This window comes from Hemicordylus capensis, chromosome 2 (assembly GCF_027244095.1).
Source record: "Hemicordylus capensis ecotype Gifberg chromosome 2, rHemCap1.1.pri, whole genome shotgun sequence".
Lineage (NCBI taxonomy): Eukaryota > Metazoa > Chordata > Lepidosauria > Squamata > Cordylidae > Hemicordylus > Hemicordylus capensis.
The window spans coordinates 357635711-357707799 of NC_069658.1; the positions used below are offsets into that span (position 1 = coordinate 357635711).

At 44.6% G+C, this 72089-nt stretch overlaps 1 long non-coding RNA gene across 3 annotated transcripts; it reads right to left on the reverse strand.

Annotated features, from left to right (window-relative positions):
* Positions 1 to 18126: 18126 nt before the first annotated feature.
* Positions 18127 to 52017, reverse strand: LOC128346050 (uncharacterized). Of its 3 annotated transcripts, XR_008316753.1 has the most exons (4): positions 51928 to 52017; positions 50903 to 50985; positions 21247 to 21442; positions 18127 to 18296 (listed from the first exon to the last, which is right to left on the reverse strand). It is a non-coding gene; the product is annotated as an uncharacterized LOC128346050 (long non-coding RNA). The 3 variants fall into 3 exon arrangements; XR_008316755.1 differs by lacking the exon at positions 21247 to 21442; XR_008316754.1 differs by lacking the exons at positions 18127 to 18296; positions 21247 to 21442 and adding an exon at positions 48493 to 49043.
* Positions 52018 to 72089: the final 20072 nt, after the last annotated feature.

Below are 72089 nucleotides of genomic sequence, written 5' to 3' on the forward strand. Positions count from 1 at the left end.
AATACATGTTGCTGCATATGTTTGGGCTACAGTTATTCTATAAGGATAGCCAAATACTTGGTGAGATTAACACTCTCTTCCAGTTTACAAAGACTATGCTTCAGTTCTGAATCTAGTGCAGGACGAGCAGCACAGGCTATTGCAGGGTAAACAGTGTAGGTGGAGAAGAATTTTCAGTGATTTGTAATCACAGGAAAGGCAGTGAACTTTGGGGTGATAATAGAAGCATACATCCCAGCAGCAAACCCACCTAGGCAGTCATAACTTAAACAAGGTTAAGGTAGCGAGCACTCCCTTCACCCCATTTTTGTAATTGTGTAGCAGTATGGGTTGCTTTCAGCCAATGCTGCAACACTGATGGGTGGCCACCCATCAATGGGGGAATCTCCATTATGCACCGCACACTCACATGGTGCATTATGGGAGTTCTGGGGGCCAGGGCATGTTGCCCAGACCCTCCATGTGGCCAGAGAAAGCTGGTGTTCATGTGGGCATGTGATCCACAGATAGAGCAAGAGTCTGCGAGGGAGGTAAGTGTTTATAGCCTTCCTCCCCATGTGCCTCAAACCCCTTCTCATTGATTGTGAGAAAGGGCTCAGAATGTCCTTATTTTCATCTAAGAAATATTGTAGAATATGTTTGCATAAGAGCTGGCTGATGTAGGTGGGGGCCATGGGGTTAACCTTTCCCCTGATCCAGTTTTGCCCACACCAAAGCTGTTATTAGCTGCAAAGGGGAATAATTATGGGATTAACTAATAGGAGTGTCCGGGGGTGATTTAAGTTGGTGAATTCACATGAAGGGTAGGGTTGGATCCACTCGCTCTGTGCTGTGGCTCCAATCCAAATCAACACACATACCATGGCTGCTTTTTGCGAAAGAAAATGTCATGAGCTCCAAACACATCACACACATCTAGTTTGTGATGTGACGTGTCTCATCCTATGTCTCATGTGAAAGATTTCATATCATTATTTCTATTATCACACTCTAATTCTAAGCATTACTTCAAATGTAGGTTGCACTCCCCTAAGCTCACTACTAATTGTGCTAGCTATGGCATGAATGACCACTTCAGTATTCTAATTCCACTACAAGCCTTTCTATTGGGAGTCTGTAAACCTCTTCAGATTAATGTTAGCCCAACACACAGGTCAGCTCCAGTCTTATACATGATAAGACTTGAGCGCTTTTGCGAATGCACCTGCCTCATGTCATTCAATGACATGCAGATTCATTCTCGGCACGCCCTTTAATCCTGTGATTCAGATTATCACCCCTTCATATATGATTAAAGGACATGCCGAGAATTCATTGGCATGTCCTTGAGTGATATAGTGACACAGGGGCACTATGGGGCCCAAGCCTTATGCAGAAAAAGCTCAGCAGGCCAATATTCATCTGAACAGACCCTTTGGGATCCTCATATGTGGACAGACATGCTCTTATTGTAGTTCTAAAGCTGGATTGTCCACCTTGTAAACAAAATTAAAATATAAACAAGTCAGATAGATAGTACTTAAAATAAATAAAATAATGCCCTCAGAAGAGGCTACCAGTTCCCGGCTCTTCTCATTCTACTTCTGAATAACAAAAATGAATGTCTTTTCCCCTCCAAATCTTAATGTTATTTTTAGGGAGCCCCTGCAGCTATTTACTTGGAATTTTGCAGGCTTCACGCCCACTTAACGGGCTGCCAACCCTGTTGTTTCCATCCCATTCTGCAAAGAAATGCAGATAATATAGCCATTTGAGTGATTCTCCCCATTATCTCCTATGGACAAATATTCAGATGAATCAAATATTCTGTTCAAATAACTGCATCCAAATTGCAGGGAGTGGGGGAGTACAGAAATAGTACATACTTTGAATACCAAACCCAAATGCTGAACTGACTACCGTCGATTCACACAGGCCACTTTTTTTGACACTTGTTGCTTTTATTGATCTTTATGTTTTTAATTTGTGCTTTTGTGGATTTTATGTAAGCCACTTTGAGAGTATATGTACATGAAGTGTTTTGATTCTCAGTAGTGTTGTATCCATTCTATGTACTTGTTAAAAGAATAAGCTCAAATCATGCGTTAAATGTAAAAAAATTCAATTCTCAATTTTTCCACCCGAATGCAGCTTGCATGAATGTTATTCAAGTGCTGCTCCATCTCTTAGCCACAGATCCATTAAGTGGTCATACCATATCCTTTTTGCTTTTGCCATTCCTTAATTTGTACAGCTTTGCTGAAGCACCAAGGTACTGACGAATAGGAACAGATTAGTGGCACATCACACTCTGAGGATGCCTCAGTTGCAGCATGCCATGATTTGTGCAAGCTTAGCAAATCTCCATGACATACTCATGTGTACACATGTACCATAAAATTACGTATTACCTTGCTTGGAAAGGGTTCATTAGGAAGATTAATGAGATCTCCCCCCACCCATCTCATTCAACAAGCAGAGTGCAGGGTACAAGTCATCCTCCAGCTGTGGGAAGCAAAAAGAAAGCCTCCCTGGAGCCCCTAGCAATCCAGCATTTAAACTGCTCATTCTTTGAAAGTGTTATTCGTCAGCTTAATTAGCCCTAAAGGAAGCACTTGTTTCAAATTAGGACAACAGCTTTTCTGAAAAGGACATAATGACATTAATGATGGCAACTTGTTTAAATAATGGAGCTTTTAGGCTCCATTTTAAGCGAGGCTGGGCAAAACCACAATTGTTTTAACTCAGCAGGGGATTCTGATTTCACTTTTGATATCACCTATGTTTTTGTAATTATTCTTCTTATCTCCACCCCACTCATTAACTTCATATTAGCATAATTACATCGTGCTTTGTGACTGAAATGTTGTGACAATGAGGGGAGATTATAAAACCAAGACTGAGCCATGAACCTCAGTGCCAGTGAGGGAAGTAATCTTATTGCTCTGCTTTCGATATTTATCACTTCATTCAATAACAGCAACAACAGGGTGGCCCACAAGAAATGGCAGCATCTCATGAACAGTCAGTACATTCCCCCTATTTCCATAGAGCTGCTCCTTCCCCTCAGCTCCCAATGGATATTGGAGGGGGAGTGGAGTTGCTCCCAGTAGGGATGTGCACAAATCAATTTTTTTGATTCAATTTGTGCACAAAATAAATCATCGCTGATTTGTTTTGTATCCAAATCTACCCCCTACAAATCACCCCAGATTTGATTTGTATTTGCTTTGCTTTGGATTTGGACTGATTTGGATCACTTAACAAGGTACTAGGGGCACCAAATTTGGGTGGTGGGTAAGTCCCCATGGGTGACAGCTACCACCCAAATTTCAAGGTAGTGGGACACTTCGTTGACTTCTAATGATTTTTTTTAGTTTTACTGATTTTGAACATTTCTGCCATAGGAAACAACCTAACCCTAAAATGGATCCCTCCTTCCCTCCCTCCCTCTCTCTCTCTTTCTTAAAGCTAAGCTCTAGCCCTTGTAGAAGTGGAGTTATGAAGCAAAATGTGCAGTCATTTTTCAAGTGTTTGGATTCTTTGGTGTATAATAAATTTTCCTCATAATGAATCCCTATGAAGATTCATTGCACACCTTCATTTCTTCCGTTCATTTTGACCCCACTGCTTTGCAGGTGGGGGTGGGGAGTGAGTGGCATCCCATGTTCCAACTACCCCACAACCCACAAGCCACTGAATACTCAGTTTATATTTTAGGCATTTTTGAGGTGTTTAAACTCTTTGGTGTGTAATGAATCAAAGTGGTGATTCTCTTTCTTGAGCTGGTGGGGTGGGGGGACTGGCCCTTTCCCACCCCAGCATAGCATCCCTCTAGTGGCTGTTGCTGGTGTCTGTCCTGTTTCTTTTTAGATTGTAAACCTTTTGGGGACAGGGATCTGTCTTTGTTTATTTTTATTTCTCTATGTAAACTGCTTTGGGAACTTTTGTTGAAAAGTGGTATATAAATATCCACTGTTGTCATTGTTGTCTTCACTAGAGCAGCCCCTGCACATAACAGCAGGTGTGGGGGGATATCATCATGAATGACCAACCAGAGACCATGTTAAGAGACTTCAGGAAGCAGCCTCTCAGGGACTTGAGGGCTGGGATATCAAGGAATGGACCACCTTTTGGGGATTTGCCTGGCTCACTCACCCAGAGCTATGGGGGGAGGGGATTGGTGATGCAGGGAGAACTCCTGATGACGAGCATGTTCTTGGGCCCCATTTGCTTGCCCACAGGATTGTTAGGAAGAGTTTGTTGAAATATTCCTATATTGTAGGATAATTGACATTGCAGATCTAAGTTAAAATTTGATTAATAAAGTTGTGGCCCATGCTGGTCACATGACCAGCCCTCCCTTGGTAGGACAAATCTAGTCCAGGTAGGGCTGGTCATCTGAAGCGCCAGGATCACTTGCAATCCTGCTGTTTCTCCTCCAAGTAGCCCTGAATTTAAACCCCGGCTAAAAGTGATGTAGGGGGACGAGTGTGTGTCTCCTACCGCACTCCCTGGTCATGTGGGCGATTGCACTGGTGGCAGCTGCTCCTGCGAGGTTGACAGCCATCTTGATCAGAATGTCCAAGGGAAGGAGCAGCCAGGCAGCAGAGAGCTTCCCCAATGCACTGTGCTGTTTGTGTAGTACATAGTGGGATACCTGGCGGCTCAGCTTCCTCCCCTTCCCGATTGCTGCTTGTACCTTCACTGTGTGGCACGTCATGTGGGCACATGGGCAGTGGAGCCCTGATCCATCTCTAGTCTATAGGTGTGCATGAAGTCACTTTTTGCTATTCTATTTGATTCTTGCTACAAACAAGAGTAGTAAAATGAAATTCCAAGCAGCACCCAGTTAAAGCCACTGGTGCTGTTCCTACAACTGGGGTGTGTGGTGGGGGTGGGGCAGGTGGCACTGCAAATTAAAAGGATTTTTTTAAAAAAATAGAGAGACTCAGATAAGCCTCAGTCTTTCTCTCTGCTCACAGTGTGAGTGGAGGCCCAGACCACCACCACCACCACTCTTCTCTCAGTGCTGATGCAGTCTCTCTCCGATAATCCTCCCCTGAGGCACAAAATACAATGTGTCTCTCTTCCGCCAAGCAGCCCCTTATATACATTTTGAAATCCCCTCCTTTGGCCTCCCCCCCCCCCACAAATGGGGGCACAATTGCCATTGCCAACACTTGATTTGAATGACAACTAGATTGCCCATTTTTTAAATTCTGAAAGCCTGCAGCTGTGCAGTGCAGCAGGATAGCAGGCAGTCTCTGCCATCCTGCCGCACTGCACAGCGGTGGGCTTTCAGAGTTTTTTTTTAAAGTGGGCAAAGCCGTCTTCTTGGTTTTCCCCCTCCACTATATATATATGCAGAAAAACTGTAAGGACATGATGAAAACAAGATTCTTAGCATGCCCTTTCTTTCCCTTCTATGCATATAATATTAAACCTCTTCATATATGCATACACTCTCACACACATACTTGTGCACACATATTCCCCTATCTCAGAAACATTTTTAACATATGCCTGCTACTGTGGCCTGATATATGCATGCATACAACCCCTAGCAATGTTCCTAACCCTATTTACCCATTTGTGTACTCTCCCCCTCCCTCCCTCCCTCCCTCTCTCTCACACACACGCGCACACATGATTAGGCTACAAGCAGTCTTCAAGCCCAACAACCAGCACCTAACAAATGAAAAGGCAGGGGGAAACAGAAAAAGATCTATGTTGTTAGAGCATTTTTCTTCCCTCTTATTATTTTTTAAAGCTTTTAATACTCTTTGTAGTGACTAATTTCCTCACAAGAAGGTATGCTATTGGGGTGTGGAGGGTTTATTACAAGTTTGTATTAGAGTAGTTTTGGCTTACATTTGTCTCCTTGGTATGCTGCTTTGATGGGGGGGAATTACATTTAAAAATCAATCTCAATCTCTGTGTGTGTGTGTGTGTGTGTGTGTGTGTGTGTGTGTGTATGTTATGTATATCATGTTGATAACTTGTTTGGTTGAAGCACAATTGAATATATATTTAACAACCACCACAGACCAGCCAGTAAACTCCACCCCCCACACACACACACACCACCCTGCTCTCTCTCTTACCTTCTGTTTTCCTTTCCATGGAGAGGAAAACAACTCATAGCAAGTTCCAAGGGGAAGATCACATGGGTCAGGACTTATATGAAAGAACTCAATCATTTTAAATCATTTTTTAAAAGTTAAAAAATCTCTCACACAAGCAGAAACAAGGGCTTGGGGATAGGGAACAAACACACCAAGGGAGGCTTTCAGTTGGGGATGGAATCTCTCTTGTGCACTCTCTCTCTCTCTCTCTCTCTCTCTCTCTCACTCTCTCTCACACACACACACGGTTCAAGAATGTTGAAAGGCGAAAAACACATTGGCTTCTGAGGGAAGAAATCACAATCACATAAAAAACAGTTAAGGGTTGTTTGTCTGACTTTCCTTTCCAGCTCTGCTCCTTGTGGCCATCATGCTACCTGCCTGCTCCCTCACCAATTCTAGCGGTGTGCACGGAACCGGCTGGCCCGGTTCAGTTCGAGTCCAGACTGGACTTGAACCAGACCAGCCAAGTTTGGTCCGGCCCCCATCGAAACCTCCCCCCAGTCCAGTCAGGGGTGGATGGGTTACATTTTTAAAATAAATAATAATAATAATAATAATAATAATAATAATAATAATAATAATAATAATAATAATAAAATACCTGTAGCCCCTTTGGGGGGATTCCTGTAGGCCGGGGGGGGGGGTGGTCTGCGAAGTTTTCCCCTCCCCCTGCTGGCCTCCGAAATCACCACCATGGTCAGTTAAAGCAACTCCTTTTGGCCATTTTGGCTGCTGCCACGCATGCATTAATGGCTTCTGTGAGGCCTGGCATGCTCCCACGGCCTCGCAGAGGTCATTTGCACATGCATGGTCGCCATTTTGGAAAAAACAACATGGCCGCAGTGCATGTGCGAATGACCTCTGCAAGACCATGGGCTATGCCAGGCTTTGCAGAGGCCATTTATGCATGCGCAGCAGCCAAAATGGCCACCGCGCGCAGTTACAGAGGCCCGGACGGGCTGAAAAAGTTGCTTTACCTGGCTGCGGCGGTGATTTCAGAGGCCGGCAGAGGGAGGGGGAACCTTCGTGGACACCTCCCCTCGTAGCCTACAGGAAGCCCCCCAAAGGGGCTACAGGTATTTTAATTTTATTTTTTAAATAAAAAATATTTTTAAAAACTGATTGTTCCGCGGACTTGTCCGGAGGTTCGGTTCTAGTCCGGACAGAACCGGGGTGGGGTTCAGTTCGATTCCAAACCCCTGAACCTCTGGACTGAACCCCCAACCCGCCAGACCGCTAGACCGTCCACACATCCCTAACCAATTCTGTACTGAAGCGCGGGAGGAACACAACTCAAGAAAGGAGGACCAATCCCTGGGCTAGTTTAAGCCTCTCCTTTCTCATCAGACATTGTCCTCCTGCCTGAAAAAAAGAAAAAGAAAAAGAAACAGCTCACTGGCCATGATTGGGAGTCATGCAGCTCGAGAGAGAGGGGGAGAGAAACATTTGGGGGGCAATATCACACCTTGGCCATGGGTCTGTAGAGCCTTGTGGGGCCTCTTGACTCTCTTGGCCTGGGTCAACTGCACCCCCTTGTCCAATGGACCCTACACCCTTGCCATGGCACTGGGAAGGGAGGGAGGAGGAGATAGAAGAGGTGGCCCAGCCAAAAAGAGGGAGAAACATGGTGCCAGGCAATTGGGCAGCAGTGATGGACACAGAAAAGACTGCATGCCCACCAGAAATGGCTGCACGGGGGCCCAGGGGGTGTTGCATGCTTGCGCACACATGCACCTTAGAGGGAAGCCTGGTCCTGATCACATTTTATTGTCAGTATTCTGTAGATATATTTTGATGTATGATTGCCCACAGTATCTCAGGGTAGATTGGACTAGTTTTAATATTTTACATTATGGAGGGAAAAGATAAAAGCTGAGTGCTTTAGGATGTGATGAATTGTGTTCGTGGTGTAATGGCTAGAGTACTGGACTAGGACCAGGGAGACCCGAGTTCAAATCCCCATTCAGCCATGATACTAGCTGGGTGACTAGCTTGGGCCAGTCACTTCTCTCTCAGCCTAACCTACTTCACAGTGTTGTTGTGAGGAGAAACCTAAATATGTAGTACACAGCTCTGGGCTCCTTGGAGGAAGAGCGGGATATAAAATGTAAAAATAAAAATAAATAAATAAATAATCTCTCTCTCCACACATACATGAACACACCTAAATTCAAAGGAGTAGTTGATTTAGTCTATTGTAGAAAAAAGGTTGAACAACCCAACAAACCACCACCACCAAACCCTGTTATACCGTAGACAGTAAGCCCGTACACATGGTCACTGCAGCCTGGTGAGGAGGGTGCAGGGGAGGAGAGCTGGTCTTTTGGTCGCAAGCAGAATTGTCCCCTTTGCTAATCAGGGTCTACCCTGGTTTGCATGTGAATGGGAGACTACATGTGTGAGAACTGTAAAATATCCCCCTTAGGAATGGAGCCACTATGGGAGCTGCATGCTCATACCCAGAAGGTTTCAAGTTTGCTCCCTGGCATCTCCAGATAAGAATGAGAAAAACTCCTGCCTGCAAACTTGGGGAAGCCACTGCAGACAATGGTACAGGTAGATAATCAGGACCAATAGTCTGATTCTGTATATGGCAGCTTCCTATGTTCCTATTGGAGATGTGCATGAACCGTGGTTCAAAGCACCATTTGAGTACTTTTAAGGAAATGCAAAAGGGGACTTTAAGAAAAAAGAGAGCAGGTGCTTACCCGCTCTCCACCGCCCCTTCCAGCTTCCTGGTCCCCAAAAGCTCTGTGTACCGACAGCACTCACATGGCATCCACACATGCACAAGCCCCATGAGCGTGGTCAGCATGCTAACTAGTATGCATGCAGCCCAAGTATACACACGACCCCTGGCACCAGGGTTAAAGGCAGGAGGGCAATGCCTGGATCAGGCTTGATCCCAGTGCTGCACATGAACAGCCCAACCTAGGCTGGGCTACTCGTGTGAATAGGCTTAATAGCTATTTGGGGAAAGAGCTTTTTTAATATATATATATATATATATATATATATATATATATATATATATATGTTTTTTTATGTTTATGGTGGGATGTTTATGGTGCTCAGAAGGGAGCACCAGATGGCAGTTGGTCCTCCTCCAGCTGACAGAGGGGCCTCACTATTTCACCAGGATACGAGAACTGGTTTGAGCAACCAGCAGATTTATACCTACATGTATTCAGGCACAATGAAGCAGTCAACAGGGGGAGCACCAAGTAGTAAATAATTCTCTGTATGGGTGTCAAGAATCATTACTGTAGATCAGGTTAGAGTACTACTGAAAGAGAAGTGAAGGGACAAGGTTTCTGAGTTGGCTGGACTTCAGGATACTGAAATACGAAGACACACTTTCTGGTTTTCCTCAGAAAACATTTTGCTGTGGTGGTCATCAGATGCCTCTGGATACAAGGAGTGTGATCCTGAAATGACATGCTGCATGAGCAATCTACCACTCTGCTACCCAAGAACTGGGATGGTGAGTTTCTTGTCTCAGTGAAAAAAGCAATAGCCACATTGAATGTAGGATGTATATAAACCACAGTCAAAAAGATGCCTTGGCAAGAAAGACATCTGGGGGCTCTCTTTCATCAAGGACCCATCACCTACCAGTGCACACAACAGCAAAGGCAGGGAACCAAAAGTTCTCTGAAAGGAACTCAGCAGAGAATATTTTAGTATTTATCAATGAAATCATATAAAGAACTCAAATAACCTAATGTTCATGCCATCAAAACAATTGATTCTCTGAAACATGAATAGATCCCTCTGACTTAATGTCCCCTGTTGCATGCAAACAAGATAATGTTCTCTTTTATTTCTGTCCCCCCAAGTAGAGATAATGAAAGCCAGGGGCCAGACAATTTAAAGTGTGGCAGGAGAAGGGAGAGGAAAAAAACAGGGCCAGCCATTAATAACTCAATAGGGAAGATGACCTTGCCTGGTTCTTTCCCATGGCAGCCTATTCCACACTCTATTGTGTGGGAACTTTATTCCCTTCAAGGTGTTTCCATTCCAACTATAATTTTTGTGTTTATTGCCTGCTTGCAGAAAGTCATTTGGAGTTCTTCCCCCTCCCACCATGAACATTCTCCCTTAAGCACCAGCTTGTATGGATTGGCCACTATTGTGAATGTAATCAGCAATATGACTTCAAGAAGGTGGTACTGTAGTACTGTATTGTCAAGCCCTTCTTCAGAAGAAATTAAATGCACATTTAAGGTGGAGGGGATGCAATACCATTGTCTCCACCACCTTCTTTTCCTAAACTGGTGTTCAAATTCAAAACTTTATTTCATACCAAAAATGCCTTTTCTGTTTTGAAAAGTAACATATAATTATGTACAAAGCTACATATGTATTTTTCTTTCCCACGCATGCTCCGCTTTCATTTGCATTGTGATGTTTTTATTCTTCTATACTTTAAAGAAGTCCCAACTTCTGAATCAATACGTCTCAGATATTATTTTCAGTCCTAAATAAAATGCTTTGAGAGAATGGGGACTCTTGCAAATTAACTAAAATTTTAGAATTGTATGAGTTATATGTGGTATTTTAAAAACAAAACAACCCCCCGCCTCCAGACACACAGAGAAAAAGTATATATGTTAGGAGTTCTAAATAACATCTGTCTATTGGATTTTCATTTTGGGGGGTAAATATTGTGGTTTTTTGTGCAAGCCAAAATGATACAACTCCCCTGTGACTTTTTAAAAAAATGTTTTGCAATTTTTCACAGTCTGATCTATTGCCACACCAGTACCATTTCCCCTCTTTTTGTTAGACCCAGTTGTCTTGCCACAATGCCAACACATTAGTCATTGCCAACATAGGGAACTGCTCTCTGCCTATTGTGCTGTGCTGTAAAAGTGGCAATGAAATAACCCTTAACACAGCCTAGAAAGACAGGCATCCAAACAGACTCACATTCCTATCCTTTCAGACATCCTCAGGATACTTACAGAATCAGCACTGGCACACTGCCTATGGGGAACAGCATGTTTTCAAAACGTGAGCCAAAAAGATTTTTGGCTCATATTTTGTTTTTACTTTCTAAATGGTTTTAAATTTTCTACATCTCCTAGATATTCCTGACTCCTCGCTCCTAGAGATATACATATTAGGATGTATAGAAATATGATTGATTAATTATTTAATTAAATGCCCCCCCTCCCCAATACAGTACCAAGACCATTTATTAGGTAAGAGTCCCGGAGAAGGAGTAAGCAAGACTGGTCCAAGGATTGCTGGTGCCCCAAGAGAAGTCTGGGTTTAGCCCCCAACCCCTTTGCCCCAACCCCTTTGCCCCTGCCCCCTTCATCCATGCAGGTTAGTGCCTCCCATCATTTGAGTGGGTAGGTGGGTAGTCCTTGTTGTCCAAAGCAGTCCCCATTGCTCTCCCACCAACTCACTTGTTGTCCTCACTCTTCTGCCTTGGCGCCCTAGGCAATCTTCTAGTTCATCTATTGGATGGACTGGCCCTGGAAGTAGGCAGTTTATGCCTGTGAGTGCAGGTTATATAGTCTGATGACCATCAGATTTGCAGTTAATAGTGGGAGCCACCGCTTCCACTGCTGCCGCCGCCTCCTCCTCCTCCTCCCTGTGTGCATTGTATATATATGTTTGTCTTGTTTAGTGGTTTTGTTTGAACACTTTTATGTTATTGATGGTTGGGCTGATGCGTTAAGAGGGTAGGGATATATCAATGGGTGAGAGGAAATGGGAAATGCATTCTTATTGTTAGAAAAGTTAATAAACTTTAAATAATAATAAAATCCAGCCGCTCGCTGCTCAAATGTGTGGCACGACTTATTTGCCCCAGCCCCCTTTGCTTCCAAGGAGCACGAGGCCTGGCATCCTCTGATTGGCTCATGGGCATGGAGGGGGCAGGACTTAGACGGCTTCAGCCATTTTGGCATCCCAACCTGCACTCTGCTTCTCACAAGCACAGAGAGAAGACGCGGGGCTAGGAGCTCGGTAGAGAGCCTGGGGACTGTAGGAGGCTGAGGCCAATTTCAAGGATGTTCTTCATGGCCATGGCGGCCGGGTTCAGTGCAGGTGGAGCAGCTTGGCAGGGGGAGCTCAGCAGGGGGAGCAGCTGAAGCTCGGCTCAAGGAGCAGGTGGCGGAGGCTTTGGTTGTCGGGCCTTCACGGCGGAGGTTTGGAGTGCCTTTGGGCCTGGGTTGGTAGCAACAACAGGGTGGTGCTCGGCGGTGTGGCAAATAGCTGAGGCCTAGTCTTGGGGGATACTTTTGGTGGCCTGCGGCAGGTTGCTGGGCACAGTGGTCAGCAGGGGGAGCGATCAAAGGCTGCATGTGGAGTAGCCCTGTTGGCATTTGGGTGGTCCAGCCTTCCCAGCCCTGGTGCAAATTAAGTTGTGGGCTTGCACCAGTGGCAAGGGTTGTTCTGGGTATTTTTAATTTTAGGAATGGGGGAGAAGGGGTTGCCTTGGGGTACCTCTGTTAATTGTCGATATCCGGTGGCATTTATTGTCGCCATGGGCCCCAAGAAGGCTCCAGGAAAGAGTGGGGGCAAGGCTATGCGTCCGCCCAGGAGACCCGCACCACCTGAGTCCTCGTCTTTGGACGATGAGGATTTGGGCATGGGTACTGTCAAGGCACTTATCGCTCATTAGGAGGTGCTGGAGAAGGAGCACAGAACACCCCAGGAAGGGGAGGGAAAAGGTGGCCCCTCAGGGGTGCCAGTTCAGCCAAGGAAGCCCACTAGGGCTGCTAAGCAGGCTAGGTTAATGCAGGCACTTTCTGATAGACTGTCTGCTCTTGAGGCTCAGAAAAGGGATACAACACCTGCGCCTAAGGAAGGTATCATGGATCCAGTCCTTGCGCCAAGTGAGGTGGATTCTGACATCAGCAGCATGCCACTGAAACTCCAAGGTGACAGCAGAGGAGGCCAGGAACATGGAGATGCTGGCTCAGGTAAGTATCCCCAGGGTCATTGGCCCTGAGGTATGCAACATTTTGTTGTCCCATCTGGTCCTTATGGATGGATCCCTGGTGCTTTTGACCGGCCCACACTTTATGCCACCTGTAGTCAGGTATGGCAGGGCTTGCCTACGCAGGGCATAGGGGGATGACCTGCTACAGTCAACATAGTAGGGACACAGGCCACATATCAGGAGCCATAACCTCCTTGTGATATTTCACTATTTGGAAAATCACCTTCTTCCCTCCATTAAAGAGAGTATCTGGAGGCGTGAATTTGTTGATGTATTCCAGCTCCTATTCCGAGAACCTGAACCGGTGCTCAAGGAAGGTGAGAAGGATAGGGGGAAAGAAAAATCCAAAAGGAAGCCAGTAGAACACAACTGGGCGAACTGGGTATCACTATTCACCATATACAGTACACGGGTGTGGTCATGCAGTTTCAACTGGCTAAAGGGCCTGCACTGGTTAAATACTTTGATATTATCCATAGGGGCTATATGGATTTTATGGGAAACGTGTGGGAGAGTTACGATCAGGCCTTTCGCTTAAGGGCAACTTTAAACCTAGCCATCCCGTGAGATAGACAACACCAGGAGTTGTGGCTGGTGATTATGACCCCATCCAGGCCCATTGAAGGGGAGCGAGCAGATAGTGGGCACATGATCTTCAAGGTGCTGGCAGCGCCTGCCACTTCAGAGGCAGGCACTCAGGGGGTTCAAAGCCTCCTTGTTTGCTGGGAATTTAACAGCAACAGCAGGTGCTCTCAATCCCCATGCAAGTTCAAGCGTGATTGCAGCTTCTGTGGGGCTAGGCACTCAGGGGTTAGTTGTCCACATGCCAAGGGTTTCTGTGGCAGTTTCAGGGACCAGTTCAGCAGAAACAAATGGGGAGGGAGTGCAGCCCAAGGAAGTGGTTTTGGAAAAGGGGCCCAGCCCAGTTAGACTGCCAATTTTATGTGGTTTATTATGTGATTTCCTTGACAGGGAACATGTTGCATACTTGTTAGAGGGGGTTACGTTAGGGTTTAGGATTCCATGTCAGTTGCCAAGGGTGCACACTTTTGCATAAAATTTAAAATCTTTTCTGGGGCTCAAAGAGGTAGTAAGCAAGAAAATACAGAAGGAGGTAGCCCTTGGTAGAGAGCTTGGCCCATTCATGGGCAAGCCATTCACTTGACACATTTGCCCTTTGCCCACACTACGGATCTCTCCATTGAGTGTAGTACCCAAGAAAGCCCCTGGAGAATATCACCTCAGACATCACCTGTCTTTTCCCCGGGGGGGGATCAGTGAATGATGGGATATGGCCTGAGCTTTGTTTGGTACATTACACCTCATTTGATGAAGCCATGGCAATGATTCAATCATGTGGGCGAGGAGCATTTATGGCCAAGTGTGATATTGAGTCTGCCTTTTATCTCTTGACCATTCATCCAGATGATTTCGACCTATTGGGGTTTCATTCCAGGGCAACTATTACATTGAAAGGGCATTGCCCATGGGTTGCTCTGTGTTGTGCATCATTTGAAGCCTTCAGCTCTATGTTAGAGTGGGCTGTACGGCGCAGGTCGGGCCTTAAGTCTTCGGCTATTTATTTATTTATTTGATTTATATACCACCCTTCCAAAATGGCTCAGGGCGGTTTACAACATTAGTTGGATGGTTTCCTTTTGGGGGGCAGAGTGGGTACATTCCAGTGTTTGAACCTACTTCAGTCTTTTGTAGCCCTCTGTGGTGAGTTGGGTGCTCCTTTAGCCAGGGATAAGACCGACGGTCTGACAGACAAATTGACATTTTTTGGGATTGAGTTGGACACCACAGAGGAGTGTTCATGCCTACCAGCAGGGAAGTTAATAACCCTCAAGGGCCTTTTGCACGAATGTGAGCGTGCTAAAGAAGTCACCCTCAAGTTTTTACAACTTAACGGTCATTTGAACTTTGCTTGTAGAGTGGTTGCCCCAGACCGGGCCTTTCTCAGGCACGTGGGGGTGCAGGAACCACACTATCACAATAGGGTCATGGACCGTATGCAGGAGGAGATCAGGCTCTGGTCCACTTTCATTGACTCGTTCAATGGGGTTTCAGTCTGGTGTGGTCTCCAGCTGTTAGAGGTGGAGATCCAGGTGCACTCAGATGCAGCCAGTAGCCTTTGTTTTGATTTATATTTCCGGGGCCATTGGTGTGCTGAGCGCTGGCCTACCGAATGGGTGGATAGCGGGGTTACCCTTACCTTCTTGGAATTTCCCCCCATTGTGGTTGCAGTCCATATCTGGGCTGAACTCTTTCGGGACTCAACAGTGAGGTATTGGTGTGACAACCAGGCCACGGTGCATGTTATTTACTGCCAGACTTCCAAGTTCCCTAGGGTCATGGGATTGGCCAGAGCATTTGTCTTGGCATGCCTACGGCATAACATCTTGTTCGTGGCACGACATGTCCCAGGTGTCCAGAATGGCATTGCAGATGCCCTGTCTTGTTTTCAGGTGCACCGTTTTTGTCAGCTGGCTCCGGGAGTGGCGCCACATCCTTAATTGATGCCCCAATGGATGTGGAGCCTTGGCATTTAGAGGTGGACAGAGCTATTTATGCTTCCTTGGCACTGGCACATGCAAAGCATATGAGAGAAAGGTCAGGGCATTCCAGCACTTTCAGTCCCAGGTAGGACTGGGTCAGCAGTGGCCGGCCCCAGCAGAGCACCTCTTGCAGTGTTTGGTACATCTGCGGTCGCAGGGTTTGGCTGCGGGTACCTTAGCAGGTCATCTGGCAGCCTTGGCCTTCTTCGCAAAGTCTAAGAGTTGGCAAGATCACACTGGCAACTTTAGGGTCCAGCGTATGTTAGAAGGCTGGGCCCAAGAGGTGCCTATGCCAGTGGACCGGTAGCTGCCACTTTCACCTGAGGCCCTGCAGAGTGCAATTGGTCTCTTCATGGCACTTTGTTCTTTGCCTTATGAAAAGGCGCTGTTTCAGGCTGGTGGCCTTTTTTGGTGCCTTTCAGCTGGGGAGCTATTTGTCAAGGGTAAGAACAGTCTCTCCTCTAGGGTCCTGCAGTTCCATGACTTGGCCTTCCAATCTGGTGAGGTACAGCTATGGCTGAGATTCTCTAAGACAGATCAAAGGGGAGGAGGCAATTGGTCACTCTTCATAAGGCTGACAGTACTGTGCTCTGCCTGGTCAGTGCGCTGGAGCATTTTGTCATCCTGAGAGGACCTGCTTCTGGGTGCCTGTTTATGCACAGTGATGGGCAACCCCTGTTTATCAACAGTTCTGGGCCAAGATGCGGAATGAGCTTGAGGCTGCTGGGGTTTCCATGCAGCAGATGTCATTACACTCCTTTAGGATTGGTGCTGCCTCCACAGCAGCTAGGATGGGTTACCCAGGAGCAGCCATCCAACGATTGGGTCAGCGGCGCTCAGGTGTGCCACAGGTATGTGCGCTGAGGAGCTTGGCTGCAGTCACTAGTTTGTTCTTTCCTTGCAGGACCTGTGTTACCGACTGAACGTGCTAGGGTTCTCGTCATGGATCACTCGTTTGTGTTCTGGGCGTACAAGTGGGCAAGTGGTGCCAAACCCGGAACTCAGCTTGGCCTGGGACAGTGGACCTTGGTCACTTGGCTTGGCCAGCGGGGCATGCTATTTGCCCAATTTTTGCCTCTATTACTTGAGTTTTTAAGGGGACAATCCACCTCCAGATATCCTCTTGTTCCACTTGGGTAGTAATGACCTTGTTAAGCAGTCAGGGTTTTCCCTAATTAATAAGGCATGCACTGACCTCGGGGTGGTGTAGTCGTGGTATCCAGATCTTATTATTGTTTGGTCGGACATAATTCAGCATAGATTTATGGAGGGATGCACTTAAACCTGGTAGGTTTTTAAGATAGACACTTAAACCTGGTAGGATTGACAGGGCAAGGAGGAAGGTCAACTTGTCCCTGGCCTGTTTTGTAGACACCCTGGGAGGGGGCTGTTTGACACACCCTGACTTGGTATTTTCAAACCCCCACCTCTACAGGGGTGATGGAGTGCATCTTTTGGCAGCTAGTATCAGGATTTTTATAGAGGATTTGAGGCTGGGATTGGTGGTAGTTCTTTGTAGTTGGTGGGCGGTATGTGGGGATAAGGTAGGCTAACCGCTCGCTGTGGCATGTGCAGTGTGGTGGGGAAACAACAACAATGCCTTGGTGATCACTTTAGGTAAGTGCTTGGCTATCGGGAGGGCGGTCATCTCCCTTGAGGCTTGGCGGATCAGGGATGCTGACTTAGCCACTCCACTCTGTCAGGCAACATTCTTCCAAGAGGCTAGGCGGTCTGGGGGGAAGGGGGCATTGCCAATGACAGAAACCTGACTTTAGGTTGGCTAAGATGGGCAGCCTCCACTCTAGAGCAATGGGGCTGCCCGGAATCACCTGTGTCATCTAGGCTAAGGCAGTGCCACGTGGGCCAGCCATCCAAAACCACACTATGGGGGTAGAGTGCCAATCCCAGTTCAATCTGTTTACATTCCAGTTAACTACGTTTCAATAAATTGTGGCCCATTTTACCATAAGATTGTGTCTTGTGTCTCCTTGGGGTTTGGGTGCAAAGATATACTCACACTCCCAGGTTATTGCTAAAGCACTCTAAAGAAGAACATGGAAAACTGTCCATGCAAACATGGCCTTAGAAACAGGGTGATATGTTTGCACTGTTGCCAGATAAAAAGGTGTTTCCCTATCTTTGAGAGAAGAAATGGAATTAACTATCTGCTGGACAGTGGACAAGTTTTTTCTCTTAGTGAAAATTTTGAGAGTGTGAAAAATTACTGTGGGACTAAGACACATATTTGTGCCATAAAAACTATCTTCTGGAATGGAAAAGGTGGCTTCATGATATCTCTGGGAAGATTAACTACTTGATTATGCTCACAGAATCGTATTATCCATATACATCTATATCCCATCTTTGGTACTTGCCCCACACCTGCAGTTCTTTTAATGTCTGTGGCTCTTTTGCTTGATGCAAATCATAAAACAAAGTCATCCTACTACACCAGCAGGGAATGGTTGAATTTATTTATTCATTTATTTTGCTAAAGTGTTTCTCATTAGTGGGTTACAACAGCCAATATCACCGTTGATTGAAGCCTGGTAAAATCCCCATGGACTCAGTCTCTTAAAGCAGTCATAGATAATAAGGTTTCAGAAGTTAACATACCTAATGCTTCTCCATTAAAAAGAATTTTCTTTTCATGTCTTTATCTATCTGAAAGAGCAAGTGTGATATTCAGATAAAATACTCAGCAATTAGCCTGTAAGTGACATTTTATTAATTCATGGGAATAGTCAAACTATGAGAATTCCGAGCAAAATGAAAGATTGCTTGCTATTCATATGAATGTCCAATGGTCCCAGAGTGGGCCTTCCGTTATCTTTCAACATTAATGTACTAAAATCCCCAATCCTTCCCATCATAGCTGCAGTATTGAAGATACCCTCAAGCTTTATATCACAACCAAGCTATAGATTCTTCCAGAGGACCATGTGACAAAGATTAATTGCCATTTCAAGCTATCCTAGTTATTGTTATGCTATTAATTAGTTTAATGATACATTCATTCAGATTCAAAATATGATACCAGTAAGGTTTAATTAAAACAATCAATAACTCATTAACAAGTGACTGCTGTACTCTCATGGCTCGTGAGATTAATTCCTGGTTGTTGGGAAAGAAGCACCTCTGATTTCAGTGGGAAGATTTATGTCTATAGATCTGTTTTATTTCCAGTGATTGATTGTTTGGAATGTCGAGGACATAGACTTATTGAGTTGCTGACTTCTAACTTACAAACCTATTACTTCTAATATGGCATTAATTTAGTTCTGCAATTTTGTGACCACAGACATTCTATTTTGCAGGAATCTGGCTTTCCCCCCTAGAATTTTACAGGAATTATGTTTTTTTAAAAACAAAAAACAAAACAAAAAACCCACCAACCCCTGGAGAAATTCTGCATCTTATGGATGTAGATTTTCAAGTTCTGCAAGTAATGAGTAATGAGCTTCTAGAAGTACTACTATCTTGCCTAATGCTGCATCTACACCAATTCAGAGGTGAGAAAAGATGGGGGAGCAATCAGACAAAGGCTGTCAGAGGACTGCACTGACCAATGGAGTTGAGAAATAGGAAGTATGGAAGCTGAACAAGATGAAACTAGAAGCAGCTAGGAATCTGCAACCAGCAAATATGTCATTGGCAGGTAATGAACCTGATCCAAATAGCTGCTTAGATTAATGCAAGATATTGCAGAAGCCCTGTTGTTGTTGTTGTACCCTCAGAGAAGCTGCCCCCTGCAGTATCACTAAGTGCTTTTGAAACTCTCCTTGATTTCAAAAGCATTTACTCATATGCTCCATCTTTATTAACCAGGAATATTTATTTTATTTTATTTTATTTTATTTTATTTTATTTTATGTTAGGGATGTGCACAAATCAATTTCTTTGATTCAATTTGTACCCAAATTGAATCACCCTCAATTTGTTTTGGGTCCGAATCTCCCCCCACTGAATCACCCCAGATTCTATTTGTACCCGAATTTTCTGAATCTGAATCGATTCAGGGCAAAAAAGGGGTTCTGCAGGCAAAAGAGTGGGGTCTGTAGTGATAACAACAAAAATATTTCAACATGGAGTATTTGAACATTGTATTAAGTATCTGCATTAACTCACTTCCTGTTTCTTTTGTCCTGAAAAACAGAGGCTGTTCACACAAGCAGCCCTACCTGGGGACCATCTTATTTATCCCCTACCTGGGTAGGGCTGCTCATGTGAAGTGCCAGGTTCAAGGCCAATCCTGGCACTGCCTCCCCAAGTAGCCTGGAATGTTTACCTAGTCTTTTACCCAGGTCCAGGGTTGTGTGACTGCTCAAAGTGGTTTATGTAGAAAAATAAATAATACATAAATAAGATGCTCCCCTGTCCTCAGAAGGCTCATAATCTAAAAAGGAACATAAGGGCCCAGTGGTGGGCTGTTGTACTGGAGTTGCAAAGAACCAGTTACTCTTGCCTGATAAATATAAGAGAATCATCACTTTAAAAGGTATCTCTCTTTAAGAGGTCTATATATAGGAAAATGCTGAAAGGCATCATCTTATACTGTGTGGGAGATGGCAGTGGTAAACCCCTCCTGTAGTCTACCAAAGAAAACCACATGGCTCTGTGGTCACCAGGAGTTGACACCGACTAAACGGCACAACTTTTACTTTACTTTGCTCAGTTAGCAGGGGTAGATGGCATGTTTCCGTTTTTTGCAAACTCTGTGAATTGCAGATAACCCAAGTAGGCCAACAACTGAGTATGTTGGGATTTTTAGATTAGGAGAGCGAAGGATTATACACTACAATTGGTTGTACAAGACTTTCACTCTTATCTGCAGGTCATGACTTGGCAAAAGCAACCAGCTAAGCTTCCTGCACAGGACATAAATGCCTTCATAATCATTAAATTTATTCCCCACCCATGGGAAGCCCTTTGGCCCTGGGCTTAATGACTGAGTTCCATCAAAGCACATTTTAGGATCCTGATAAAAATTTCCAACCATTTCTACCTAGTGGATAAAGAGATTAATAATCCCCTAAGAAATTTTTCCTTCATATAAAAATGTGATTGGAAAAGAGACTATAATGCATTAATCAAATTGATTTGTTTAGCTCTTAGTTAAGGATGGCATTTACAGATTTCCTTTCACTGTTATCAGGCTTCTTCACATAGCATTGTAAAGATATAGACTTATAGCATACGTATCTCCTCTAAATTTAGATAATAATTTTGAGTCTAATTGGAGTTTTATGTATTCTTTGCTCTACTTCCTTTGGTTGGTGTAAATTGAGTTTCTACAGTTTCGTAAAGTCATATAATTAATCTGTACTTGTCTATGAACACATTAAAACAAAATAAAACAAAATGTTGCTTGAAAGTTCCAGACTATCTTGTTGCTATGCATCTGTGAAAGGAACTGGTTACTTCAGTTTATTTCAACCAATTCAGTTGTTTCACCTCAGGTTAATACTGCTCAGCTCACTCATGAACAACAGAGGGGATCTAGAGACAGTCATCATCAGCAACTAATTTGTCAGTGATAATGTATGGACATTGGTGACCATCAGATAGCCAGACAAGTGGTTTAGTAGAATCTGTGCTCTTTACAGCAACTTACCTGTTTGCTTTGACGACTCAAAGTTTTCACTTTCCACACATACTTCTTGTACTGCTGGCCCTTTTTCTGGGAGATGATCATCTGCTTGGGAGATGATTACTGCAAATCAGGTTGCAAAGCCCTGCATCCAACTGTCAAGCTCTCCCCTTCGGGTGCCTCTGCTTCTGCTGGCCAACTTCCTCCTCCTCTTCACTCTCTGTGAGTGAGGGCATGACATTCCATTTGACAAGCTCCTTCTCTTCCATTATTGTGTGGCTATCATTGCTTTGTTATGTGCCTCTCCAGCCCTGCATAAAGACCTTCTCCTGTTTTCCAGATTGATTCCAAGCTTTAGGAAACACCTGATATCATCAGGGCTCCTGAGAGCACCAAGAAACCTTACTCTAAACCCTGAATCATCTTTCTTTTCCTTTAGATCCCCACAAGAAACCCTCTCTGCAAGGTTTCCATTCTTCCCTGGTGATATACCATTTCCCTGCTATACTAGGGATTACTAGTTCTGAAAACACATGTGAGTATCATATTGCATCAGTTAGGAATCATCTCAAGTTAAAACACTTCCCTTTCTTCCCTTTCATTATAATCTTAATTGATAATTACCATCCTCACAAATTAGCCCAATTGCGCCTCAAATGTTCACATGTCTGCCATCTTGAATTGGGGTGGATGGTGTCATCATAAACTATACTACTGAGGTGTCCCTATGTGTCACTCACTACAACTGTTCCAAATATGGTCCAAATCAGTTAGACGGTTCACAAGTTAGCCCACTCATGCCTCAAACATTCATATGTCTGCCATCTTGAATTGGGGTGGATGACATCATTACAAACAATGTCATTGAGGTGTCCTATGTGCCCCTACAGCTGTAGCAAATTTGGTTGAAATTAGTTAGGTGGTTCACAAATTAGCCCACTTAAGCCTCAAATATTTACACTTCTGCCATCTTGAATTGGGATGGATGACATTATCACAAACTATTCCTTTGAGGTTTCCCTTTGTGTCACTCACTACAACTGTACCTAATTTGGTTCATATTGGTCCAGGCATTATGAAGTCAATAGTGGGGACACAGACACGCACGTCACGGATAGGGATGTGCAAACAGGTTTGATGTCAAACATGTTGGATGTCGAACCAGTACAGTTCGACAGGGGTCCAACCGAAGCACCACTTGTTCAGCCTGACCCCCACTTCTTTCATGAAAAACCTTTCATGAGGTTTTAAAAAAATTTATTCTCCCCCCCAAAAAACTTACCCCCCTCTGGGAAAGTTGTCCGAGGTGGTGGCGGCGGGCGGAGGGTCAGTGGAAATTCCCCCTTCCCACGCTGGCCTCCCTTATTTAAAAAACCTGGCTGTTCGGCCATTCTTTGGCTGGTTGTCAGCCTTCCCCCCTGGCCCAGTGGCCATTTCGGAGGCTGCTGTACCTGCACAATGGTCCTCTGCGTGGCATGGGTCATGCCAGACTGGACCGAACCAAACCAGGGAGGTTCGAGGAGGTGCTGGACCAAACTGGTGCAGTCCAGTTCCATGCACACCCCAAGTCATGGACATACACACAGTAGGGGTGTGCAAGGACTGGTCCAGGGCCATGCAAAAGGCCTCCAGACCGGTCTGGAATTCAGCCGGTCCGGCGGTTCGGCAGGGGGTGTGTGGCTTTAAGGGTGTGTGTGGGGGGGTAGTACTTCCCCCCCACACACCGCTCTTCCCCCTCTGGCGCTGGACTTTTATAAAACGTTTTTGGGGCGGCAGAGTTCCTCCCTGCCACCCCTGCCGCCATCGTTGTCTTCCAAGTTTACAAGCAGTAAAAGCTGGCACCACTCATGTGCTCGTTGCGGCACGTGCACCGGTGGCAGCAACAGGCACACACGCGCCACAACGGGCGCATGCGTGGTGCCAGCTTTTACTGCTTGTAGACTTGGAAGACAACGACGGGGGCAGGGGCGGCAGGGAGGAACTCTGCTGCCCCAAAAACATTTTAGAAAAGTCCAGCGCTGGAGGGGGAAGAGCGACAGGGGTGAGTGGGTAAGTACTACCCCCCGCCCTTAAAGTCACACTCCCCCCAGTGCCGGACCACGCCTCCATGGTCTGTGCACATCCCCAACACACAGGATGCCATGATAACATAAGCATAATTTCCTTAAGGAAAGTCGGCTAACAAACTTTATATTTTATTTAAATTAAAAAGGCTCACTTCATTTGTGGCCTCTCTCTTCTCTAGCTAGGCAGGAAGTGGGTGTTGCCCTTAACTTCTTTCTGGTTCCTCCCAGAACATATACGTTAACTAGTCTGCCTCCAGTGGCTCTTTTCATATTGCTACAGGGAGGGCAACCCATTCTCCCAATTCATTTATTTCAGTATAATAATGGATTTTTAAAGTGTGAACACCACAGAGGGAATGCCATTAATTCCATTCATGATTATAAAGTATTGTGAAGCAGATAAAGAAGTCACTCACATGCAATGGGGGGCCAGGGTGTGTGTTATTCTCTAACCCTAACTTATGACATGAACATAAGAACATAAGGAACAGCCCTGCTGGATCAGGCCCAAGGCCCATCTAGTCCAGCATCCTGTTTCACACAGTGGCCCACCAGATGCCTCTGGGAAGTCCACAGGCAAGAGGCGAGAGCATGCCCTCTCTCCTGCTGTTGCTCCTCTACAACTGGTATTTGCATATTGCAGTATATCTTTAGAGGGTCTCACCAAAGTACTTTTGATTATGTGTTTCTTGTGTGTTTATTAAATAGCAATAAATAAGTTATAAAACCATTTGTTTTCTGTGGACATATAGTTATACAGATTCTGGAATGAATGGATGTTGCTGTCGGAGAGCAGTTGGACTTGCACATTTTCATTGTAAGACAAAATGTTGCTGGAGTCCTTAAAGTTAAAAAAATGGCAAACAACTCATGCTGATGATTGTAACAGACAATGGGGCTATTCATCACACGACTACACGGGTGGGCAGGCGGGCAGGCGGGGAGGGGAGAGGCCAGGTTCAACTTACCTTCCCCCAGATGATTGCTTTTTGCCCCTGTGGTGCACAAGCTGCGTGCCCACACAACCCGTGCTGGTGCTGGCCGCACAGAGGCCAGGACACGTTCTCCCAGCCTCCAGGTATCCCACAGTACACTGGGGGATTCCCTCAGGGGACAGGTGTTCTATGTGCCCATCTCTGTGTCAGTGAGAGCAGCTCAGGCTGAAACATGATCCCGGCAGCCAGGTTAAGGGTGTCTTTGTGCATTTAAGCTCAGCTAAGGGCCGGGCTTTGGCGCTGGGTTTGGTGTCACGGGACTGCTGGGACCCGCATGGATGCCAGCCGTTCTCACCGGCAGCCCAGCCCAGGCTTGCCTTAATATGTATAGTAGTTACAAGTACCACAGAGTTATCCTGTGATAGGTAGTATTTACACCAAGACAATATTGTAGTGTGAATTTAGTTTTGGTATAGTGGAGTTATGTGTATTGTGTGTATTTTCAATAAAGGATAATAAAGACAAACACACTGTTTGGAGTATTTTTCCTTGGAGGTTTGTGGTTTTTTAAAAGGATGTGTACACCATGTAGCATAAAAATTGGAAATGGTTTCTTGATTTTACTGACCATTGCATCTAAATAATTCAGTCAAGAAGTAACATATATCCATAGCAATTAAAATAACCCTCATAAATATCAAATGTGTGTGTGTGTGTGTGTGTGTGTGTGTGTATTTCCTTCAGTATTTATTTCAGAAGCTAGCATGCAGCATTCCTGTAAATGGCCAGAAATATAATCAACAGATTGTTGAGCATCACAGACTGAAGATATATTTAGGATTTAGGGTGAAACAATTGAAAGCTATCCAGTGCTATTTCACCCAATTCATGCAATCATCCAGCACCACCAACCATGAAGATTTATCAGAGAGAAAAAATTCAGTCCTGTCAGGCTTAATCTATCAGTGAGCAGCATTTCTAACCTATGAGCTATGGCTGCAGTGATGAAAGACAGCAACACTTCTCTGAACAATAAGAGCAAGAAGATTTTTAGAGACATTCTGCTTCTTATCATGGGAAAACTCTGGAACTCCACAATACAAGCCAGTAGCAACACACTCAACCAAAAATGGCATGATATCATAGAGTTAGAAAAATATACTTTGAGCTCAGAAGAGATACATATTAATAGACACATAGAGTGCCCCACCACCACTACCACAAAGCAAGGCCTTTACCACAGGAAATATCTCACTGTTTTCAAGTGAAATAATGTCAGATATCAGAAATGGAATATCCAAATGCAGTTTTGAATTTGAAAATAAGTGTTGCAATATTAGCATCTGTGTCATACTTTAGTGTTTGAAGTGATTCACATATATTATCTCAGTCATCCCTTCAACTCCATGGTAATGAAGGCCAATATTACTAGGGGTGTGCATGGAACTGGTTTTGGTGGTTCGGTTCGAATTAGAACCAAATTTGAATCGAACTGATGGTCTGCAAGGTGGTTCAGTTAAACTGGCCAGCAATCCAGTCTGTTCAGTCAAACCAGGTTGAACCGATTTGACCAAATTCGAGGGGCTTTGCTTGTAAAGGGGAATTCAGCAAAGATCCCCCTTTACAAACAAAGGGGACTATTTTCTGTAAAGGATTCTAAGGGTGGCCAGAGGGGTGGGAAGAGGGCACCATACTGGTTTCAAAGGCGGCGGGCAGTGGTGGCTCCTCTAAACCCCATTGGTGCTTTCCTCCAGCAGTGTGGGCCAGTGGCCCAGTTCTGGCCATTTGCATGACCTCCACACATGTGCAGAAGCCATTTGCGTATTTGAGACCATTTGAGTTTGAATCAGTCATTTGAGTTTGAATGGGTCGAACTGACCCAATTCACATGTTCAGCCAAAGGTGTGAAAGAGTTCCTATCTACAATAAGGAACTCTGTGTCAGAACCCCTTTCAGACTTTTGGCTGAAGATGTGGCAGTTAGATAATGGACCAGCTGCACCTTGCTACTGTATCTTTCATGCACTCTGTCAACATAGAATTAAAGATCTAAAAGGAGCTAAAGAGGTTTTAATAAAGGTAGGACTGCACACTATACAGCTAGATGTGAACAAACAAGCTGGTGGAGGGCAATCATGCTGAAACTTAATCCAGATAACACGCAAGTGCTCTGGGTTGGTAGAACTGATTGTCCATGTAGTGAAGTAAATCTGGTCTTAGACAGGGCCACACTCCCCCTGGAAGACAAAGTCTGCAGCTTGGGGGGTGTTTCTGGATCTAAGACTGTCCTTGTAGAAACAAATAGCAGCGGTGTGCAGAGGTACTTTTTAGCAGGTATGTCTGATGTGCCAGCTGCGACCCTACTTGGAGAAGTTGGACTGGCCTCAGTCAGGTGACATCTAGATTGGACTACTGCAATGTGCTCTACATGGGGCTGCCCTTGAAGACAGTTCAGAAGCTTCAGCTGGACTAGAATGCTGCTGCTAGGATGCTGGTGGGTGCAACTCACTTCCGCAGTGCTACACTCATCCTGCAGCAGCTTCACTGGTTACCAGTCCGCTTCTGGGTTGAAAGTAGGGGTATTTTTATTTATTTATTTATTTATTTATTTATTTATTTATTTTACATTTATATCCCACTCTTCCTCCAAGGAGCCCAGAGCGGTGTACCACACACTTAGGTTTCTCCTCACAACAACCCTGTGAAGTAGGTTAGGCTGAGAGAGAAGTGACTGGACCAGAGTCACCCAGCTAGTTTCATGGCTGAATGGGGATTTGAACTAGGGCCTCCCCGGTCCTAGTCCAGCACTCTAACCACTACACCACGCTGACTCTCTTTGAACTAGGACAGGTGTGAGCTCGCCCCCACCCTCATGGCTTTAAAGCTAGAGGACAATGGCCTGGCCAGTGTTTATCCTTTTTCATTTGCAAATGGATGTTTATTTATTTTATTATTTATTTTTATTTGATTTGTATACCGCCCTTCCAAAATGGCTCAGGGCAGTTTACAATTAAAACACACCACTAAAACAGTAAAGAGCAAAAACAAATTAAAAAACAATATAACAATTAACAATTTTAAAACATTCTAAAACAACAATTAAGCAATTACAGTGATTAAAAACCCCAAAATTGGGTTTTGAATTTTAAAATACACCAGAAATTAAAACCCCCACAATTTAGAAAGCTGAGAAAGCTTGGGTGAAAAGAAGGGTTTTCAGGTGTTTTTTGAAAATTGCCAGAGATGGTGAGGATCGCATCCCAGCAGGGAGTGCATTCCACAATCTCGGGGCAGCGACCGAGAAGGCCTGTCTCTGTGTTGCCACCACACGAGTTGGCGGTAACTGGAGACGGACCTCCTCAGATGACCTCAATGGGCAGTGGGGCTCATAACGAAGAAGATGCTCTCTTAAGTACCCAGGGCCTAAGCTGTTTAGGGCTTTGTAAGTTATAACTAGCACTTTGTATTTTGTCTGGAAACCTATTGGCAGCCAGTGTAACTCCATCAGTAAAGGAGTAACATGGTATCTCCGAGATGACCCAGAGACCAACCTGGCTGCCGTGTTCTGAACCAACTGAAGTTTCTGGACTATGTACAAAGGCAGCCCCAAATAGAGTGCATTACAAAAGTCAAGTCTGGAGGTTACCACCAGACGTACCACAGTTTTGACGTCATTGATCTCGAGAAACTGGCGCAGCTGGCGTATCAGCCAGAGCTGATAGAAAGCACCCCTGGCCACCGCCTCAACCTGAGAAATCAGGGAGAGGTGTGAATCCAGAAGTACTCCCAGACTGTGAACCTGTTCCTTTTGGGGAAGTGTGACCCCATCTAGAACAGGCAGATCAAAATTGTCTCTAGAGTTCTCACCCTGCACAATAAGTACCTCTGTCTTCTCTGGATTCAGCTCCAGTTTATTCTCCCTCATCCAGCCCATTACTGCTTTCAGACAGGCATTTAGGGAGGATATGCCAGCTCCTGAAGAAGTTGACATGGAGAAGTAGATCTGGGTGTCATCAGCATACTGGTAACACCCAGCTCCAAATCCGCTGATGATCTCTCCCAGCAGTTTCATGTAGATGTTAAAAAGCATTGGAGAAAGTACAGAGCCTTGAGGGACACCATAGTTAAGCTCAGATTTTGAAGAGAAACAGTCTCCAATCGACACCATCTGGAATCTATCTGAGAGGTAGGAGCGGAACCATTGTAAAACAGTGCCTTCTACCCCAAACACCCTCAGACGTTCCAGAAGGATACTATGGTCAATAGTATCGAAAGCTGCCGAGATATCCAAAAGGACCAACAGAGTCACACTTCCTCTGTCAATTTCCAATTGGAGATCATCCATCAAGCCGACCAAGGCAGTCTCCACCCCATAGCCCGCCCGAAAACCAGTTTGAAATGGGTCTAGATAATCAGTTTCCTCAGACCGCCTAGAGCTGAGAGGCCACCACCCTCTCCGTTACCTTGCCCAGCCATGGGAGGTTGGAAACAGGCCTATAATTGCTCAACTGCGAGGGATCTAATGCAGGCTTCTTTAGAAGAGGTCTAAAGATTGCCTCCTTAAGACAAGGAGGCATCCTGCCCTTCCTCAGAGAAGCATTTATGATATCCACCAGGCTGTTTACAACAGCCTCCCCGCTAGATAGAACAAGCCATGTTGGACAAGGGTCAAAAGAACAAGTGGTAGGCCTCACCGCTCCAAGCAGCTTGTCCACATCCTCAGGAGTCACAAACTGAAACCGATCCAGTCGAATCACATAAGAGGAGTCGTTGGGCACCTCCAGCTCAGACATCAAATTAATTGTGGAGTCCCCATCTAGGTTGGCCCAAATCCGAGAGATTTTATCTGCGAAAAACTCTTTAAACACATCACAGCAGGTAACTGATGACTCCAAATTCTGGTTCGGGGGGGGGGGCAGAAACTAATCCCCTCACAACCCTGAACAACTCCGCTGGACGTGAATTTGCAGAGGCGATACGGGCAGAAAAGAACCACCTCTTTGCCGCATGTATTGCCTGAGCATAGATCTTTAGATGTGCTCTATGTCACAATCTGTCAGTTTTGAGTCGAGTCTTCCTCCACTTGCGCTCCAGTCACCTACCTTGCCGCTTCAGCCCCCGTAGATCTTCTGTATACCAAGGGGCCAATTCTGAAGCGGGTCGGAGGTGATGCTTGGGAGCAATCGTGTCTACTGCCCTGGTGAGCAAGTTGTTCCAATTCTCAACCAGGGCATCAACAGGATCACCAGTTCCACTGGGAGAAGCTGTAGAGATTAACGCTCTCAGGCAAGGACCTGCCTACTGATAGACTAAAGTAAAGCTCAGTGCTAGTCAGTTAATAAATGCTTTTTGTATTTTCTTTTGCATTTCTAGGTGCCTTTTTAAACTTCCAATTTCAACCTACTTCCTCCCAGTTCCTTATTCTGTGTGCAACCCTTGTTTCTTAATAAAGTTCAGATACTTAGAAGTGGCTTCAGTCTGATTTAACAGGTTCTGGAAGGTTACTTGCAAAACTTTCCCCCATGTGCCTCATAAGGTCATTCACTACTGTTGAGTTGTTTTCAAAATAAAATATTGTTGTCTAGAGCTGGGTTGTGTGGACTCTGGCTGTACAGGGCCTGTAAGTCCCAAGTGAGACAGATCTAGGTTGTTGAAGCAGTGTCTAATCCTGGTCAGTAGCTTAGATCAGTCTTCAACTGGTGGCAGCCTACCTTGAAGGAATGGTGTGCTCCTAGATTTGGGATCAGAGCAATCTGTCTACTGAGGGTAGATCCCAGGAAAGCATAGAGTCACCCCCGTTTCATCACTAATGGCCAGTAGTGGATGGGATTGAAATTGAATTGTTTTTCAAGAACTTTGCTAGAAGCTGACTGAGAGCCAGAACCAGGTTGCATGGAGAAGGTGGAACAGAGTAAATAAACACACAGATGAATGTGATTTCTGTTCGGTTTTAGTCAGAGTATTAGGAGTCAGTTTGGGGGATTCAGTAAGGTGCAGATCCCTGCTGGGGCCCTTCCTGAGCAAGCCACCCCATCAGCTATCTGGACCCCAGAAGCTGCCCCAACCTCAAATGAACTGGACAACCCCCAACAAGACTTCCTTGTGGGTGTTTGCATCACAGATTCAAATGCCATTCCTGATGAGCATCAGGAAAGCATGATGGAAACCGCCCTGAGCCATTCCAAATCAGGAAACTGTCCTGAGCCATTTTTGGAAGAGCGGTATAGAAATTGAATTATTATTATTATTATTATTATTAATAATAATAATAATAATAATAATAATACATACATACATACATACATACATACATACATACATGGAATGGTGGAAAGGGGATGGAGAGACTCTGGCACTGACATTACCTCTGTGCATGAAAGCCATGTAAGACCAGAGATTATTGTGCATGAGAGAAGCTGAGCAGTTAAACCCTTTGAAAGTGCAGTGGCGCACCTCCCGCTTGCCAATATTTGCCTAAAGTACTGGGACTGGTAGGGTCCCTGGACAGTCACTGTGCACAAGGATTTACAAACTCCTGTTTTGATTGGAAATGATCTGAGCAACCAGGCTGCCCGGCATGCCTGTGTCAGTGTGGTCACATGCAGCCAGGCTCAAGCAAGATCTAATGAGATGGCATCTAGGGATCCAGAAGCCCCACAATCAGACCCACCAAACCTCACTGAGGACCAGTCACTTGCATTGCTCTCAAGCACCCGTGATGCCATGCAAAAGGAACAACTGGTGCCCAGGGTTAACCCAGAGACCAATCCTGTAGTGGAACAAGAGGCTCTTACTGTCTAGATCTGTCCAGATCTTGCCAATTTGTGGAGCAGAGGAACTCCGTGCAGCCAGCCCAGAAAATGTATGTGAGGTCTGCTTGTTGAAAAGTGGTATACAAATATTCATCATATTTATATGTAGTGAACAGACTGGCTCTGCTGCAGGAGTGGCGGAGGCATTGTCAGGGGGTGGGGCTTGGTGACATCAGATATGGGTGTGTGGATGGGGGGGCACCAGGGACTATTTTGGCCAAGGGCACCAAAACCCCTTGAGCCGGCCCTGACACATGTACTAGAAAGGTGATGGTCTTGATCTCTAAAGCCCTACATGGCTTGGGGCCATGGTACCTTTTGGACTGCATTCACCCATATGAACCTGCCAGGGCCCTCCGTTCAGCATCTGAAACCCTGCTTATAGCCCCACCATTAACGGAGATCTGGCTGGCAGGGACTAGAGACAGGTCCTTTTTGGTTGTGGCCCCTCAACTTTAGAAATTTACTATGCTTCTTCCCTCAGAGTTTTTAAGAAACAACTGAAGACACTTCTTTTTAGAGAGGCTTTTAAATATTTCATCCACTGCTTATATCTGGTAGGTTTCTTAGTGTTTAACTTTTATTGATAACCTTTTAATCACCTTGTGAAAGTAGTGATTCTCTATATTAAGCAGGGGGAGAGCAACTCACCCTATTCAGCTCCAGCATAGCATCCCTCCTGTGGCAATTGCTGGTGTCTACTTTGTGTTTCCTTTTAGACTGTGAACCTTCTGGGGACAAGAAACCATCTAATTTATTAATTTTGTTAGTGTAAGTAAACTGCTTTGAGAACTTTAGTTGGAAAGCAGTATATAAAATGTAGTAGTAGTAGTAGTAGAGGACTTTTAATTTCAATTTTTTTAATGTCTCATTTTAATTGTGGTTCTTAGCCTGGTATTGTAGCTTTTAAATTCTTTGTTGTTGTTGTTGTTGTTGTTGTTGTCATTGTTCTATATTGTATCTGTTTTATTAATATTGTAAGCTGCTCTGAGCAATAGTGCACTGGAAGGGTGAGGTATAAATAAATATTAAAAATGAACGGATGAATGCATGCATGCATGCATGAGTGTGTGAAGCAAAACATAAAAAACTATGCCAGACACACATCTTCAGACTTCTAAAATTTACTCTGTATCCTGACATCAGGAAACAGTCAAAATATCAGTAGATATAGCAGCTACATGTAAAGCTTGTGCTGGATCATTCAGACATCAGAGCAGCAAACATGCCCACATTTTCTGGTTTCATCTAGACTACATCTTCTGAAAACCACATCTTATAAAAAACACAGAGCTGCTGCCAAAATGTGACAAATTCTTCTGCAAACTCTGCATAAGAGTTTGCATAAGTTTCCATAAGAGCCAATGTGGTGTAGTGGTTAGAGTGCTGGACTAGGATAGGAGAGAACCGAATTCAAATCCCCATTCAGCCATGATACTAGCTGGGTGACTCTGGGCCAGTCACTTCTCTCTCAGCTTAACCTATTTCACAGGGTTGTTGTGAGGAGAAACTCAAGTATGTGGTACACCGCTCTGGGCTCCTTGGAGGAAGAGCAGGATAAAAAAGGTAATAAATAAATAAATACATAATAACGGACAGTAAAACTGTGTGTGTTTCATGTGTGTTTCTTTGCCCCTTCCATGGCAGCTGATGTTGCAGAGCTGGAGGTGGGCCGATACATAGGATGGTGATGGCAGGACACAGGGTAAGTTGTACTACATGTTATAGAGGGCGAGGGAGAAATGTTCTGGACCAAGAGATGGCACTGCTAGTGTCACTCAAACAACCAAACTTTCCTCTAGTTCATAAAGGTTTTATGTTCCTTCCAAGCATGCAAGATAACTCAATTCTCAGAGGTTCATCAGCTTGTAGGGGTTTTGCACTTCAAATGGAGATCAATGTTCAGGAGATAAATTCTTGAAGGCGATGCATTGTGGAAAGACGGTTGCTAGGTGAAAAGACACATGGGCCTCTTCTGCCTATATGGCCTATGTTACTTTTATCTATGTACAAAGACCCATCTTAGAACATTTCTATTCCATGGTGGCAGCCCTGGTAATCTGAACTAAAAGCAAAGGGGATTGCTGCTTAGTCTGGATTGACTGAGAGAGATGAAGCTCCTTGCGCCTGGGTAATCTTACAGAGCACAGAGCAAAGGCTCTAGACAACTACATAGGATTGTGGCTGGACCACACGGCAATAATAACACTGCATTTCTATTTTGCATTCTACACCCATGATGCCCCAATGGCAACACAGGAAACAGCACAGGGATGCAATTCTATATTACAGTGTGGAGTTCTGCCCTCAAAGACAGCACTTAAGCAAACTCAGAAAGAATCCCATCCTAACATTTTTCCTCTATAGAAAAAGAGTCATAGTCATAAAGTATTCTAGTCTCTGCAAATAGGAGATAGATCCTTGCTCACTTGAGCACATGGGAATAAAAGGAGCCCTGAACCTTACCTTCCTATCAAATGTCTTCAGGTTGGGAAAGATCATACTGATTACATTGACAAATGCTCTCTAATCACATTAATATGCAATATGAACGCCACATGAAATGGGACATTCATTTCACATCATGTCTTTCCTATATAAATAGCAATACCTGTCTGCCACATTACAAATAATGCAATGGTCTATTCATATTTCCATTGCAATGAGATGACTTGTGTGTGACAGATCTCATTATATTATGGATCAGCCCATCTGAAACTAATGTAGGCTTGGATTAAAGCCTATTATGTGAAAGTCATATGTGCTTCATGTAAGGAACTCCTTTCCTTATGTCTCCTCCTATCTTTGAAGAAGAATAATCTAATTCATAGACATAATAATAGAATTTGAACCCAATCCAATCATGTTAATCTGAGCTGCCAAAAGCAGCAATAGGAAATCATAACCTGGGACTCCACTCTGCAAATGAGTTCCCCTCAGGCTGCTGACAGGCTCGAGCCCGTCCCTTGACCTTCGGACCCTAAAAAAGAATCATTAAAAGTTGCCTAATTACGTTGATGTGCCACCCAACCTATTTTGGAGTCCCTAGGCACTACCCATAAGAAATCCTCATTATTCCCTATGGCAGAACCACAAACAGCACCACACAAGCTTAAAAGGTTCACACACATATTGTTCTTAAAAAAAGATTTTCTCTCAAGTCCCAGTGGAGCACGGTGCAAAACAGACAAAAAAAGCATCACTGACCCAGATTCTGCCAACCACATAGTGCCAGGTGCCCTGCCCACCGATGCATCATTGCCACATGTTGCTCTCCAGTATTACTTGGACCCAGCTTGGGGGTATTGTTGCACCCGGCTCTCCTTTTGGAAGCTCAGGTGGATGCGGTGGCCAGGGGTGCCTTTGCATTGCTTCGGCTAGTGCATGAGCTGTGTCCCTTTCTCAAGAATGCAGATCAGGCCACTGTTACCCATGCCTTATTCATGTCACAGCTGGATTACTATGACACATGCTACATGTGGCTGCCCTTGAAGAATATTTGGAACCTGCAGCTAGTGCAAAATTCGGCAGCTAGGATTTTATCCAGAGCTGCCCGCTGGGATCATATTACACCCATTTTGAAAGAGCTACAATGGATGCCAATTTGTTTCCTGGTCCAATTCAAGTTGCTGATTTTGACCTTTAAAGTCCTTAATGGTTTGGGCCTGGATACCGGAGGGAATGCCTGCTCCTAAGGGTTTCACGAGGTCATTGGAGTGGGCTCTGCTCTGTGTGCCAACAATGAGGGAGGCTCAGCTGTCATTTACGCGGGACAGGGCCTTCTCAGTTATTGCCCACTGACTTTGGAATACTCTCCCAGTGGGTATCTGCTCCTCAGTCTCCAACACAGTTTTCGAAAGCAAGTGAAATCTTGGCTTTATACCCAGGCTTTTATATGAGTGTTTTTGTTGCTGCTGCTTTTATGGCTATATTGTGCATGTTTTTAAAACTTTAAATAAGATTTGTGTTTTTATATTCCAATTCAATATTGTTATTGGGTAATATTTATAGTCTTATATTGTGTTACATGTTTTGTAAATTAAACTGCCATGGGATTGTTTTAATGAAAGGTGGTATAAAAATTAACAATTAAAAAAATGAATGGATGAATGAAGAAGTAAATAAATAAATATCTCCCACTAAGTCAGCAAGCTTACAAGAATCCTGCAAAGTAGGCAACAATGATCCCCATATATTTTAATTGTTTGAATTGCTTTTAACTGTTTATATTTCTTGGTACTATAAACCTTGAGATATGAAGATTGTTGGAATATGAATGAATGAATAAACAAACAAACCAACAAACAGATGGGAAGCAGGAGCAAAGAGTACTTTTGTCTAGTGCCTACATAGTTGAATATTGGCCTGGAGATTTCCTGGTTCAAAGCTCCCAGCCTTAACTGCTACTGTACCAATAACCTAGTACCATGGCTTAATCTTTGTATTTATAACTATGAATATGCAGACCAAAGGAAATTTGCAGTATGTGATCAGTTGTGGTAGACAATATTAGCAAAGCAATTCTTGCTGTTGGGAATCTTCTGTTGCTCCAGCCGTATAAATTAATGGGACATTGGTTCCTCCGATTTTTCTTTAAAAACCTGTTTTCCTTGTGACAGATTGATCAGATGGAGTCAGAAGACTGAAATATGTAAATAGTATGTTCTCCCCTAGCTTCTGTATTCTAGCCAAAATGTGCTGAGAAATCAGAAACAAATTCTCTGCAAATATTCAGCACTCTCAAGAAGAAAGTTGGCAAAGGACCACTGCTGTGTGTTTATGCTAATTCTCAATATTTGCTCTTCGTATTTGGATAAAGTATGATTAAAGGCCAAAAAACAACTTTTAGTTCACCTCTGATGAAATAATATCATATTTGATTGACATGATTGTTTTCACAAGTTAAGTACCCACTCCAGAAGATAATCAAAGAGATATTTAATTTCTTCAGTAAGCAGTTACTCTTGTCTCATATACAAACAGGTGTAATTACCAGAGTGATGGACATCAGGCAGGAGGTGATCTCATTGTTAGAAGAAGAAAACCCTTTTTGAATAAGATCACTAAAGAGCCAAATGACCTGGCAAAGAATTAACAGAGTTGGTTGGCATATTGACCAGAACTCTGTGTCGCAGCAAAGGAAGCACATGTGCAGCTGCTGCATTCCTAGTACACCAGCATGGGCACTTGCATGAGAGGGTGTTTTCCCCGCCCAAACTCCCCTTCCCTCTGAAGTTCTCTACACTAGGCACAAAACCAGTTTTTCCGATTCAGTTTGAATCCTAACCCTAACTCGGTTCGGAGGGGGGGGCTTCTCTAAGTATATTAGTTAGTAAAATCAAAGTACTTACTTCCAGCATTGGCTTTGGCGGCTGCAGGGAGGGGCTGCAGCAGCTCCCCCTACCCCTGCTGGCTGCCTCCCAATTCTCCTGGGCCCATTTCGGCCCATTTTGGTCCTCTGTGTAGGGGAAGAATGGCAATTCAACTCCCATTAGCAGAGCAAAACCAGGTTGGTGAGAATTCAGCCAAGCAAGAGGTCTGGAGACAGTTCTTTAAGTCTGAAGAACAGCAAAGATTTATTTAGAAGCGACAAAAGGGTAGGAAAGCTGAGCTTTAGGCTAAAAGGGGAGTGAGATTAAAAAAACAGCCATCTCTGGAGGGACAAAAATGGAGATTAACACTGGAAGAAGAAAGAGGGGGGAGTCCAGCACTTTTATTATGGAGAAGAGATCTATCAAAGGCTACTAGTTGGAGTGCTATAGGCCTCCTTGAGCCTCAGAGGCAGGATGCCTCTGGGTATCAGTTGCAGGAGAGTAACAGCAGGAGAGAGGGCATGCCCTCAACTCCTGCCTGTAGGCTTCCCAGCGGCATCTGGTGGGCCATTGTGTGAAACAGGATGCTGGATTAGATAGGACTTGGGCCTGATCCAGCTGGGCTCTTATGTTCTTATCCATGACCCTAAAACACCCCAGTGGACACTATGAGACATTGCAGCCAAGAGCTGACGCTGCCAGGGTCCTAGCTCCAACACTCTGCACAGGCAGTGGCCATGTTTCTTGCCTCTGCGCATGCACACGGGCCATTTGCATGACCACATGGTCACGCAAATGGCCCATGCACATACATGGAGGCTAAAAACATGCTTTCTGCCAAGTGACATATCCTTGTGCGTTAGCTTCATGCAAATGGTGAGCCCATGATCCCGTGAGTTCAGAGAGACAAAACAGAAACAACAAACATGTAGCTCCAAATCAGGTGTAGTGGTGTTGCTGGTGCACATGACCCCACAGATGCAAAAAGATACACAGAAGATCAGGGTGAGGCTTGCCAGCTGGATCCCAATCTGAATTTTGTATATACCCCTTATCTTCAGGCCAGATCTTCAACGTATGTAAATTGGTACAGCTGCATAAAATAAGCAGGAATTGAAAAATTTCTTCAATTGCTAGCATTGGATTTTATTTTATTTTAATTGACTATTGCACTATTCACAATAGTGGAAAAATGCATTTTTTTTTAAAAAAAGCAATTAAAATCCCAGGTGACATCAGTTAAAGAAAAAATGGTGAATTAACAACAAAAGGGACTAATGAGCTTTAGGAAAGCTGGAGGAGTGGTGGAAACTGCTACTTCTGGGAATATTTCCAGTGGAAATTGCTGCCATATTAAATCAGATCAACAATAGTCTCACAGTGCCCTCTTTCAGATACCGATACCAGGGATTTTGATAACATAACATTTTCTTCTTTACACAGTTTTGTACGGGAGAGAGGCCTGTGCTCCAGAAAAAATCAAATTCCTACTCAATTTTATTTGCAAACAAACACAAATGGTTCTTTATTGCTGGGAAGAACAGAAATTTATTTCAAAACTGAAAGGAACTAGACAAGAAAAGTCCAAAGATGGAGTCTAACTGAAACTCATAATAGAAGGGTCTAATATTTAACTCTGTAATAGTCATCTTAGCACACACAGGCTTAAAATTTCAGAGCTGCAGACTTCTTTTAAAGGAATGTCAGGTTGAAAAAAAGACCATTTCAACATTAAAATAATCTTTAAACTAAGTCTATATTCTGGAAATATATTTTTTAAAGTTATACCTTCTAGAAATACATTATAGAATGACAAATGTTGGATTCTGACATGGACAGGTTCTGTTCCAGTACAGATCCATTAATGCATAACCTAAGGGTTGTTTTTTTTAAAGTATCTAATAGACTCTGGTTCTGGCCATGTCAAACTGCAGCCCTGTACCAACATGGATCTTGTATGTGCATGCTGTTTGACTGAGTACTGTGGACAAAGAAGCAGTATGTTTGGTTTCAAGGTATGGGGAAAGCAGGGGTGTAGCCAATATTGGGAGAACGGGTTCAAAGAACCCGGGCAGCCAATGGTAGGTGCCGCTGAAGCCCCCGGGGGGCTCAGGCTCTGGAAGAGCCCCGAACACCCCCCCCCCAATGCCAGGAAGTGCTCGCTCGCACAAAGGGGTGTGGCCTCGAGCTCCAAAGAGCCCAAGCACATGCTTCCGTATCTTTTCAGGCAGCGCAGCAAATGCTGCCTGAAAAAGTTAGGCAAGCCAGTGCTCACTCAGGGGTTCCTGGTAGCCTGGGTGGCCGGGGGGCTCATTTGGGGCACACCCCATGCGTGTGATGTCACACGCACATGACGCCTTCAGAGGGGCCGCTGGGCAGTGCTGGACCCAGGCCGTTGCTCAGCTGGCTCAGTGCCTGGTGGAAAGGGAAAATGTGCCAAAGCCTATATTTAAAGTCTTCAAATATAAATATATTTTATTGTTCTGTCCAAGTGTTAGTTTGGACTATCTAACTCCCTTCTCAGATTCCCTTTGAAAGAACCCGTGGTTTCCACGTGATACACGTGTTGTGTTGAACGCAGCTAACTGTGCCCAGGTTCACTTTTAAAATGAATACAGGTACAGGCATTCACACAAATACATGCACGTGTGTACAGATATATGAATGCAGGTAGCACCTAGACAGAATAGGGCTCTTCTCTCTTTATCATTTAGGTTTCAAAACAATAGGTTTTACAAAGATTTTAATTAGAAGATTTTCTTGTTTTGTGGTTGTTTATTTATTTATTTATTTATTGATTGATTTATTGATTTGATTTGATTTGATTTGATTTGATTTGATTTGATTTCTATTCCGCCCTTCCAAAAATGGCTCAGGGCAGTTTAGACTGAGAAATAATAAATAAACTAGCTGACCCCATGCAGAACATCCGTGTGGTAGTGCACTGAGCCTGTGGCATCCCCCCTCCTCTCTCCTCCCGCAACTCTCTCTCTCTCTCTCTCTCTTTCTCTCCCTCCACAACTTGCTCTCTCTCTCCTCCCACAACCCACTCGCTTGCTCTCCACAATTCTCTTGCTTGCTTGCTCTCGCCCCACAACTCCCCATCACCGCCACCACTCTCTCACTCACTCTCCCTCACCACTCTCTCACTCTCTCCCCCAACTCGCTCGCTCACTCTCTTCCCCCAACTCTCTCACTCGCTCTCTCCTTCCACAACTCTCTTGCTAGCTCTCTCCCCCCCCCAAATCTCTCACACTCTCTCTCTCTCCTCCTACAACTTGCTCACTCACTCTCCCCCCACAACTCTCTCGGTCATTCTCCCCCCTCTCACTCTCTCTTTCCACTCAACTCTCTCGTTTGCTCACCCCTACAACTTTCTCCCCCCACAACTTGCTTGCTCGCTTCCCCCACAACTCTCTTGCTTGCTCACTCTCACCCCACAACTCCCCAACACCACTCTCTCTACCCCACCACTCCCTCTCCCCCCACTCTCTCGCTCTCTCCCCAATTCTCGCTCTCTCTTCCCCAACTCTCTCGCTCATTCTCTCCCTCCACAACTCTCTCACTCACTCTCTCTCCCCCACCTCTCTCGCTCACTCTCTCGACTCCAACTCTCTCGCCTGCTCTCTCCCCCAACTCTCTCGCTCGCTCGCTTGCTCTCCTCAACTCTCTTGCTCACTCTCTCCCCCAACCCTCTTGCTCACTCTCTCCCCTAACTCTCTCACTTGCTCTCCCCCACAACTCTCTCTACCCCCACAACTTGCTCATTTGCTCTTCCCCCACAACTCTCTTGCTCTCTAACTCTCACCCCACAACTCCTTACCACCTCTCTCTCCCCCCACTCTCTCGCTCGCTTCTCCCAACTCTCTCACTCACTCTCTCCCTCCAAGTCTCCCACTTACTCTCCCCCCCACAACTCTCTCACTCACTCTCTTCCTCCTAACTCTTTCTCTTCAACTCTCTCTCTTCAACAAGTCATTACATCCATCTTGCATGTTATTTGTCTCTCAAGAAATATTTTAAAACCAAAGAAAGAATTCAGACACTAGTTCACAAGTGATTTTCAATCCAGTCCTGTAAGCACTTGAAACTACCACGACCACTGTGTCCACTACCACTACCACTGTGTCCATGTGAGCTATATCACAGTGGACTGAAGAAACTTGGGAAGCATTTCAGCCTATTGTGTTATCTGTTCTGGTGACTTTTTTATTGATGCCCGTTTTTTCTGTGTCTTGTTTTAACTGTGATTTTATATAATTTTAATTTATTGGCATTCTAATTTAATGAATTTTGCCCTGATAGTTTTACTGAATTGTGAGCTAGAAACTTCTTACATGAATTAATGAAAATGTAGGTAGATAATAAAGAATGAGTAGTTTTGTGTCTTGGAAGAAAATATTAGGCAAGCCTCATCTGTTATGATTCAGCCTGGGTGAGAAAGTAAAAGGAATCAACATACATATTTTCCTCAGTGGCAAACTGGAGTTAAATGGGGCAGAGGCTGGAACTCCATTATGCCTGAATTCGTGCAACTGCAGTTTTGAGACAAAAGCTAACTGGGCAAAGAGGCACCTTTTAAATGTGGTGATTCTCTTTCTTTAGCAGGAGGAGAGCAACGGGCCCTATATACCCCCAGCACAGCACCCCTCCAGTGACTGTTGCTGGTGTCTATCATGTTGCTTTTCAGATTGTGAGCCCTTTGGTGACAGGGATCCATCTCATTCATTCATTCATTCATTCATTCATTTAGAGAAATAAGTAAGTAAGTTAGTAAGTAAGATGAATCCCTGTCACCAAAGGCTCACAATCTGAAAAGCAACATGATGTAAACTGCTTTGGAAACTTTTGTTGAAAACCAGTATATAAATATTTGTAGTAGTTGTAATAGTTGTTGTAGTAATAGTAGCAGAAAGTGACCTGTGGTTTGGCTCACCAAACTTCAATTTGAACACCCTTGGTTCACACAAAAGCTCTGTTTTGGACGCCAAAGAGTTACATCCAAACCTGGATGCTGCTCCGTGCCTTTGGCACTTCTTACTGGCCAACTCTCCAAGCGCCAGCCCTGCCCCTCCTGTCACCTATCCAGCAATGCAGTGGCCTGGCAAGAGGGACACCACCACATCCCAACCCAAGCTTCTTAGCCTGTCAAGCGACAAAGCCACACAGGGACATTCCCCCTTCCCACTCTGTTCCTTGACCACCCCCACGTGCGCCCCCCCCCCGTCCTGGCAAGCAGAAGGGAATGGAGACAGGATGACACAGGAGACATTAAAGTACTTTGCTTCCCAAGAATAAAGTTACAACGATATGTGTCCACAAGCACAAACATAACCAGGCAACAACATAAGCAGGGCACCATATCACAGCACCTGGACAGGAACATATGGCTGGGAGGGGGTACCTGGGGTTGGGTTTAAAAGGCTGCTCCAACCAGGAATTCTTGAGCAGCCCATTTCTATTTTTTACACAAAACATTTGGGTAAGGGGTGGTCCAGTTCCTTCCTCTTTGGGGACCCTTGCGCTCCATAGGCTTACTCATGAGCAGGGCCAGGCAGCAGGATCAGCATTGCTACTGTGAAAGGAATGATTCCTCATACACGATGAGTATGGATGCTGACCTGGGGCAAACCATGGTTGCTCAAGAGAGTGCCAGGCCATGAGGCATTGCCTCACAACTCATGAGAAGAACCATCTGCAGGGACAGTGGTGTCTGCCACAATCACTAATAATGTGTTATGATAAAACTCCTTCTCCCATGGACAGCTCTCTTGTGAGAGTGTCATGCCATAGGGGCTCTATATCGAGCCAGGTTGTATATGGAGGAAAGCCATGGAGACAGGTGCCTGGGCAACTTCTCTCCTTGACTTGGCAACTGCCACCAAGTAGCTGTCAAAGCGTGCCCCCTGCCAGCCCTTGTGTACCTTTGCTTGTGCCCCCAAACAGCAACCCTGCTCTTCTGGGGTCTCTGGAAATTGGGGTTCTCCTCTCTCATGATTTCCCATACTGGCAGATCTGCATATGATGCAACACCAGACCAAACCCAGGAATTCTGAATGGGAGTAAAGATCAGTCCCCACACCCGATGTTCCCCACATCTGCACATGCGGCCAGGCTCTGACAGATGGGCTGGCAAAATATCTTTTGGGTGTGTGCAAGACTTCCCAGTGGATGAGGGGGTTTCAGTGTAAAAGTTCTATCTTTTTCCAGAGAGAATAGGGGCCCTACACATGTGGGACCTCCTTTGTTGGGTTAGCCCAACTCTTGAGTGTGCAGTTAATGGAAGACCTAGACTTTACAACCCAATGGTCCTCCCCAATAGACTGGACCTCTCATGATATCCCACTGACAGCAAGTGGCCAGAGGTGCAGAAGTGTGGTCTAGTCCACTTCCCTGCTTTGCTGGGGTGATCCCTCACAAGAACATCCTAAGTCATGGTGGGACAGACCTCCACCCAGATCATTTTCCCTCCCTCATATACCTATGCCCTCCTATGAACTCAGCATTTTCCCTTCGCTTTCCTGAGTAACAGGGAAATAGTGCCCCCCCAACCACCATCCCCCACAAACTGTGCTTGTGCTGGACTATTTTGGTACAGAGCTCTTAGGTGGGCAGCGGTACCATTGTTGTCAGAAGATGTGCTGGCATTGCATGGCATGGCATTTAAGGGATTTAAGTGCCCTTTCCATGGGTGGAGCGCTCAAAAAATGCACGATCATGCTTGGCACACCCCCTTCAAGACTGTGGCCAATCACGGCCACTCTGCTGATGTACTGATGCTTTGCCCACAGACTGGCTGTGGAGGCTGCTAGGATTAAATACCTTGAACGCCAAGCAGCAGGGAGGGGCTCCCCTTTCCTGTAAGGTTGACAAACCTTGGCTGGATATATGTCTGATACAATTTACAGTTTAACATTGAAACCATGGGTTCGCCAACCTCTGGTTGCACATTATGTGTGAATGTGGCCAGTATTTGTAGTGCAATCTATGAGGTAGAGAGCTGAGAGTTGTCTATCAGAACCACAGTATGATCAGCCCAGTCACCCCTACACATGCTTGGTTTTGGTGGGGTGGCCAGCAGTAAAAGGGTTCCTATGGCCTGAGGCATCTCCAATGTACTCTTAAGCTACAGCCAAAGTATGTCAGGGAGGAAGCAAAGAAGCTAGGTGGTGGCAGCGGAGAGCTTGTGGGAGGAGAATCAGGCTAATGGGAAACAAATCAGGATGACAAAAGGGGCAGTCACTCTATTTTATTATAATTATTTAAAGGTTTTCTGTCCCACTTTTTCATTTACATAAGTGCCCAAGATGGTTAATAAAACCAATACAATTAAAATTTAATGTAAAAGCAATCATATAGCTTAAAAATCACCACAAGGAGTAAAAAAAAAAAGGTAGATAAAAACAATCCTAGCCAAGATTAAATACCAGTCTGATCAAAAGGTTCTTCAAAAAGCAGTAAGAATGCAGAGATAGAGTACATCCCCTGGGGATATATGGCCATGTGGGACCAAGGTTTCAGGCACCTCACCTGGGCACACAAGTATAAAATTAAAATAAGGTTTTGACATAGAAAAGGCAGATGTAGAAACAGTGGTAAAGAGAGCCCAATCTCCTAGTGATGAGGCAAGTCTTTACCATCCTAATTAAGCTTGTGGATTCTGAAGGCACTCTGGCATTCCTCTCTGGTACCAAACCAGACTGGGAACAAAGGCATCTGAGACCTCCTGAGGTTCAGTATGTCTCACCAGCTTAGTCAGGACTGCATTGCTGTCATACCTTACAGCAATGATTTTTGAAGGTTTGAGAACTTCTGCTAGGGATGTGCAAAAAGCTTTGACGTTGAATGTGTTTGACGTCAAACTGGTTCAGTTAGACAGTTTGAGGTCGAACTGAACCACCCCCTGTTCGGTCTGACCCTGGACCACCACCACCCCAACCCATTTGGGGTGTGTGTGTGAGGTTTTTATTATCATTATCTTTTTTAAAAAAACCTTTTAAATGTTGTTGTGGTTGTTTTTTTAAAAAAAATTATACCCCTGCTCACTGGGCAAAGAGGCACCTTTTATATGTGGTGATTCTCTTTCTTTAGCAGGGAGAGAGCAACTGGCCCTATCCAGCTCAGCACAGCATCCCTCCAGTGGCTGTTGCTGGTGTAAATCTTATGTGTCTTTTTAGATTTTGAGCCCTTTGGAAACAGGGAGCCATCTTCTTTGTTTGTTGTTTCTCTTTGTAAACCACTTTGGAAACTTTTGTTGAAAAGTGGTATATAAATATGTGTTGTTGTTGTTGTTGTTGTTGTTGTTGTAAACTTACACCCTCTGGTGGAAGTTCGATGAGGAGGTGGGGGTCCACGGAGGATCCCCCTCCCCCTGCCAGCCTTCCTTGCTTCCAAAACCGACCCATTCGACCTTCTTCGGACCGTTCAGGCCTTTGCCCCCAGCGCAGTAGCCATTTTGGAGCACCATTATGCAGCAGCCTCCAAAGGGAAAGGCCCAAACGTTTGAACGGGCCGGTTTTGGAAGCAAAAGGCCTGAGGGGGAAGGGAAAACCTCCATGGACACCTCCCCCAGCCACCTTGGAGACTCCCCACGGAGGGGGTAAGTTGTTGTATGTTTTTTAAAATCAAAAATAAAATTTTTAAAAAGCTCATGAACCACCACTCCTGGACCGGATCAGGGTGGGGGTTCAAGGGGGTGCCAGACCAAACAGGATCCGTCCGGTTCCATGCACACCCCTAACTTTTGCTACTCAACCATTCTACTACATCTTTATTGTTCTCACATGTATTTTGGTGTGATTGTGAAAAATGAAGATTAACACAGTACATTTGCAGAATATTAATAAGGGATGCCAGAGTAATCATTCTTCACAAACAGCTTTGGAACATAAGGCAGAGCAGTGAAATTAAGGATAGAACTTGTGATGATAATATGGTAAAAGTAAAAACAGACAGTAAATCACTTTGTCAGTTATATAAAATGTAAGTCAGAACTGGTGGCACATAATTTCGTTGGTCCATGAAAGTTATTGCAAAGTACACAGAAGATGGGAATCAAATGTTTACAAGGCAATCTCAGAGTTCCTTGAAACCATTTAGCTGTGTATTTTTAAATCTTTTTTAAAGAGCTCATATTACCTGGGAACATAGCAAGCAGCCTTACAGCATTTCAGAACACTGGTCCAACTAGTTCAGTATTGCCTACACGGACTAGCAGCAGCCTCTCCAAGGTTTCAGGGTGGAGTCTTTCCCAGCCCAACCTGGAGATGCCAGAGACTAAAACTGGGACCTACTGCATGTAAAGCAGATGCCCCACCACTGAGCTACAACCCTATCCCCAAAGATGTAATAGATGGTTCTCCCATCCAAGCACTGACCACACCAAGAGCTTTAGCAAATTTGCTGTATTGTGTGCTCTGGGATCCATCGCTATAGAACTGAAGTATATCAGATATACTGAAGTATTTGTTTGTGTTTGTTTGTGAAATAAAGTCATACTTCCTAATGATCTACAGATACCAAATTTTACATACACAATCTTGCCACTGAAATTAGCTGAACGCACTACTTTTTACACTGAAATGTGTTTGGGGTACATGTTTAATTTTAATTTTAGGTTTTTAGTAGAAATTCTGAATTAATCATATTCTAACTGTTATTGCTCTCAATGGATTTTTAACACTCTATAATCAGATCAATATTTTCAAAATGACATGATGCCCAAGAAAAGTAAGCACCTCCGGCTAGTTCCCTGGGAGGCCAAAAATTCTATATGGATGCCTAGATTTAGATTTAGCGTGGCTAGTTAATTACATATATTTTGCTCCTTATATAAAATATCACTACCTTTGTATCTTCCTTATGATTGGGTTGTTGTTTTTTCTTGGATGGAAAAGATCTTGCTTGTAAACTTGTATTTTTGTCAAAATCTCAGAGATATAACAGTAATATAAATAAAAAACAGAAATGTTATATCTCTGAGATTTTGACAAAAATACAAGTTTACAAGCAAGATCTTTTCCATCCAAGAAAAAACAACAACCCAATCATAAGGAAGATACAAAGGTAGTGATATTTTATATCAATCAATCAATCAATCAATCTTTATTACGGTCATAGACCAGCACAAATATTTTATATAAGGAGTAAAATATATGTAATTAACTAGCCATGCTAAATCTAAATCTAGGCATTCATATAATAAAAGCATTTAAAAAATCTTTTTTCAAAAAGAAAGAAAAGCAAACACCTTTTAAAAGTGGGAATTTAAAAGTGGGAATTTATTTAGGAAAGCAACTGGCTCTATCCATCCCCAGCACAGCTTCCTTCCAGTGGCTGTGGTTGATGTCTATCATGTTTCCTTTTAGATTGTGAGCCCTTTGGGGACAGGGAGCCATTTTATTTATATCTATGTAAACTGCTTTTGTGGAAAAGTGGTATATAAATATTCATAGTATGAATCATCTTTATTATGGTCATAGACCAGCATAAAATGAGGGAGGTGATTACACAATACAAAGTATAATGCATAATGATACGCTAAAGGGCCCAAGGAAACATTAAAAAACATTAAAAAGCAAAAAAGGGCATAAAATAACATAAAAAGGCATACAGGACATAAAGGTATAAAAGGCATTAAAAAGGATAAAAAGGGATAAAAGGCATGAAAAGGCATAATTGCATAAAAGCCTAAGTGATAAATATGGCTATATTTTTAACTATATATATAAAAAGCGCAAAGCTATAGTGCAAAAAAGTGGGAGGAGCATAAGTCTTTCAGATGGTGCACTGTGTTGAATGAACACATTATAGCATGCAAGAGCCAGCAGGAGGTCAGACTAAGGCTGCTTGGACCCAACACTTACCAGTGTCCAACCAATTTTGGACACTGCCACACAGAACCTCACAATGCTAAACCACAGTAACAGAGCAGCCAGATAGGGGTGTACATGGAACCGGCTGGCCAGGTTTGGCACCCCCCAACCCCCCCATTGGTTCGGTCCTGGGGGGGGGGGGTTAGTGATTTTTTTTTTAAATGAAGGCCGCTGCGCATATTCATATGGCCTCTGTGAGGTCTAGCAAGGCCTAGGGCCTCGTAGAGGCCATTTGTGCATGCACAGTGGCCATTTTGTTTTTGGTGGCCATTTTTAATTTTTTTAATTTTAAAAATGGCCACCCCGCATGCTCAAATGGTCCCTGTGAGTCCCTAGGCCTTGCCAGGCCTCACAGAGGCCATTTGAGCATGTGCAGTTGCCTCCAATTTTTTTTTAAATTGTGAAAAAAAATAACCCGGACCGGACCGAATCAAGAGGGGGTGGGTTTGGGGGGTGCCAGACTGAATCAGCCTGAGATGGGCTGCGGTGGTGAATTAAGAGGCCTGTGGGTGAGGGAGAACCTTTGCAGACCTCCCCCGCCCGCCCTGCAGCCTTTAGGAAGCCCCCCCGAAGGGGCTACAGGTAATTTAAAAAAAAAATTCGTGAACTGGGAAGGGGGGGGTTGGTTTGGTCAGGCCGGACCGGGTGGGATTCAGTTCTAACCCTAACCCCCGAACCCCGTACCCCTGAACCAGTTCGCACATCCCTTTAGACAGTGCAGCAGAATGTTACTCCCAACTTGTGAGGAATATTCTGTGCTGAAACAGAGTTTGCAAAAATCACCCTAGTTGGATCAAATTAGGTTTTGCGTGTGATCCATCATGAAAAGATGGGTGCACATATGGAGAAGAACCATACAACAGCTGGAGGTGCCTTTGAATTCTATATTCTATATTCAGCCTCTCATGTCTCTTTAAAAGGGAGCCACTTCCCCATTTAAAATTATCTGGTTGTTCAGCTATGGCCAAGACTGTCAAAGACATCTCTGACTGTGTTTGCAGTTCTCCCTCATGAGCACATACAGCTCATGTTTAGGATAGCTGCCATTTTAATTCATAATAGAATAAGGACAGAAATGGTTCAGAGGCCTTTTAAGGGCCTCTGTACCAATTCGAAAGACCAGCAGTTTGGCCAGTTTGAAGGTAGGTGGGGGATCTCTTTAAGGACAGTGGAGTCCTTCCGGTCACTTCTGGTCCAAGGAGGCACCAGGGTGGCAAAAAGGTATGCTGCTGCCCCACCAGACCATTTTAAAAGGCAGCGCTGGCAGGGCAATGGCAGCTGGGGGGTGGGTAAGAGAGTCTTCCCCACCGTCAAACCAGCAGGCGCTAGTTCTGTGCACACCACTACAATCGAACTGGCTTACTGGATGGGGGAGTGCAGTAAAAGTAATAGATCTTGACTTGATGAATATTTCTGACCCTAAGCATGCCTGGCAACCTCTTAAGAAAGGTTGGGTAGTGTGCAGAAGAAACAGTGACTCCAAAAATTATTATTGTTATTTTATTCAAATTATTCTCATACCACTTTTCAACAGAAAAAAGCTCACAAATCAGTTTACATAGCAAAAGGAATGAAAAGATTGTTTTTTGCCCAAGAGGGACTAACAGTCTATAAAGGAACACAAGGGAAACACCAGCAAACAGCCACAGGAAGGACCTCACCACATCTCATGAGCAGACCTGTCCATGTCCTGCATCTCAAGGATGACACTGTGGAATTGGTGATGCTGCCCAGTATATCAGCCTGAAGACCAAGTGGGAACCAATAGGCCAAGCAGCTGCACATCTCAATGTGCATGGAATGCCTCCATACTGCTTTTCCACCTGTGGAATAGTTACTGTTAGCAATCCTGTCTCAGTAATGCCTCTAAAAACTATCAAATTTGGCAGAAGGAAGAAAACCCAAGCCAAAGGTTCATGGTGGCAGGTGTTCATTTATAATGCTTCATCCATAATGTCTACAAAATCTGCAGTGTCATGTCAGCAAGCTTTTTGATATCATTTCTTCTGGTGGCAGGCCATTCATTATTTTGCAATCAAACACAAAATACTGTGGCGCTGATCCAGTTCCATGTGTACACACCAGCTGAGGCTAGACTCGGTCATGCACTCCTTGGCAATTCCTGTGTTCTGCCTAGTCTGCTTTTCCTCCCTTGGATTCTCACTTAGTAGCTATTCTGCTTAAAGAATCTGTGGTTTCCCACTTGACAATTTATTATTTATTTATTATTATTTATTTAATTAATTTGTATTCCACCCTTCCAAAATGGCTCAAGGCAGTTTACAATTAAAACAAACCAGTAAAGAGCTAAAACAAATTAAAAACAATATAACAATTAATAATTTAAAAACAATTTAAAACAATAATTAAACAATTACAGTGATTTAAATCCCAAAATCGGGGGTTTTAGTTTTAAAATAAACCAGTACCAATTGTGACTGTATTGGTATTTCTGCCAGCTTTTAAGTAGGGATGTGCATGTAGGCATGACACATCCCCTGCCCTTTTAAAATGGAGGAGAGCAGGTGCATACCTTCCTGAATTGCCAGTGCTCCTCCCAGCTATCTTCACGTATTGGCAGCGCTCTACCCCAGCTGCCCCCACTCAACGCTGGAATGCACAAGGCCTCCATGCATGTGTGGGGGCCATTTGTGTGGTCAGCAAACATGCCAATCATGCAAATGGCTACTGCACATGTGTGGAGGCCATGTGCATGCCAGAGTCACAAAGAGACAATTGTAGGAGAGTGCCACTGGCACATAAAGATAGCTGGGAGAAGCACTGCTGATTCAGGAAGTGGCAGCAAGCGGAGAAGGAGCAGGCATGCACCTGCTTTCTTCCATTTTAAAGGGCAAGAGGATATGTTCTGAATCACGTCTCGAAACATAATACATGCACAACCCTACTTTTAAGTCCTGATGTATACTTGCACTAAGCGAAATCCAGGACAATCAGCTTAGGAAGAATTATCTCTTAATGGCTATGATCACCAGATATTTATCTGCACCCTTTGCACCCTAAATGAGCATGAGCCAAGTGGAAAACAAGTAGCCCGATCATCTAAGCAGTCTCTTGCATAAAATGTTGCTGAAATCTCATACCCTTAGTTGAAACTCTGATTTATTACAACATAACATAAAAAGAGAACAGGAGGAATTGCTTAAACTGCCTCATTTCTTTCTTTTTCTTTTTTTCCCTTTGCTTGGGTGGAATTGTAAAATATTCATACCATCTCAAAGAATTCACTATGGAATTGTGTGCTTGTTTCCTAACCTCTCCATGTACAGAAAGAGTTCTAGCCAATTCATGTGTTTCTTATGCAGGAATGAAGTTAAAATCTCAACACAAAAAACTGAGCTGCCTAATGGTTCTCTTTCCTGTTTCAAAAAAGAAAGCTTCTTGCCTCTGAAACCAGGTCAGACCCTCCACAACTCCAGTGCCATAGGCTAATCACAGCTGGGTGAGCCATGATTGATACGAGGCACTGGAACGGGATAACCACAACTTCCACAATGGGATAACCACAGAAATAAAGCCATTAACTTTTTAAATGAATGTCTTAAGGGGGCAAAATTATGTTAACACAAACTCTTTAGGACAGGCTGGCCAGGGAAAAGGTGTGGCAAGTCACTCCTCTGTGTGGGATGTCCCAGATTAGGTAAAAGAAGTTAAACATACATACCCATCACTTAAGACTGACTGTTTGCAAGTTCCTGGTGTAAGTGGTCTCATCAAGAAGTCCAGGCCCATCGCAGCGGAGATTAGCTGTTTGACAGGCAGAGAGTAAGTAAGGATTCTGAATATCTGATTAGTACTAATTGGTGATGGTGAACTCCCCTTGATTCACCAGTTATTAATGTCTTTGGGGAGTACCAGGGGCGTAGCAAGGTTGGAGTGGGCCCAGAGACAAGATTTTAAAATGCCCCCCCCCCCCAAAGTCCAGGGCCTCCGCACACCCCAGGCCCCCAAGGATTTAAGTCTGATATTCCAAAATAAGTATGCTGCCTGCAAATACATTTCACTGAATACACACACACACATCACAATATATAGTGATATACATTGAGTACTATACATTTGTATTACTTTTAATGCCTAGAACACACTAGAAAGATGAATTATTAAAATGGGCCCCTCGCTGCAGATTAGCAAAGGAGACTTTCAACCATGCAGGGTGAGCCTATGTTTGTTTTCTCAGAATTCTGAACAAATTCAGTCAAGTTTGATTGCAGGAGGTTTTTCACAGGAGGCTTTTAAAGCCCTTTAAGACACATCTCCTCTGGAATGGAGGTGCTGCATTCACATGTTGGCCAGATTGACCCTGAAGTCCCTGCAAGTTATTGGGGAGCAGTTCACACACAAGAAAAATAAAATAAAAGCACCACACATGCTTCACAGTTCTCACTCAGACCTTCTGGGTTGCAAAACAACTTGAACATAAGTGCATTTATAAATGAATGAATGAATAAATAAAATTAATAAAATACTGTTCCAGAAGTTTTTGCAATTTTCTGCCATGAAACAAGCCACTTATAGGACTTTTTAGATAGTTTTTTTAAGTCAGCAAATTTTCCAAGCTGTTTCAAAATAAATTTTCAGAGACTTCTCGGTCCCTCCCCCCCCATATCCAAGCCCTATGGCAAGCAGATCCCTATATATGGGGGGGGGGGCGGGAAAGGTAACCACAAAAAGGAGTTCACACTCTACCTGGCAAATGCTGGTCTGGGTTAAGCAGGGCAGCAAGGGCTCTTCTGCTGCAGAGAACACTCTGGCTGCCTCCTCCTTCCTGGCTTGCTTGGGCCCTACTGGAGTTCAGGCTTCAATGCGGCCTACACGGAGGCCTCCGTGGAAGCCCCGCCCACCCGCCGATCAGCTGAGAGGCGGGAGAAAAGGAGCTCTTTGCAGCTTGCCTGCTGCTTCGATTGCAGCCAGCAGAACAAGCAGGAGAGACGGCGAAGAGGGCAAGTGGCTGAGGGGCCTTGGGGCTGGGCAGGGGGCAATGGGGAGTCACATGAGGTGCCTCTGGGGTGCCCCTCCAGGCAGTGGGGCCCCCAGACAACTGTCTCCCCTTGCCCTATCATTGTTACGCGCCTGGGGAGTACTGAAATAAAAGCATCCTCCTCACACACAATAATGAGTACTAGATTACTCATACTGCTGGCTGTACGATGTCATTTCACTGTTAGGGGGTCCAGAATTGAGAGTGTCTGTACACCTCCAGGGTTAGAAGTGCCTGGCCTGGCCTGGCCTGGCTTGACCTGTTCTTGAGAGAGAGTTCAGGAAGGCAACACTGTTCATTACTGAAGCCAAAGAGCAGCATAGGGAATCAAGGAAGGAAGGAAGGAAGAAGGGCCATCACAGCCTGTTCCTATGGAAGTCGGCTCCTCCCTGACACCCCAAAATGGACTTCTCGTATGACTACTCTTAAGCCTTCCTTAGACTTCCAAACCAGGCATCCATAGTCCTGTCTCTTTTCTGGTGCATATCTACATTCTTCAGCTAGGCATTAGAGACACTCAGTCTAACTTTCTGGATCTTCCTAAGGCTTAATTTTAATAAGCCCTAAAAAGCCAATGTTTGACTTCCAAGACAATCCCATTTCTCTGTCTAGCCCCCTTTGAACCCATTGTTCTATTTTTTCCCATCAAAGATAGATAACTCCTAGTAATCTTTAACCTGGAAGGGCATTGATGATATGTCTCTTTACACAATAAAACTGACTAGCAAAAGAAGGCCCCCAAATGGGGCAATCTTTGGGACTTATTCTGGAGGCTATAGATAGAGGTCTGTCTATCTATCTATCTGTCTATCTATCTATCTGTCTGTCTGTCTGTCTGTCTGTCTGTCTGTCTGTCTTGCTCTTGCTCTTGCTCTTGCTATAGATAGTGCAGAGTTAAAGCCCAGACATGTGGATCATCTTGAATGTTCTGCTTAATGTGAGAACATCTGCATGTTCCATCATAGTCATCGTCTCTATTTGGTATCCAATAAAATATATTTTTATTTGGACTGTTAAACCTGTGGTTGTGACTTTCTTGGGAAATTGCCTGTTTTATAACCAAAGCATATAAGGTCCCAAAGATGGTCCAAAGGCACCCCTCATACATCACCTTTCACCTATTGTTGTCAAGGTTCTGGACATTAATTACTACTCATGCAAGCTATCCCTAGATTCATTGCATGTGGGGAATGGGGCTGCAAAGAGCACATGAACTAACTATGTACTCATATTCATACCTCCTGAACACCATCACCTTCAGCACTTGTCTGCAGAGGCAAGTGCTGAACGCAGGGAGAGTTCCCTCATGCCATGATTTAGAATTCCTAGAGTTCCAAATCTGCTTTGGATGATACTTTCCTGGCCTACATGATTAAAAGGGTAATGAGCTGAATGCACATTCAGGTGTGCAAGATCGAATCAGGAAGGTAGGACATGGTCCAACATAGGCCAAGGTGGACTGTGTTGGGGATACTCTGACCCCAACCCAGAAAAGTCTGGTTGAGGTTGGAGTTCTCTCACTCTGTTTGGAGAAAACTGGAGCTCTTTGGAGCTCCAAATAACAGCAGGAGGTTTTTTTGTGATTGCAGCTGTGGAGGGAAACATCTTCTGCTCTCTATAACATATCTGCCATCTGCTTGCCTGCCTGCCTGCCAGTAGGTGTGTGCAGGGCCAGTTTGAATTGGACTGGGTTTGAGTTGAACTGGCCCGGTTTAACCAGTTCAAACTCAAACCAGACCAGCCCCGCAAAAGGCAGCCAGTCCAAGTTTGAACTGGACCGGGACTGGTCCAATACAGACCAGTTCAACCAGTTCGAGGGCTATTCTTATAAATAGGAATCCATGCAAAGGGGTGGGGGAATCCTTTAAAAGTGTTGTAAGAGTGGCTGAGGGGGCAGCAAGAGGACAGCGTACTGGCTTCTGCTCCACCATGGTGGCGGCGGCGGTGCAATGGCAGCTCGTCTAAGCCCCACTGGCACTCCTCGCCCCCAGCAGTGTGGGCTAGCAGCCCAGTTCCGGCCTCCATGGATGTGCAGACCTGGAACCAGGCAACCACCACTGAGGGGCAGCACCGGCGGGGTTTAGAGGATCCGCCACTGCCACCACAGAAGCCAGAAAGTTGTCTTCTCATTGCCCCCCTCCCCGAGTGCACTTACAACACTTTTAAAGGATTGCCCAACCCTTTGTTTGTAAAGGGGAATCCTCACTGAATTCCCCTTTACAAGCATAGCCCTCAAACCGGATCAAACTGCATTGAACCAGTTCCACCGGATGGACAGGACCATTGGCCGGTTCAATGAAAATGGCTCATAGACTGGCGGTTTGGTTCAAATTTGGCTCAAATTTGAACCAAACTACCTGAACTATTTTTAGGGACATCCTTACCTGCCAGACCACCTATACATTTCTTCCTTTCTTAAAAAAAACTTTCTTAGGATGTTTTTAAACTTACAGTTTAAAAGTGGTTGATTTCTGGGTTTCCCCTGTGATTTTCTGGTGTTATATCACTTCCCCTATGACCCTCAGATGTTAGGTTACTTCCCCTGAGACTCTCTGCTGTTTGGTCAGTTTTCTTCTGGGTATCACAGTGAGTATCCTGGTACATTTAAAATTAATTTAGAGGATGGCTAGGAAAATACCCAACCCCGATCTCAACATGTACAATAGTGCATCCCCTAGCATACTCATTGTTATGTCTTTCTCAGCATCCTGACACTTTTCCAGCATGCCCTTTTCTCACATATGGAGGGGGTGGGTGCAGGGAAGTTCATCTTAATGGCACCTGTACATTCACTCACATGATAAAGAGACTCACCAGAAGAGCATCAGGACATCGTGAAAGAGATCATTATAGGTTTGCACTTGATGTGTCTCCCATTTAATTGCATGGGCTAGGGCAGTATTATCTAAACTGGCTCAAGGGGAAACTCTGCATTTGCTTGTTTCAAATACAAGACCATCTCAAGGTGAGGGTGTTCAGGAGGCATGGTCGCAGAGCTTTTGGCAGAGGGTGTGTGGCTAGCCTTTGACTCCTATCCCCCCCCTCATGCATTGGATCCACAGTGGCATAATAATGGATAAATTGATTTCAGACCTAATTGAATGACCTCAAGCATTTTTAAGGCTCCAGGGATCTATGGGCAAATGCCAGGGAGCTCCAGATCCTCAAGGTGAAGAGAAGGTGTGCAGTTCCTGAGCTTGTCTGACCATGTGATGGGCTATACCCCAACCCATTCACCCCACAAATCTATAGCTTTTTCAAAGGCTTTTTATGCCAGCAGTCTCACACCTATATTTTCTTGACCTTTTCAGCTTATTAGAAAGAAACTTCACGATGTTCAATGCAAATTAGAGCAATTGGTGTCTAGTATCTGGATGATAAAATAGACTTAAGTTAAAATCACACTGTACATATGAGAGTTCATTTTATGTTCCAAGCTGCAGAATTCCCTGAGCAAAAGAATGTTCAATTTGTATTGCAGTGGAACATTCTGACATTAGGCAACTTTATAGCTTGAACAAGGTAATTATGGAGTTGAGCAACATCACTATTGCTGAATTTCTAGTAGTTGGATCAGGGATAAATCCCATGTGCTGAACCCATTTGCACACAAAGTTCTTCATCTAGCTGGAGATATGTACATAAAAGCCTGCTCCTATGTGGGCTTGCTTCTCAAGGCATAAATAATTACTGAAGCCTTCTCCATTCACACTTCTTCTGCAATTCAACCTGCTTTTACCAAATATTTGTATCTTACTATCACCACTTCACTCACAGAAATGAGAATAAGCTAAGCATCAATTCTGACTTTCCATGGTAAACATGCCTGTCTTGTGTACACATGGGTTTACCACAGTGAACACTATAAAGTGAAATGGAGGCATACGTCTCTGTGAACTTCTGGTGGACACACACATGGGCTGCTACAGTCAGTTGCAACTCTTCACTACATGTCCCTTGTCTTTAGAAATACTACTACTACTTTTAGAAATACTACTACTACTTTTAGAAATACTACTACTACTACTACTACTACTACTACTACTACTACTATGGATATTTATATACCACTCTTCTTCCAAAGTTCATGAAGCAGTTTACATAGAAAAACAAATAATATATAAATAAGGTGGTCCCCTGTCCCAAATGGCTCACAATCTTAAAAAAACAAAAACAAAACATAAGGCAAATACCAGTAATAGCCACTGGAGGGATGCTGTGCTGGGGTTGGAACAGCAGCTCATACTGTTCCTTTTTCTAGTGCCCCAGAGTAGGGACGTGCACAAACAGGTTCGTAGGCCCTTTTACAGGTCTCTGAACTGGTTCGAACCTTGCCTGGCTTGAGGGTTCGGTGGCGGAGGTGGTGGTGGTGGCTTTAGCTGCTCTGGGCTCCTTGGAGGAAGAGCGAGATATAAAATGTAAAAAAAAAATTAAAAAATGGCAGGGGAGGAAGCACTCCCCCCTCTGCATCCCCCCAGCACATGAATGCATTGCACGCAGTTGCAGCTACTACTTCTGGATACTTCTGGATAATGTCAACCTGGGGCAGCAGAGAGGTATGCTGACGCCCTGACAGGCTTCTAGGAAAACGTGCACTGGCAGGGGAAATGCAGCTGGGTTGGGGGGTGGCAAGTGTTGGGAATTCTCTCTGGTAAGAAATACCCTTCTAATATAGCAGAGTGCACAGAGGCACAACACAGTGGAGTCTGCCCAGGCATGCGTGTATACTAAGAGAAAAATAACTTGGAGCCAGTTCATAGTTTCAAATCCATATAAGGAGTATTTATTTATTCTAGATAGTAAAGTGGAGAGACGGGAGCTCTAATCTAGCTAGCTAGCTGGATGCCCATGGATGCATCTCTGCACACGTGGTGCAGGGAGAGAGAGGAGCTTGCATGTTGCAAGGGAGAAGAAAGGAAAGAGAGGGTAGAAGAAATGGCAGGCAGGAAGTCTCTAAGAATAGCAATCTACATACCAAAGGAATAGTGTCAGAGCAGTAGAGAAGGGATGACCAATATCTTGACCTCTCTAGCCCTCTGATGAACTAGTCTGTCCCCCTCTGTCACTGAGGCATGAGACAGTGCAAAGTCCTTCACTTCCAACAGTAAGTGCATCCTCCCCCACCCTTAAAGCCACCACCACCCTGCCGTTGAACTGGCCCTCACCATTTCTGTGCACATCCCTACCCCAGAGTTTGTACTCTTAGCTTCAGAAGATAACTCTGAACCTAGCACCACATCCTTGTGCCTGCTGCAGGCCTCTCCCTGCTGTGAGGACCTCCCAGTGGTCCTGCTTCTTGTTCTGCCTAGCTGTTCCAGTCTGCTCTAGCCTTGCTCTTAACTCTACAACCCAGTGGCCTGACTCTGTGGGTGAGCACTCTGGCCTGATGCAGGCTTCAGGTCTCGATGAAAAGTCTTCTTTGTAGGTGCTGTGCAACTGTCATGGGCCTATTGGATAGGAAAAGGGATGTTATGGGCTGTGTACCAAGGAAAATTATCAGTATCTGAATAGTTTTTCATCTAATACCAGTAATGATAGCATTGTGTTGCTAATGCAATTGAGCAGATGTATTTAATTGAGCCAATATATTGATATGATGTATCTATCAGGAGTGGGGTGAGGTTGATCCTAAAGAGCTGGGCTCCCTTCTATCTTCTACATGGAAATCAGCTGCATTCTGGGCAGCTGCAGCAATGGCATGTAGAATCTCCCTACATTGTCCTGGGTAAAGAAACAAAATTGCGCCTCCCCCCAGTAATGCAGTTGAGAAATGATGCAATGTTGTGAGTGATTCGACAGGGAAAGGCGGGGCATTTTAAAACATCCCGCTCCAGCTGCCTGGAAGACAGCTGATTGGTGTAGAAGGAAGCCTGCTTATTGGTTCAGGTAAGCCCCCACCAATACAATTTCATACAATACGATACTGTATTGTATCTTTTTACTGGAGAACGATATGGGCTGCATCACATTGGTTTTGATTATTGGGTCTGATGTGATGTAGAGCCCTAATGAGCTTTTAATGTTTCTGATTTCTTTTCTTTTGTTCAGCCCTACCTTTTTGGGCCCATGGAACATGGCACCTATACTTAGCTCCTGAACAAGAGAGCACATCATGGGCCCATTGTGAAAAATGCATAAATTATCTTATTCTCATTTACAAACTGCTTTTGGCCCTTCAGTATCATCAGCAATGAATTTCCCTGATGCCATACCATGTATGGGGCATGGGCAAGCCCTCGTCTCTGTGGAAACCAATGTAGCTATGTCTGCATAAGAGAAACAATAGTAACTTGTCTTTCACCAGACTTGAAGATCTGTCCTTCATTCTCTAACAGGAGGCCAGCCAGCTTTCTGATTCACAGCCTTGTTGTTTTGGCAGCTTATCTCTTTATACAGAAACCAATTATTGCTGCTATGCATTCCTTCTTTTTGCTCAGCTACATTTTAAAGCTTTTTGTAGCCCCTGCTCTTCAGTCCTATTCCAAAGCTAAAAGAAAGCTACTTTAGAAATGGTAGCAGAATAATAAGCCAGGTGCCAAGGTACTAAGATAAATGTTGGGTGTTTTCCCTTAAGCAATGTAACATCAACTTTCCTTAAATGTGGGGCAGAGCACATTTCCAATGAAGTTCTATAAGGATTATCTTTCTGTAAGATTTCCTTGGGTTTCTGTTCCACAAAACAAGTTAATAAATCATCGCTGCCAGTGATGGGTAAACTACGCTTCGCTCAGTTAAGAATTGGCTTAGTATTTCAGGCTTTCTTAGTGAGAATTCAGAGCAAGCTTCTTAGAACTTTCTCCTTTGTCACATTTGTACATATGCACAAATGGTGCCATGTCATTAATGTATTGTCCCCTGGGTATTGGTTTCACATACACATTGTACCCACCCAACAGCAATAGCCAGGACAGAAGCCACTTGGAAATTCAGATCCCCAATACCTTTGAAGAAGGGTGGTGTTTTGCTCTAGATAGACCCAAACCTCATAAAATGCTTGTAAGATAATAATTAATTTTAAAAAAACCAAAAAACCAAGAGCATTGAATGGCCCAAGAAGATACTTGCCAGAGAAGAAGCTGCGTGGGTGGTCTGGTCATGTTGTTTTCAGCAACTGGTGAGAGGTTTACTGTGAGGGGTCAGCATTAACCTATTTCTGCTCATACAGTTTCTGAGAAGCTGGCGTTGTAGTTCATATACAGGAGAATCTCCTTATTCGTGGTTCCATTATTCACAGTTTCATATATCTGGTTTTAAAACAGAGGACAAGCCTCATTAATTGCATGTAAGGAGTTCGCGTATTTGTGGATTTGGAGTAAGAGGGGAGAAAGAAGAAAAGGAGCACTTCCCTTTTCCCATGTGAAGGTGACATCCACCACTGGCTCTCTCTGTCGAGGTTTCTCCTAGGTGCTGACCTTCCTCCCTGCTAAGGAAACAAAGCCAAAGGGCTGATCGCTGGCCACCACTCTGTGTGCTCCTGGAGTGCTGGCCTTTCCCCTATACCTCCTCCCGCCCATGTGCTCTTCAAGTACTGCCATCTCTCCCAGTCCCCACAGCGGGGGTCGATGAACAGTCGCTGCCCCACATGCTCCTCAAGCGCTAGCCTCTTTCCCTGCAGTGGCAGTTCTGCCTGCCTGCACATTCCTCGAGTGCTACCTCCTCTCCTTTCTCCCCTCAAAGGAGATAGAACGCAACATTCCCTCAGGCTGGGGGAGCACTGGAAAGAGGGCAGAGCTGGCACGAGGGACATCTTCCTTGGAGAGGCGATTCTCCTCACTGGGCTTCCTTATCCCTCCCAGGCCTTGCAAGTCTCATGAGACTTGTGTTCTATCCCCACTGTGGGGAGAAAAAAAGAGGGTGCAGTGCTTGAGGATCATGTGGGTGGACATGATTCACTGCAGGGAAAGCAGCCAGCACTTGGGGTGGCGTCCAGCAAGAGGCTCTCTGGCAGCCTCTGCTCTACAGGGGATGTTTCCCTAGCAGGAAGAAAGGTCATCGCTTAGGAGAAAACCCGACAGAAAGAGAGGCCAGCACTGGATGTTGTGGGTGTTGCCTTCGAATGGGAAAAAGGCCAACACCTTTTGTTTTCTTGACCCCTCTGGGAACCTAACCCCTGGATTTTAATTGCACTAATGTCCTGGCATTCGCAGTTTCATTATCCACGTTATCCTCCTCTTGAGCAACTTTCCATTCTGCAAATTATTCCTTTTTTGGTGTAAACATCATTTTGAGAATTTCTGGTTGAAAGCATCATATCAAACATTCTTAATAATGTCTGACATCCAGACGAAGATGCAGGCATGGAAGAAACCTCAGTGGCATGTTTTTGAGAGGAACAAAGGGCTGCAGAGAGAAGGGGGAATAGGTAAAAACTGTCCCTTCCCCATTGTGCATGTGAAACATTCTTCTGTGCATTCATAGTTAGTCTGGATGTTGGCCAATAATAATACAGTATCTAATGATACCTAATGATAATATTACAGCTAGAAAACCCAGAGCTGTCCTAGTGCATTACACCCTGCAGTCTCTTGCACATTCCACCAGCTTCTCAAAGTTCAGCAAAATGGAACTTCTCAGTCTTACCATTTAGGCATGAAGACTATTCAACAAGGTGTCAGTGAGGTGCCACTCTTCATAGGAACATAGGAAGCTGCCTTATACTGAGTCAGACCATTGGTCTATGTAGCTCAGTATTGTCTTCCCAGACTGGCAGCAGCTTCTCCAAGGTTGCAGGCAGGAATCTCTCTCAGCCCTATCTTGGAGAAGCCATTGAGGGTAGGGATGTGCGAAACATTTCGAATACAAAACATTTTGTACCCAAAACAGCCCATTTTGGGTGTTTTGCAGACAAAACCACCAATTTTCTAGATCCAAAAGTTTTGTATACAAAACAAAACGTCCCTGTTTTTGGCTACAAGACGTTTTGTTGTTTCGGACCTCCATTTTGTGGCGATCTCTGAGTCAGTCTCCATTTTGTGTTTGACATCTCTCTGAATTTCCCGCCCTTCTAGCCTTCTGGATTGGTGACCTAAAGCATGGGCTGACCTGCTGATGATTCTCTCCTTGTTCCCCATTGGCTGTTTTGCCTCTTGCCACTCTTTACTGACTCTACATTGGCCAGGGGAAGGGTCGAAGAAGGGGCAAGGGAGGGGGGAGTTCAAGGAGAGGTTTTCAATTCATTCAGCAAGTTAGTAGTCATCATTCTGCCTTTCTGCCTCATTGAAGAGAGAGAGGGAGAGAGAGAGAGAGAGCGTTTGCAGCAGTGCATGCCTCAAGTTGCTATGATGCCATGCCATTGCCTATGCCTGCCTTGTTGCCAGCCTGAGACCAACCTGCTATGGCTACTGCATGCCAGCCTGGGAATGGATTCAGGGGCAGAAGTGTGGGTTGGGTGGTAGTGCCCCAACAGGTGTCTGCCAGGCTGCCACAACCCAGATTCCAAAGGAATTGGGCAAAGGGCTGATTATTTGTGATTTGTTGACGTTTATGTGTCTTTAAGATTTTTCCCCCATAGGAAACAATGGAGGTTTCAGCAGCCCCGTAACTCCACTTGGGGGGCACCGGGGTGGCCCAGAGCAAATTGTGGTGTAGTGCACATAGGGTGCCAACAACCCCCATGGGTTGCTAACTCATGGGGTTCTGTTGTTTCTGAGGTGTGAGTGTAGATTCTCTGGTAGCATATGAGATTTTCAATGACAAACCACAAATCCACTCTCATATGTTACCAGATAATCTACACTCAAAACATCTCTGAAACAACAGAACCCAGTACCCCATGGGTTAGCAACTCATGGGGGTGGTTGGCACCCTATGTGCTCTACACCACCACTCACTCTGGGCCACTCCAGTACCCCCAAGTGCATTTATGGGGCTGCTGAAACCTCCATAATTCCCTATGGGGAAGAACCTTAAAGATGCACAAACTCCATTAAATCTTTAAAAATCAGCCCTCTGCCCAATTCCTTTGAAATAATTCTGGCAGCTTCCTTGCCCCTACTGGGCACTACCACCTACCCTACTCTTCTCTGGTCCACCCCTTTCCCCCCAATGTGAAGCTATACTTTTGCTGAAACCTCCATTATTCCGTATGGGAAGAATCTTAAACTTCAAAAATCCACCAAAAATCATCCCTTTGCCCAGTTCCTCTGAAAATTGGGTGGTAGTTTCCACCCATTGGGCACTACCACCCCCACCCACTAGGTTTTGCCCCAAGGCCGTTTTTTACAATCCAAAATGTTTCAGATTCGGATTTTGCAATTTCAAACAAAGAACGAAATGGGGGTGTTTCGGATTCGGGCCAAAAACAAAACAGAAAAAAACAAAACGCACAACCCTAATTGAGGGAACTCAGAACCTTCTGCTCTTTCCTGAGCGGCTCCATCCCCTGAGGGGAATATATTGCAGTGCCCACACATGTGGTCTCCCATTCAAATGCAACCAGGGTGGACTCTGCTTAGCTAAAGGGACAAGTCATGCCTGCTACCACAAGACCAGCTCTTCCTCTAGGAACTAGTCAAAGATGGAGCATCTTCAGGAAATGTAAAAATTTCTTGGGTAGACTGTACATTAACGTGCAGGTTTATATTGAAATTATATTAACATTGTATATCTCTAAGTTTTCATATTCTGATGATGTTTGTTTGTTTTAAATGTTGCTAACTAGTGTATGCATTAGATAAGACCAGCAAGACATTGTCATGAATGAGGCACTGAAATAGATTATATCCATGCAAAGGCTTTTGCAGCAGGATGGGCAGCAATTGCCAAAGAGCGAGAAGTCTGGGGAGCCCATTCTCTAAGACTCTTCATTTAGTGCTGAAACACAAATCTGAGAAGGTTATCAAATTTGACATCTAGCTTGGCAACCTTTTTAATAAGAGATGCCATATTTGCATTGAGAGAATAATAAAATTTAAACTTTGGCTTCTGGAGTCAGTTATAATTTAGTCACAGATAAATAGACAGGGTTCGTGGTGTTTGTGTTGTTTTGCATTGTGCACGTGTATATCAGGCTCTGTGGTCTGGCCTGCACACAGGGGCATAGCTACAATGAGCAAATGGCTCTGAACGGCGGTGGGAGAAGGACCCAAAGAAGAAAGAACCTTCTTCTTGTGGGAAGAAGTTCTAGCTTGCTATTTGTTCTTCCCCTCACACCTCCCTGAAGAAGAAGCAGGATCAGGGGCCAATCTTCACTTCTTCTCCCAGGGCCAAGTCCAACCTTGCCATGCTCCTGCCTACATGGCCTTTTTTTCTGCAGCCGAATAAAATAAACATGAGGTGGTAAAGTTCTGAGATGGTAGAATAGTGGAGACTATTGAAGACTATGGGGCAATTCTCACGATCAACAAAAATCGGGCTAGCAGAGGCTAGCCCGATTTTTGTTGACTGTAAGATCCACCGGGCTCGCAGCCGAGCCCGGTGGTTCTTGAGCAGGTAACCTGCTTGAGAACCCCTGCTAAAAAGCAGGTTTGCGGAGCGAGCGCTCCAGCAAACCTGCTTTTTAGGATCGTGAGTAGCCGCAGCACGCCTTCGCGCCACGCCTACTCATGAGTAGACCCCCGGCTGGGAGGCAAAAAGCCACCTCTCGGCTCCGGGGGTCTCCCCAGTATGCCCTGCGTGCTCATGCAGGGCATACTGGGGCTTGTGGGGGCCATACGGCCCCCGCTCCCCCCACCCCCCACCGGCTCCGTCACGGGGCCAGCCATCATGTGGCTCCCTGCCCACTCGTGAGTGGGGAGAGCGGGCTTAGCTCGCTCTTCCTGCTCAATGCCCCAAACCGGGTCTCACTGATCATAAGACCCGGTCCTATGTGGTGAGGGGAGTTCTCATTCTGCCCTGCATAAAGAAACTTCTCTCTGCAATGAGAAAACTAGCATACATGGGAGTTGGCTGGGATTGAAACTTTCTCCCTGTGGTCAGTTTTGCTTTGTGTTTTTCATTTGCAAGAAACTTTTTTAAAATTTGGGCAGCATTAAAGAATGACACCCACCTCTAGATTGTGAAGTGGTATATCCACTCTACCACCTCAGAATCTGGCACTTCATTCTATGGCATTCTGCTTTTGTTTGTTTCCATCGCTGGCTTCATACAGCTGAGTGAATGAGTATTTGGTATTGCTTGCCATCAATTTTGCACAATGTGCACATCTGTAAATAAACATATTGCTACAAAAACACCACAATCCTCTGTTCTCTCAATTCAGAAAAGAATCCAATCTTTGAATGACTCTGAATGCTTCACACTTTTCAGAACAGAAAAAGCAATAATTCAAAGGATATTAGGTGGTCTTTGAAATGGAAATAGAACTGTAATTCATACAAGTCAACAACCTGAATTTTTTTTTAAATGGGTTGTTTAAGCAATCATGGATCATGAAAGTTAGTTTAATGATTGTGTATAACCAGTCATTCACTGCAGCAACACCCCATATTTATATGGTCATGGAATCAATCCTTGGACACTGTTAGTCTCTTCCTGGAGCCATAAATATGACTGCAGACGAGGCAGGTGGAATTGTGGACGAATCACAGCAAAAATTGTGCACGTGTCTAAAGAAGCCAAAGATGGGCAGATCAGTTACTTGGTGCTGCTTAACTCTTAAATGTACAATACAATTTCTAGCCTACCCAGTAGGTTCATGAGATCACCCAGCATTCTGTCCCTGTGTCCATCCGTGTCTGTGTCCTCCTTCCCCAATCAACTTTGCAGTGCCTGGACCAATATGAAGCAAATTGGGTACAGTTGAAGGGATACATAGGGAAACTTCAATTGTGTAGTTTCTCATGATTTCATCTACCCAAATTCAAGATGGCAGACATGGTAAACATTTGAGGTGCAAGCGGGCTAACTTGTGAACCATCTAACCAATTTAAACCAAATTGGGTACAGTTGTAGTGAGCGATACACAGGGACACTTCAACAGCATGGTTTGCAATGATGTCATCCACCCCACTTCAAGATGGCAGATGCATGAACATTTGAGGCACAATTGGGCTAACTTATGAACCGCCTAACTGATTTAAACCACACCTGCTACAGGTGTAGGAACACATAGGGACAGCTCAAGGGCTAGTTTGTAATGATTCAGAATAGTGGATACATAAACGTTTGAGGTGCAAGTGGGAACCGATTTGGACCAACTTTGGAACAGTTGTAGGGACACAGATACCTCAAAAGCATAGTTTGTGATGATGTCATCCTCCCCCATTCAAGATGGTGGATGCATGAATGTTTGAGCACGAGTTGGCTAACTTGCGAACTGCATAACCAATTTGACCCAGACCAAGCAGAGGCCAATTATGTAGGCATGGCAGCCTCCAAAATGGCCACCAGGCTGGGGTGAGGGAAAAGCTGGCTGGCCAGTATGGACATCAAGGGAGGCTGAAAGAGAAGGGGGAAGCTCCAGGGACACCCCCCTGCCTCCAACAACTCCCCCAGAGGAGGCAAGTAAATCTTTTTTATTCTTCTTCGTTAAAAAATGTTCATGGATTGAACCGATCCTGGGGTGGGGGGTTCGAGGGGGTTCCGGACCGAACTGGCCTGGTCTTGTTCGGGTCCATTCTGGACTCTAACCAAACTGGACCAGCCATTTCCATGCACACCCCTACCCTGACTTACCATGTGCATGCTTCTAACAAAAACATGTGTGTACATCTGAAGTACAGGAGGCCCTTTTTATTTGTGCATGTGTTCCTGCCAATTAGTGTGAATATGGAAACAGCAAACAAAGAAACCTTATCCCAATGGGAATCCAGGAATTAGGTTCCTTACTCTTAAAAAAAGTAAGAAAAGCAGGAAGGGAGCAGAAATAAGGGTAGAAAAGCATAGTATCTTGATCTCCAGGAATTCCTCCAAACCCTCTTCTTTTCTTTGCTTACAAAAAGAGCAACAAAATGTCTTTGTGCTTCAAAATGGCAGCCAGAAATGGCATGAGAAGTAATTTCGGGCCACTAAGGAACTGTGGATAGGCAAAAATTGTGAATATTTCATGACGCTGATAAAGAAACTGGGTCACTAAGACCCATCCACAGATACAGGAAACCATGAGTGTCTCCTGTATATACACTCTTTTTCAAGAGCATGACTATTTTTGCCACATCCCCATTGTTCCGGAAACACTTTTTGACACCATAAATACATCCCTGAAGGTTGCACAGCCCTTGGGGACATATCTCCATGGGTAAAAAAGTGCTTCCAAAAAGTGAGGGCTAAAAAGGGCAAGGGGAGCACAGCAAAAATTATAGTGTTCCACCCCACTGTCTTACTCAAATTCCAACATCTCTCATGAAAATTCACAGTGAAGCTATTGACTAAGAATATGCATTTGGCTCACATTCAAGGTAAAAACTGTAGTGCAATGCATCTGAAAGAGGCAAGCCTTCTTCAGGATGGAGCTATATGAGACTTCAGGATGGAGCTATATGAGAGAACTTGGGGAACAATTTCATTTTTACAGCAAAAACCTGTCTGAGTGGTTGGGCCTTTATCTCAAGGCCTGAACAATCCTAGACCCAGGTGGAATAACAACTAGAGACAGTCCTTGGATAAGCTGTGCTTTTTGTTCACAAAGTTTTTATGAACTGGATTCTTCCAGTGAGATGTAAGCAAAAAATATTTGCATTATTTAAAAAAAAAAAATCTGTGCGTTGCTGTTCCCATAAACACAATACAAATGTGCTTGCCTAACTCAGCATAGTCTTCCATTTCTCTTCTTGAGAAAGGAATCATTCAAATAACTGAGATCATTCACACGACAGGTGAACGATGGTGGGCAGGTGGGCTGGGGGTGGGAGGAAGCTGGTTAAACTCACCTTCCCCCCAGACAAATGCTAGTCTGGGGCTGAGCATTGCCAGGGCTTTGGAATAGGCTCCCTACTGAAATAAGAGCATCCCCTTCTCTGTTTGTTTACAGGAACAATCTCAAGACTCTCCTGTTTTTGCAGGCTTTTAATTAGAATTTGTAGAATAATTTAAAAACTTGTTTTAATATCTATTCTATTCTATTCTATTCTATTCTATTCTATTCTATTCTATTGTTTTATTGTCATGTATTTTAATTTGTAATGTTTAAATATTTTAAATTTTGTACGCTGCCTAGAGATGTACATATCAGGTGGTATAGAAATGTGACAGATAGATAGATAGTCTGTTGCTGGGAGTGTAGAAGCTGGTTAAACTCACCTTCCCCCCAGACGAATGCTGGTCTGTTGCTGGGAGCACAGATTACGCTCCCAGAAGATCCACACTATGTGCTGCAGTGCAGAGTTCTGGAGGCTGGGACGATGCGTCCCAGCCTAAAGATAGCCCTCAACACACCACACAACATGCACAATGCATTGGGGGGATTCCCCCAGGAGATTGGCATTCTAGGTGCCCATCTCTATGTCCGCTGGGGCTGATCATAGACCCAGTGAACACACGATACAGGAGCCTGGTTAAGGGCTCACTGAGCCACCTGGCTAGGAGCTGGGCTTAAAAGTGGAGCTAAGTGGACCTGGGCCACCTGGATTTGGCACAATCCAGATCTAACCCAGGCTGGGCTTCGCTAGGCTGAGCTTCCCTAGGCTAGGTTAGGATGTGTGTGAGAATAGCCTTACTATGTGTGTTCCCCCACCACAACACACATACAATTCTATACTTCAGCAAAACAAGGGATGTATCCTGTTGAAGATAAAATGTCAGTTGAAACTTGTTAGCTGAATGTGAGAGATCCTTTTCTGTTTTAGAAATAGAGGGGGGAAATTGAAATGTTGGTTCTCATATTATTTGGCAGAGGTTAAATAAAGGAGCAGAATTTGTTTGTCTTTTAACCATTTGCCAATTTTCATTTCAGACTGTACATCCACTTTGGCACAAATCAAAAGAAAGGGGAGCACTTTTTTGTGACATAGCATGACTGTTGTGATATAGTTCGACATTGGGTCAGACTTTGGGGAGATGATTGCACTGACTTCTGAACCAAATCTCATGGTGTAGTTGTGCATGAGTGCCCAGCCAATGTAAAAGAGGTCTGCAGGCTTGTGCTGTCTGGATCTAACCTTAAGAAAGGTAAAGCAAAGTTGAGCCCTTGAGTCAGTGTTGACTCCTGGCGACCACAGAGCCCTGTGGTTTTCTGTGGTAGAATACAGGAGGGGTTTACCATTGCCTCCTCCTGCGCAGAATGAGATGATGCCTTTCAGCATCTTCCTATATCGCTGCTGCCCAATATAGGTCTCCAATATACCAGTGGGGATTGAAACCAACAACCTCTTGCTCGCTAGGCAAGTCATTTCCCCACTGCACCATTAGGTGGCTACAATCTTAAGTAACTGCCTTACAAATATAGTCTATGACTGAATTAAGATGTAACAGTAAGGATCTCACATGTGAACATTGCTGCTGTAGGCCTACAAAGAGGGCTGTTCATAGGGTAGTTACAATTCAATCTGCAGCAATATGGCAGCTGGGAAAAAGTTTTATCCCTCTCCCAATAACTGCACCCCTTTCACTTATCCATTTCCATCCTTTACTGTACAGATCTGCATTCATGTACAAGCACTCACTTTCTACATGTACAAGTATAACACCGTCATTCAATTATCAAAGCTTTCATTATATATTAATGAAATTATGTAATTTATCTCTCATGTGCCCTTTCTTAACAGAAGACTACTGTGTCTGGAGAGTTATCAAGCAACAGGAGTTCAAATACAGCCTGGTGGAAAGGACAAAGGTGGCTGGAGGGGGCAGGTGCCACCTCATAAAAGTAGTTGCCCCCCCCAGCTGTCCCCCTTTTCTGTTGCAAAAATCTAATGTATGACACAGCTCACCCACCCAGAAATGCCTATCACCCCTTCTGTGCCCCCTTCCATTTTGGGGGGTGCTGCCATAGGGCAAGAGCGGGCACATTCACACATAACAGAGAACCAGAGTTGTAGGGACTTGTGGTTTCCTTACCGTTACATCTGAACACATGCAACTCTGGTCCCGTCCATTGCACAACCTGAGGTTTCACTGAGGTTTGAACTCTCAGTTTGTAATGATTTTCGCTGCTCAAAACCAAGTGTTCTCGAAGCCTCTGTTCCATCTGAATGCAGCATTGGAAGCTGCATTCATCTGGCCTGGACTGGAGGGAGGAAGCTCCTCCCTCTCTAACTTCATGATTGGCTGTGTGCGCTGTCCTTCAAGCAGGAAGGAAGTCTGCACAACCAGTTCTCCCTCCTCTCTGCACTCTCACTGACTGCAGAGAGGATGCTCTCCCTGTCATCCAAATGCAGACAGGAAAGTGGGGGTGGGGTGGGGTGGGGAGGGGAATAGTGGGTCCATTGCACCTGCAGTACCATGTGATGTGTGGATATGGGCAGATTCGGCTGGCCCAGATGGCAAAGCTCAGATCCATCATGGTACACCTCTCAGTAGCCCATAACAACTAGCATCAACCAATGGTTCAATCAGTTTGTAACCATGCTAGCCGCTGGAGATGACTGTGAAATAAAATCACCATGGTATATATTTTTCTGGTCCAGCTTAGAAAGTATGAGTTGGGCTATGCTTGGGCTTCAGACAAAAAAATTATTCGAAAAATCGAATGAATGAATGAATGGTTCCTGTAGCAGTTGAGAAGACTTGTTCTCTTGTACTGACTATAGATGGCTGTGCAAAAATATTTGTTGCTTGGTTGCTGCTGTTAGGTTCCTCTCACCCGAGAGTAATGCATTATTTCTTTCCCTTCAGGCACAACAATTTCCCCAAAGCTAAAGCTAATTATACAAGATTTATCTATATGAAAACATGAGGATTAAGCAGGCAGGGGGGGAAGAACTAAAATGTATTTAGTTGCTCTGTTTTTGTTTTATAAAAGAAGTAATGAAAAGAGAGGTAGTATAGAAATCAAGAAAACACCCAAAAGAAAATAATTAGTGTTTTGTTTATTCTTTTATCCTACCCTGACAGAGCTGCTACAAATAATGTGATGAAGGGGGAAATTGATTGTGTGCTATTTTTTTTTATTAGCAGCTACAGTTACTCCCATATGGTGTGCATGGGTTCTGATAATCACATCTCCTTTACTAAGTAGGCATTCATTTTTTCTCTCTAGCTCACTGTCCGTGAGCACAGGGTGAAATGAGCTCACCTAGAAAGCTTTATTCCCATCTATAGCCACAATTTAAGCTTTCTAGAAATTAATCAGCTTAGAACAAAATCAACTATCTCAATATGCCACTCGGAATTCAAGAGACTCATGCCACCATTTAGTTTTTATCAAGCCTGCTCAAGTTATTTCCCTCTTGCCTCCTAGTCAGCAACTCAATTTCCAGAGGGCTATTTTGACAAAGAGGTGGAAGGATACAAGTTAAGGCCCTACCCACTGGATTAGCAAATTCTGTTGTCACAGCCACCACTCATTCTGCACTCTTTTCTTGCCTCTCGGCAATCTACCAGAGAAGGCATCTTGAGGAATATGCCAGACTAAATTTGGCCTTAGGACCCCTAGGTATTTTCAAATCTAGCATTATCTTTGCACCTCATTTTTTCAAATAACATGATAAGGGGGTGGAGCCACCATTGGACGAACAGGTTCAAAGAACCCAGGCCACCACCACCCCCGGGGCCATGCCTCGTGGCACCAGACACAGCCCCCACATCTGATGTCAGATGTGGGGGGCATTATTTCACTGCCAAACGGAGCCATACAGTCCCGTTTGGGAGGGAGATCATCCCTTTTAAAGGCAGGGAGAACCGCTCTTGGCCTCACTGCCAATGCAGAGGGGCCAATCTCCCTCCAAAATGGGGCCAATCTCCTCCCCAACAGGTCTGTGCGGCCCCCATTTTGGAGCAAAATAATGCCTTCTGTGTCTGATGTGGAAGCATGGCTAGCCGGCCCCGTGTCTGATGGGGGGGCAGGGCCAGGGGGCCACGGCAGCGCTGCACAAGGGCTTCTGGGAGCAGCATCCCATTGGCGTGGCATAGCATTTTAAAGAAGACAGCAGATCAACTGCTGCTTGTAAGTTATGTTTTAAGCATCACAACATGGGGTGGCGGGCAGCAGCAGGGGCTCACTGGAGGAGCGAGTAAAACCTGCCTGCCTCCTTTTAAAGGTACCGCTCCCCACCCACTGGGACATGCACAAAGCATTCCGTGCACATCCTTAAAGCAAGGAGGGAAGCAGATTTGCGTGAGTTCAAATTTCACACCTTCTGGGAGCAGGTGCTTTCCCCTCCAGACATTTTAGCGACATGTTCCACACTGGTTAGTGGTCATGTGAACCTGTTAAATGAGTACAGCAGAGTTAAAAAGCTCTTTACTAGAGGACGAACCTTTGCTTATGTTGAACTTGAGGTCCTTGTTCCCTTGAGACCGTTTCTCCGTGTGACATTTGAAAATCACCTTTGGACCTTTGCTGTGCTATTTGTGTGGAACGTAGTGCAAAGAGAAATAGATTGTATATTCTCAGCAATGTTGGTTTCATATTTGAATTACAGATAAATGTAACTACAAATTGCCACTTTGTTGCCAGTCATAGAGAGTGGCACATTAGACAACTTTCTGGATATATCCGTTGATAAGGCTGCCCCAGAGACATGTCAACTCTATCACTTTGTGTGAGAGATTGCCAATCCTTTCAGTGGTTAACTCTTGAATTAAATCTCCCTTCCATTGTACATTGTATGCTTCTTGTCTCCAATTTTGTTATTCTGTGAAAATTTGGTGTACAAATGTAAATATATATCTAGTCACTGTACATACACTTCCTAGGGAGATGGAAGGAAAATCAGGGAGCAACAATTATAAAGTCATCTACATTCTGAACAGGCAGCCTTTTAGTGGGATATGAATCCTTATTTTTGAAGTGTAATTGTATTGAAGCCAACTATTCTCTTTAACACTTTATCAC